Here is a 72,089-nt window from a genome sequence, read left to right on the forward strand (position 1 = left end):
GCCCAGGAGTGGTATAGCAGGGTCCTCAAGTAATATTACATGCAATTTTCTAAGGAACCTCCAGACTGATTTCCAGAATGGTTGTACCAGTTTACTATCCCACCAACAATGGAGGAATGTTCCTATTTCTCGCCATCCTTTATTTTTCTTCTTTGGTAAGGTGCTGAGTGAATTTCTGCACCATGAGCATTATACTATAGAACTATAGTTCTTTAGTATTATACTAAAGGAGCTAGGTAGGAATGAGCTCTAGCTCTTCCTGGTCAATATGTTGTATACATGTTATCTCAGGCATTGTAGCATTACTGTCATAAGGAGAGCAACCAAATGCCTTGACAACAGTTTGGGTTGTTTTAGGTTTCCATGGTACTCCTTTGAGCAACAATTTTATTAGGCATAACCTATTTACACTAATGGAGGCTTCATTTAGTGACAACTGTGTCAATTTTTGACTCTGTCTTTCATGTTGTTTTGGTGGCTTCATTTAAATCAACTTTAAATGTTTTAGAAGCTTCCAATCTATTAGTTTGCCATATGACCTGTTTAATGCCCCGTAGTTTTGGCTATTTCTCCCTATACTCCCTTTCTCATCATCCTTTTGCCTCATCCCCATTGTTCCTTCAATCCCAGTTCCCCTCCCTAGACATAAGTAAACTACTTTTTTTTCCTAAAGAGATCCAACATTGCTGCTAAATCTCTTACTCTATACCTAGCTTCTATGATTATAAGAACTGTAAATTGCTTATCAAAGGCTTAACAGATAATATCCCCATATAAGAGAATAAATAAAATAATTGTCCCTCCTGGTCTGGGTTACCTTATAACAGTTGTTTTTTTTCTAGCTCCATCCAATTATCTGTAATCTCAGGATTTCATTTTTGTAACAGCTGAATCATATTCCATTGTGTAAATGTTCCACATTTTTTCTCATTTATCAGTTGGTTGGTATCTACATTGGTAAAGCAAAGCCACAAAATTCCTGACCAGCAATATGTCCACAGAAATTAAAAGAAAAAAATATTTTTTTACGATAGTATGCCATCTTAATGTGAATTAAATTGTCAACAGTCACACTCTTTGTCATAATACACTGTGTTTTCTGTTACTTCTCTGGTACTTTGATTTTCAGGTTTCTTATGGAGGAGGTCTAAGTATGCCACAAAGACTCCACAGGTCATAATAGGATTCCAATAATAGAAGAAAGTGTGTTTGAGACTTCCACAGTAGTGGGATATCAGCTATGCGTAAGTTATTTACATTTTAAACAAGATTTCAAAATCTAAATGACAGGCTATCTATCCATAAAGAAAGGAGATCAAGAATATTCAGCAACCTTTTAATTATGAGTCTCCAAAAACCTTGTGAATGAACTAACTTCAGTCTCTTTCCTGTGATCCAGATCTGAAATGGCTTGCATGATCTTTTCCAAGACTTTGTAGTTTTAGGATAGAACAATTTTTAGATGTACTTTAGATGGGTTGTAATAGTTTGTAGTCCCACCAGCAATGAAGAACTGTTCCTCTTTCTTCACATCCTTGTCAGCATAAGGTATTCCTTGAATTTTTGATCTTAGCCATTCTGATCGGTATAAATTGCATTCCTAGGGTAGTTTTGACTTGCATTTTCCTTGTGACTAAGGATGGTGAACATTTTTTTCAAGTGCTTCTTGGCCATTCTAGATACTCTGTTGAGAAATCTTTGTTTAGCTCTGTAATAAATTTTTTATTTGGGTTATGTAATTTTTTGGAGTCTAACTTCCTGTGTTCTTCATATGTTTTTCTTATTAGCCTCCTATCAGATGTAGAGTTAGTGAAGATCTTTTTCCAATCTGTACATTTTGTCCTATTGACAGTGTCCTTTGCTTTGCAGAGGCTTTCTAGTTCTATGAGGTCCCACTTACCAATGGTTTATCTTAAAACCTTAGAGGAGCCACTGGAGTTCTGTTCAGGAAATTTTTCCCTCTACGAGTACACTTAGTCCTCTTTTAGATTCAGTGTATCTGGTTGTATGTTGAGGTCTTTGATCCAACTGGACTTGAGCTTTGTGCAAGGTGATAAATACAGACGAACTTGCATTCTTCTACATGCAGACTGCAAGTTAGATCACCACCCTTTGTCAATGTTGCCTTCTTTTATACACTATACCATTTTGACTTCTTTGTCAAAGATCAAGTGTCCTCTGAGAGCCAGAAGAATGAATGGAAATATGCATCTACTGGGGTTTGGGGTGGTGGAACCTTTAGAAAATCCCAAAGGTCTGGAAAGTGAGAAGCACCAGGACTCAATGCAGCCTACCTTAGCAGAAATGTCCTTGTGTGGGGAGTTGGAATATGAACGTTCCACCTTCAGTAGATTGACATGGCCCCCAGTGGAGGGATGAGGTCTCCAAACTGACTTCAATATTATGACACAGAATTGTTCCTCTCTGAAGGGAATGAAGTGACAAAAATAGAACATAGACTGAAGGGAAAACTTGGATTACATCCTATGTGTGGGTACCAAACCCTGAAGTTATTAGTGATGCTATGTTGTGCTTACAGAGAGTATCCTAACATAGTTGTCTTCTGAGAGGCTTTACTAGCAGCTAACTAAAATAGATACAGATACTCAAAGCCAATCATTGTACTGAGGTCATGGCATGCTAAGGAAGAATGAGGGAGAGGATTGAAGGAGATGAAGGGGATGACAACCCCACAGGAAGACCAATATATTAACTAAACCAGACACTGGGAAAACCCAGAGACTAAGCCACCAATCAGGGAGCATACATGGGCTGATCAGAGCTCCTAGGCACTTAGGAAGGAGAGGACTTCCTTTTCTACCCTCAGGGAGACAGGATGCACCTAATCCTGTAGAGACTTGATGCCCCAGGGAAGAGGAAAGCCCTCTTGGAGGGGAAGACTCCCTCTCAGAGGTGAAGGAAGGTGGCATGAGGTGAAGAAATCTGGGAGGAGAGACCAGAAAGGAGTCAACATTTGTGATATAAGGAAAAAATAATTAATTTTTAAAAATGATGTACCTTAGAAAAGAACCCGAGGAATGAAGGTGGTATGTTTTATGTGTATGGTCCAGAGTCAAGATTTGTTTTTCTATTTGTCAGACATGTCAGACATGTGGTAGCTCTCCTAAAATTAATCAGGAAGCAGTGAATGAGATTAGCATTATCCTCATAAACAGTAAAGTGGGGTGATTTTGAGAGAGGACTCTAAGTTTTGAGATGAGTGGGTGAGATGTAGAGTGCTATACAAGCAGGGTCATAAGGTCAAGGCCAGCTTGGAATCCACAGTAAAACACTCTTCAGTACATCAATCAGAATATCTAAATGTTCTCAGCTTTGAAGTAATCTCCTCTATTCCTTATTTTATGCACTTCTGTATAAAATCTTTAAATATTATGTTGAAAATATAGAGTATAGTTTACCTCATGATTACCATTAATGAAACATCATTTTTCTCTTGTTACTTCATACCCAGATCCACAATGGTGGTGGTAGAGAGCAGAGCTTCTTAGATTACTGATATGGATGGGTTTGCTTTATCAGACTTATGCTCAGGAAAGAATTAGCAAGCTCCTTTGGAGAGAACATTTGGAGGGAGTCTAGAGAAGACCCAGTTGTGATGGACAACTTCTGAGCAGCATGGAAGAACTAAGAGGTACGCTTTGGGGGCTGACTTCAGGCCCTTTGCTTTCTAGGGGCACTGCTGTTGCCACACCTAGGGAGATTCACTTCAGCACTTACTAACACTCCACACATGCTCTGTTTTCACAAGATGTGAGCCTTCCATCCTCTTCATCAGGTTTATCTTTATCCCTAGAATACTGCTGAGCCAAATCCTGTCAAAGGACCAGTAACCCTGCCAAGTAATGCTTGTATTATGCTCAAGGAAGATATAACTATACAATGAGTTGCTTGGCACCAGAAAGAACAGGCCCAGAATTCATGCCAACTAAATATTGTTTCATGACTCTGTCATTGTCTCTGACACTGGTTGGCATGGGGCCATGAAACAGGAATTTACAGTGAATACTCACCTATGTGACTTGAAACTCTATACCATATGACTGAAAAGTTAATGGTCAACAGTAGACAAATAACAGCTACCTGATCAGGGCCTTGGGAACCATAGCACAGGCTGGTGTAGAGGACAGATTCCATTACCTTAGTTCTATTGCCACATGTCTGTTGTGGTGCTATAAAGGGTATATGTTGTTGACCAACAGTCAATTCGAGAGTTAGGTCCTAAGTATTGAGGGAGTGGATTATGAAGCATTTAAGAGACAGTGCTTATGGGGGATACTGGTGGGTTCTGTCTGTACAGTTTCTCCACTTGAGATGTAACTCTTCCTCCCATATAAGTACACTATTGCCCATACATGGTACCCAAGCCTGTTCTAAGCCTTCAAAGAGCACATTGCTCCTGTCTTTGTAGAAAATCATTTTTGAATAATGATCAAAGGTCTCTGGACATCAATTTCTTCCAACTGATGAAAGGTGTGTTAACCACGTTTATGAACATTTCTTCACATGATCAACAGCTATGATCATAGACTGGCCCAGGAGACATTATGGAACATTGGGAGAGACCCAAGGCAGTCATGATGAAGTGGTTTGCTGCTGTTTACAAAGGTTTCTGATGGACAAAGGAGACTGAGAACAGAGACAGCACACCATTCAGAGTAGAAATGGATGAAGCTCATCTAGCCCTGTATCTGATGCATTTAACCCCAAGAGGTCATCAGAATTGATATCAGAGAACTCAGACAAGAATTAAAGAGAAAGCTTTGGGAAGCTTAAATGACATCTATACCATCTTCGTACGGCATTGACACATTTCTGGCCCATTGCCTCTCTCCCCGTCACGCTGACATGTATGGATGTCCTCTGGGTTCTGCATCAGTTACTTTTCTCAGTATTACAGGTGAATGCTGGATAAAATGCAAAGTAAGGAGTAAGTTTGGTTCATTTTCTCTCATTGTGTAAGTGGATATAGACCCAATACAGTGATGCGGGCATTGCTGCAAGAAGAGCTGCAGTGAGTCAGCAGGTGCAAGAAGTCTCTAAATTCAGTGACAAAGAAGCACAGCTTACTGGAAGCCATTGGGAATATCAAGCACATGGCCCATCCTATCCCTCAGAAATCCACTTTTTCCATTCAGACACTACCATGTTCTAAAAGAGTGCCCCCTTCGTGAGAACCAGGTAGTTAAATACCTGGTAGGATCAGTTTGTATCCAAAATATCTATTACCTTTCTGTAATTATAATTTCTTGGGTCTTCCTTTGCTTGGATGCAAAGCCGTGAGTCTGGGTCTTATGCTTCTTAAAGTCTTAGTTTGTTCTTCGTTGCAGACTTTGAAGTGAGTTTCATGCACCCGTACACACACATTCTTTGTTAGTGTTCACTATTAGAATGTGAAGATTGAATCTTTACAAGTTTCTTTATGTAGCAGCAACAATGAACTATTTTCCATCTTGCCCCATTCATATTCCACATGCAATTCTCAATTTATAATCTTATGAACTCAAAAACAAGCACAACTTTTCCTACTGTCTTAAAAATAGTACCTGTAAGAGGTGACTTTTCCTGATGTCTTGTACTATGATCTTCTGCTAAATTCACACCTCATGGTTCTAGTTGTAGCAACCACTTGGGAAATGCTCATTGAGCATACTCATTCATGCACAAGAAATGCCTATGCCTGTTTAGTTATTTTTCACTCGTGGAAAAGGGGAAGATCTGACTACAGACTTGCTTCAAATCTGACATAGCATCGTAAGTAAAAGACAGAGCACTTGATGTCTGTCTTACTTTCTACTCATAGTATTTTTTCTTACTTATCGATTTGTTTCACTTCAAAAAGCAAGAACAATAGAGTCCCACATTTAAAAAGTTCGAAAAAATCAGAATATTACATAACAAATGAGTTGTTCTCCCAGATATTATCTCATTCTGTTAACTTTGGGAGGGCTGTTGGCATCAGTTGAATTAGTTATATTGATTATTATTTTTGTTTTTATATTTATTTTCTCCCAAAGAAAAGCTTTAGAGTTTGCTGACATGCTTGATAGAGGTAAACTGTTTCTCATAAAAATGTATGTCCTATTAAGATTGTTGATTTCTTAGATAATTTTTTAAAAATATCTATTAGAATACTCCAAATTAAGCTCATTTTCAATGCTCAACTCTCTGACTCCTTCTACTTTGTTTTTTCATTTTAGCTGTGCAGAGAGTGTGCATGTCTCTTCAAGACTCCTGCTACTCATGCACAGTAATATCTTCTAGAATAGTCTAACCCCTAGGCCCTTTGTCACTATGTTCTTTTCTATTTCAGAATGTCACATCAATGGAGTAATATAGCATGTAACCTTTTGAGACTGGCTTACTCCATTCAGCTTGATGCCTTGGAGATGTGCCCAGGTCATTGTACGATCAATGCTCTATCAGAGCATACTACTCCATTCAGTTATTAAAGGATATTTTGTTCACCCCACCTTTTCAGTAATTATAACTACAGCTGCTATGAACATTCATGCAGTTTTTAATTTTTCTAGGTTGAATATTTTGGCATCGATAATTGAGTGATACAGTAAATATAAGTTTGACTTTAAAGAAATTGTTTATTTAATGTTCTTCTAGAGTGACATTGCATATGGCCATCCTCTTTACAATGTGATTTTTTTTTGGTTCTTTTTTTTTCGGAGCTGGGGATCGAACCCAGGGCCTTGCGCTTCCTAGGCAAGCGCTCTACCACTGAGCTAAATCCCCAGCCCCTACAATGTGATTCTTAAGGTTGCTGTTTGTTCGTTGAAGCAGATTTTGAAGTGAATTTCATATGCACACACATGCTTTTACATTGCAAGAAAATGACCAGTTTCTTGATAATTTTCCTAACATTTCTACTGTAGGGATTTTCATTTTGACCTCCTCCCAAGAATGCCTTTGTGTTCCAATATAGTATAATTGAACATTCCTATAACTTCAAATATTCAGGCAACTATAACTTGGTTACTTGCTTTTTTATTCATTAGTGAATGTCAAATTTTAAAAATTATGAGTTACTTAACTTTTGAATATAGTTCCATGATGAAGAGTCCAGTCAAGGCTAGATTTTTGTCCTTGTTTTTGTTGTTTGTTGTATTAATGTGAGTGGCTTCTTTCCTATATAAATGAATTTCTTTTACATAAATGAAATTTTTTTCACATATGATATTTGACAATATTTTAACCCAGTTATTAAATCCACTCATTCCCAGTGACAGAGCTCCTTCTGCAAAGGGTGCAGTACTAATCTTTCTCCAAATTACCATCAATGGAGAAACAAATATTCACACATTCTCATTAAAACCACATCAATATTCTTAGCAATTTCTTAAAGAAATATTTTCAAATTTGGTAAAGCCCAATTTAATATATATTAGCTTATTTAAAATAATATTTTCCCCTCAAATAATATATCCTTATTCTAGTTTTCCCTCCCTCTACTTCTCTGAATTCCTCCCAACTGACTTTCCCACATGGATCCACCTAACTCTTTCTTGCATTAGAAAAGAAACCAGTTTTTAAAAGATAGTAATAAAATATAATAAGATAAAACAAAATCTAACACATTGGAATAGGACAAAACAAACAAAACAGTATCAAAAGGAAAGGCACATGAACAGAAACAGACACAGAGATCCACCTTTTCTTCCACTAAGGAATCCCATACACTACTAAACTGGATACCATAATATGTTTCCAAAGAACCCGTAAGTTAAAGATAAAAATATATGTAAATAAATTACAAAATTAAAAATATAAAATTAAAGAGAGAAATTAAAGGAGAAGAAGAAGAAGAAGAAGAAGAAGAAGAAGAAGAAGAAGAAGAAGAAGAAGAAGAAGAAGAAGAAGAAGAAGAAGAAGAAGAAGAAGAAATATTATTCACATGCAATAAGAGACAGGAGCCATTCCAATCCTGGTGAGTTCATTCTATTGATCATTTATTACTAGGCTTGCACCCTACCCGAAAGAGAAGTTTGTTTCCCCAGTGAGAAAAGTTTAATATAAACAAAAATTTTATTTGTAAGTCCTTTTCAATTTGAGGTAGCTTCTGGTTTTGGACAGGGGAATATGTATATTTCTCATTTCAGCTCTAGGAACCCATCTGGTATAGAGACATTAAGACTTGCTGAATGTTCTCAGTCTCTGTAATGTAATATTCATTTAGAGGGTCATTTTTATTGGTGTTCTTCATTATCTTTGGCTTTTACACTCTTGCCATTTCCTGTTCTGTAGTATTCCCTGAACCCTGAATGAGAGAAGAAATTTGATGGCCACATCCCATTTATGGCCGAGTATTCCAGGGTCTCTCATTCTCTGCATAATATCTGGCTGTGGGTCTCTGTGTTTGTTCCCAGCAGCTGCAAGAGGAAACGTCTCTGAGATACGGCTGAGACCCACTGATTTAAGTATGCCTGAAAGGGATTATGAATAATTTATTGCTACATTGTTTCTATTTGCTTGATTAGAACAGTAATATTTGATTTACCCAAGGTCTCTATCCTATCTAATCTCAGGTTCTTGGTTATTCAAACAGTGTCAGATATAGGTTCCATCTCATATAGTGGACCTTCAGTGAAATCAGATATCATTTGGTTACTTCCACAAACTGTGCCAGCAATGCACTAGCTTATCTTGTAGGTAGGAGGCCATTGCAGATCAAAGGGTTTGTGTTTACCTTTCTCTTTTAGTAGCATGCCGACCTCCTATACTATGAACCAGAGATCTCAACCTTCCTGATTCTGTGACCTAAAACTGGTTCAGTTCTTCATGTTGGGGTATCCCCCAAACTATAAAATTATTTTCTTTACTACTTAATAACTCTAATTTTCCTACCATTATGAATTGTAGTATAGATATTTAGCATGCAGGATATATAATATGTGATTCCCATGACAGGGTTGTTTGACTCACCAAAGGGGTTATGACCCCCAAGTTTAGAACTGTCATAGACACAAGTAGATAGGGGTGAAGGATTTATGTAACCATCATCTTTACTTCACAACATTCAGTGAGTTATGTAGTCTTGGGACGTTTGAGGATTTCTATCAGTTGTTGGCCAACAACTCAATTATATGTAACCCAATCACAATATTGGAAGCTGTATTTGGTAACAAAAGATTGCCAGATGCAGGCTTTGTTCCCCTCATTACCTGTCAATTTCATTTAGATCACCATTATATATGAATATAGTTTAGGAATATTTCATGGTATTAGGTTTCTATACTATCCATCAAATAGCCCTTAATTGTAGCTGTCTTTCTCCATATTTCCGTCTTTTACTCCATCTTCTCTCCAATTCCCCACTTGGTTTTCTGTTACCATTTTCCCATCAATCCATGAATATCTATTCTGTCTTCACCACAAGTGGAGATTGAACTTTAATTCTATCCCTATCCTCTGTAGTTCTAAGGATTGTAGCTTGGTTGTCATAGGCAACATAATGTTAACAGATAAACGAATACATTCAATATTTGTCTTCCTGTTTCTAGGTTACCTCATTTAGAATGATTTTTTTTTCTAGTTCCATCAATTTACCTACTATTTTTGTGATTGTTACTGTGCAAATGTTCCAAATTTTCTGTGTCCATTAATTTGCTAAGGGGTATCTAAATTTTCTAATTTATGCCTATTACATACCAGTAAGGAAATGCTTGAGCATATGTCTCTGTAATAGGATGAAGTATTCTTTGAGTATGCATTGAAGAGAGCTGGATCTTCAAGTAGACTGATTAGTTGATCCTGAAGAAATGACACATGGATTCCTATAATGTCTGTTCAAGATTGTACTTCCACAAGTGATAGATGAGTATTCCCCTGACTCCAGACCCTACCCACCATGAGCTTGCAGTTGTTTTCTTGATCTTGGATTTTCTGACATATTTAAAATGTATCTCACTTCAGTTTTTATTTGAATTCCCTTGATGACTAAGGGCATTGAATACTTTTAAGTGTTCCTCAGCCATTTGCATTTCCTGTTTTGAAATACCTTGTTGTTTTTTGGAGTTGTGTTCATTTTAATTAGGTTAATTTTTCTTTTGAGTATTTTATATATTTTGGATATTAGCCTTCGATCAGATATGTAGTTGGCAAAAATCTTTTCCTATTCTGAATGCTGCAGCTATGTATGAATAAGTGGTTTCTTTGGTGCACAGACATTTTTCAGTTTAATTAGGTTTTATTTATTAATTGTTCTTAGTTCCTGTGATAACAACAGCGCTCTGTTCAGAATGTCTTTTCCTATGCTGATGAGTTCAAAACTTTTTTGAACTGCCTCTCTTATCATATTGATTTTATCTGGTTTTATGGTGAGGTCTTTGCTCTGCTTGGAATTCAGTTTTGTGACAGGTGATAAATATGGTTCTATTTAGTTTCTACTACATGCAGTCAGCCAGTTTGAGCAGCACCATTGGTTGAAGATACTGTCGTTTTCCCCCTATATATTTCTGAATACTTTATCAAGAATGAGATATCCATATATGTGTGCATTTATGTGAGGGCCATTTTGATCCCATTGATCAACATGTCTGCTTTTTTGTCCATATCATGCTCTATTTATTTCTATAGCTCTGTGGTATAAGTTGAAGTCAGAGAAGATTATACCTCCAGAATTACTTTTATTATTTAAGATTTACTTCGTTTTCTAATTTATACTTTCTTTCTTTCTTCCTTTCTTTCTTTCTTTCTTTCTTTCTTTCTTTCTTTCTTTCTCTCTTTATTGTGTGTGAGTGTGTGTGTGTGTGTGTGTGTGTGTGTGTGTGTGTGTTTTCTCAAATGAAGTTGAAAATTGTCCTTTCAATATCTGTGAAAAATTTTTGTAGCAGTTTGATAGATATTGCATTGAATTTATAGGATGGACTTTTTTTCTATATTAACCCTATTGATTCCTGCACATGGTAGATGCTTAACATCTCCTGATATTTTCTTCTGTTTTACTGTTTGTATCATAAAAGACCTTCACATTTTTGGTTAGTTACCCCAAGATGTGTTGTATTATTTCAGGCAATTGTGAAAGATATTGCTTCCCTGATTTCTCTCTAAGTCATATTTGTGAGTTAATTTTGTACCCAGATACTTTGCTGAAAATGTTTATTGGCTGTTGGAGTGTCCTGGGGAAATTTTGGGTTCTTTCATGCATATAATTATATCATCTGCAAATAAAGATACTTTGACTTCTTCCTTTCTTATTTGTATCCATGCAATCTCCTTCAGTTGTTTTATTGCACTCAATAGAACTTACAGTAATATATTGAATATGTATGGGGAAAATGGACAACCTTGTTTTGTTCTTGATTTTAGTTGAGTTTCTTTGAGTTTCTCTTCCTCTAAATTGATGTTGGGTATGGATTTATTATAAATTGTGTTTATTATGTTGTGGTGTGTCACTTATATGCCTAGTCTCTACAGAACTTTTACCATAAAGAGGTGTTGGACACTTAATTTTGTCTTGTTCATCCTTCTGATCCATGAGCAAGGGAGAGCTATCTATCTTCTGATAGCTTTTTCAGTCTCTCTTCAAAGACAAATTTGGTCTTTAACTTGCTTAATTAGAGTTACCCTAGAATATTTTATATTTTTTGTGTCTACTTTAAAGGGTGTTTGTTCCATTATTTATTTCTCAGCCTCGTTGTCATTTGTACATAAGATGGCTACAGTTTTCTTTCTTTTATTCTTTTTTTAGTTAATCTAGTGTCCAACATTTTAACTAAAGTTATTTCTCAAATGTAGAAGTTCCCTGGTAGAATTTTTGAGGTTGCTTATGTATCATTTGTAATAGGGATATTTTGACCTTGTCTTTTCAAATTTGAATCCCTTGATGTCTTACTGCTCTAGCTAGAAATTCAAGTATTAATTTGAATAAATATGTGGCGTGCTAATAGCCTTTTGTTGTTTCTGATTTTAGGGAAATTGCTTTGAATTTATCTCCATTTAAATTCATGTTGGCCACAGGCTTATTACAAACGGCAATTATGATGTTTAAGTATGTTTCTTGTATTCATGATCTAAGACTTTTATTACGAAGTGGTGTTGGATTTTGTCAATGGCTTTTTCAGAGTCTAATGAGACAATTATGTGGGTTTTTCCTTTAATTTGTTTATATGGTGGATTACATTGACAGATTTTTCTGGGTTGAACCATTACTGCATTTCTTGACAAAGCCTACTCAATCATGGTGTATGATCTGTTTCTTGTGTTCTTGGATTCTGTTTGCGAGTATATTACTTTATTAAGTAGTTTTGGACATTCTTAAAGGAATTTTTTATATTTCCTCCAATTTATTGATTGTCTTTTCCTTGAGTTTTTAAGGGAATTATTCATTTCCTGTTGAGGTGTTTTCAACATGTTGACTGTGGTACTTTTGTTATTGTTATTGTTGATTTATTATTATTATTATTATTATTATTATTATTATTATTATTATTATTATTACTATTATTATTTACTTTTTTTATACTTCAGATTTTATTCCCCTCCCAGTCTACCCTCTGACTGTTCCACATCCTGTACCTCTTCCCTCCCACCTCTGTCTTCACGAGGCTGTCCCTACCCCACCAGACTTCTAAACTCCCTGGGGCCTCCAGTCTCTTGAGAGTTAGATGCATCCACTCTGACTGAAACCAGACACAGCAGTCCTCTGCTGTATATGTGTTGGGGTCCACATATCACTTGGTATATGCTGTCTGGTTGGTGATCCAGTGAAAGAGATCTTGAGGATCCGGGTTAATTGAGACTGCAGGTCCCCCTATATGGTTGTCCTCTTCCTCAGCTTCTTTCAGCTTTTCCTAATTCAACCACAGGGGTTAGCAGCTTTTACTCATTGGTTGAGTGCAAATATCTGCATCTGACTCTTTCAGCTGCTCGTTGGGTCTTTTGAAGGGCAGTCATGATAGGTCCCAACAGCCTCAGTAATAGTGTCAGGCATTGGGATCTCCTCTTGTGCTGGATCTCATGTTGGACATGTCGCTACATTTCCATCGCTGTGGTTTTTTCAGACAAGAAAAACAGTGTTTTTAGAGAGTTTTACAGGCCAGAGTTTTGACTGTGAGATAGTAACATAATCACTCACTTGATGTGCTTTTTTTCTGCTGGAGGTGTGCTTTACAAGTTCCCTCTCCTCACTGTAGGTTATCCATCTAGGGTCCCTCCTTTAGAGCCCTGAGAGTCTCTCACCTCCCAGGTCTCTAGTATATTCTGGAGGGTCTTCCCAACCTCCTACCTCCTGAGGTTGCCTGTTTCCATTTTTTATTCTGACTCTCAGGGTTTTAGTCCCTTTTCCCTACCTAATACCTGATCATATTTCCCTCTTTCCCTCACCATCCCCTTTCACTCCCAGGTCCCTCTCCCTTTGCCCCATTGTGGTTGCTTTCTTATCTCTCCCAAGTGAGACTAAGGTGTCCTCACTTGGGCCCTTCAGCTTGTTAAACTACCTGAGTTCTGTGGACTCTTATCTTGGATACTTTGCTCTTTTGGGGAGTGGAAGAATGGCTAATATCCACTTATTATTGAATACATACCATGCATGTTCTTTTGGGTCTGAGTTGCCTCATTCAGGATGATACTTTCTAGTTCCTTCCATTTGCCTGCAAATCTCAGGGTGTCCTTGTTATTAATAGCTTAGAAGTATTCCATTGTGTAAACGAGCCACATTTTCTGTAAGCATTCGTTTGTGAGGCATCTGGATTGTTTCCAGCTTCTGGTAATCACAAATAAGGCCACTATGAACATGGTGAGCATGTGCCCCTGTTGCATGGTGTGGCATCTTTTGGATATGTTCCCTAGTGTAGTATTGCTGGGTCTTCATGTAGATCTATTTCAAATTTTCTGTGGACCCTCCATATTGACTTGCAAAATGGTTTTATCAGTTTGCAATTCCACCAGCAATAGAGGTGTGTTCCTTTTTCACCACATCCTTGCCAGCATGTCACCTGAGGTTTTGATCTTAGGCATTCTAATTGGTGAAAGGGCAATATCAGGGTCATTGTAAGTTGCATTTCTCTGATCACTAAGGACTTCGAGCATTTCTTTAGGTGATTCTCAGCCATTCAAGAGTCCACTGTTTGTGAATTCTCAGTTTAGTTCGACACCCCATTTTTTGATTGGGTTGTTTGGTTTTTTAGTGATTAGCTTCTTTTTCCTTTTTTAATTGGGTATTTTTTATTTACATTCAAATGTTATTCCCTTTCCCAGTTTCCTGGCCAAAATCCTTCTAACCCATTCCTCTCCCTATAAGGTTCCCTTCATAACCATCCCCCCATTCCTGCCTAACCCGCCAAACATTCCCCTGCACTGGGGATAAGGGGTATCTATGTCTAGATGTTGCTGGACCCAAAGCTTCTCCTCCCTTTGGTGCCCCACAAAGTCATCCTCTGCTACATATGCAGTTGGAGCAATGAGTCCATGGAGCATGTGTATTCTGTAGGTAGTGGTAAAGTACCCTAGGTTGGTATTGTTCTTATGGAGTATCAAAGCCCTTCTACTCCTTCAATGCTTTCTCTAATTCCTCCAATGGGGACCCCATTCTCAGTTCAATGGTTTGCTGCTATTATTTGCCTCTGTATTTGTCATGTTCTAGCTGAGGCTCTCAGGAGATAGCTATATCAGGATCCTGTCATCATGTACTTCTTAGTTTCATAGATATCAAGTTTTGGTAGGGGTGTGTGTGTGTGTGTGTGTGTGTGTGTGTGTGTGTGTGTGTATGCTGTATCTCCATGTGAAGCAGGCTCTGACGCGCAATTGTTTCAGTCTCTGGTCCAAATTTTTTCTCCATATCCCATCCTATGAATATATCTATTCCCCTTTTTAAGAAGGACTGAAGCATTTGCACTTTGGTCGTCCTTGAGTTTCATGTGGTCTGTGGATTGTATCTTGGGGAATATGAACTTTTGAGCTACTATCTACCTATCGGTGACTGCATACCATATGCATTTTTTTGTGATTGGGTTACCTCAACCAGGATGGTATTTTCTAGTTCCAACCATTTGCCTATGAATTTCATGTAGTCACCATTCTTTATAGCTGAGTAGTAGTCCATTGTGTAAATATACCACAATTTCTGTGTCCATTCTTCTGTTGAAGGGCATCTGGGTTCTTTCCAGCTCCTGGCTAATATAAATAAGGCTGCTATGAACAGAGTGGAGCATGTGTCCTTTTTGTATGTTGGAGCCTGATTTGGGTATATGCTTAGGAGAGGTATAACTGCTTTCATTGTGTCTCATAAGTTTGGGTATGTTGTGCTTTCATTTTCATGAAATTCTAAAAAGCCTTTCATTTCTGTATTTCTTCTTTGACCAAGTTATCATTAAGTAGAGCATTGTTCAACTTCCATGTATATGTGGGTTTTCTGTCTTTGTTATTGAAGACCAGCCTTAGTTTGTATTGATTGGATAGGATGCATGGGATTATTTCCATCTTCTTGTATCTGTTGTGGCCTGTTTTGTGACCAATTATATGGTCAGTTTTAGAGAAGGTACCACGAGGTGCTGAATAAAAGGTATATTCTTTTGTTTTAGAATGAAATGTTCTATAACTATCTGTTAAATCCATTTGATTCATGACTTCGGTTAGTTTCTCTATGTGTCTGTTTACTTTCTGTTTCCATGATCTGTCCATTGATGAGAGTGCAGTGTTGAACAATACTATTATTGTTTGATGTGTGGTGTGTGCTTTGAGCCTTATTAAGACTTCTTTTATGAATGTAGGTACCCTTGCATTTGGAGCATAGATATTTAGAATTGAGAGTTCATATTGGTTGATTTTCCTTTTATGAATATGAAGTGTCCTTCCTTATCTTTTTTGATGACTTTTGGTTGAAAGTCCATTTTATTCAATATTATAATGACTACTCCAGCTTTTCTAAGGACCATTTGCTTGTAAAAATTTTTTTCTAGGCTTTAACTCTGAGGTAGGGTTTGCCTTTGTCAGTGAGGTATTTTTACTGTATGCAGCAAAATGATGGATCTTCTTTACATATCCAGTCTGTTAGTCTATGTCCTTTTATTGGGAAATTGAGTCCATTGATTTTAAGAGATATAAAGGAATAGTGATTGTTGTTTCCTGTTATTTTTGTTGTTAGAGGTGGACTTATGTTTGTGTGTGTCTTTTCTTTTGGGTTCCTTGCTTGGAGATTACTTTCTTGCTTTTTGTAAGGCCTTGTTTCTGTCCTTTTGTTGGAGTTTTCCTTCTGTTATCCTTTGTAGGCTTGGATTTGTAGAAAGATATTGTGTAAATTTGGTTTTGTCACGGGATATCTTGGTTTCTCCATCTATGTTAATTGAGAGTTTTGCTGGATATAGTAGCATGGTCTTGCATTTGTGTTCTCTTAGTGTTTATATGACATCTGCCCAGGGTCTTATGACTTTTATAGTCCCTGGTGAGAAGTCTTGTTTAATTTTGATAGGTCTGCCTTTATATGTTACTTGACCTTTTCCCCTTAGTACTTTTAATATTCTTTGTTTGTTTTGTACATTTGGTGTTTTGACTATTATGTGACAGGAGGAATTTCTTTACACAATTATCTTTCCACGAATCCATCCCTACAAGGATAATAGAGAGAAAACATAATCACAAGGAGGGAAACTACACCCTAGGAAAAGCAGAAAGTAGTCTAATTTCAAGTAACCCAAAAGAAGATAACCGCACAAACATGATTATACCTCTTACAACAAAAATAAAAGGAAACAACAGTCATTGGTCACTAATATCTCTCAACATCGATGGATTCACTTCTCCAATAAAAATACATAGATTAACAGACTGGTTACTTAAAAGAACCAAGCATTTTGCTGCATACAGGAAACACATCTCAGTGACAAAGACGTACACTACCTCAGAGTAAAAGCCTGGAAAAATATTTCCCAAGGAAATGGTCCAAAAAACAAGCTGGTATAGCCATTTTATTATCAAAAATATTGACTATCAATCAAAAGTTATCAAAAAAAATAAGAAAGAGCTCTTCATACTCATCAAAGAAAAAATTTAATGAGATGAACCCTTAATTCTGAATATCTATGCTCCAAATGTAAGGGCACCTACATTCATAAAAGAAGCCTTATTAAAGCTCAAAGCACACACTGTGCCTTACACAATAATAGTGGGAGTCTTCAACGTACCACTTAAATAGGTAGACAGATCATGGAAACAGAAACTAGAGACACAGTGAAACTAACAGAAGTTATGAATCACGTGAATTTAAGAGAGATCTATGGAAGATTTCACACTGAAACAAAAGAATATACCTTCTACTCAGAACCTCATTGTACCTTGTCCAAAACTGAACATATAATCAGTTATAAAACAGGCCTCAATGGATACATGAAGATTGAAATAATCCCATGAATCCTATCAAATCACCATGGACTAAGACTACTCTTCAATCACAAGAAAAAAGAGACCACATAAACATGGAAGTTGAACAAGGCTCTATTCAATGAAAACTTGGTCAAGGAAGAAATAAAGAAATAAAAGATGTTTTAGAATTTAATGAAAATAAATGCACAACCTACCCAAACTTATGGAATACAATCTGGCCAAACAGTAACTGAACACAGCATACACTAGCAGATTGACAGCACACCTAAAAGCTCTAGAACAAAAAGAAGTAGATACACCCAAGAGGAATAACTGGCAGGAAGTAATCAAATTTCAGCTGACAGGGCTAAAATGAAGGATGTAGAAACAAAAAGAACTATACAGAGAATCAAGAAAACCAGGAGATGGTTCTTTGTCAAAATCAGCAAGATAGATAAACCCTTAACAATACTAACTGGAGGATATAGAGAGAGACTATCCAAGTTAACAAAATCAGTAATGAAAAGTGAGACATAACAACAGAATTTGAGGAAATTCCAAAAATCACCAGATCCTACCACAAAAGGCAATATACTTAAGAAAGCTAGAAAACCTGGATGAAATGGACAATTTTTTTTTACCAGGTACAAAAGTTTACTCAGTATCATCTAAACATTCCTCTAACTCCTAGGTAAATAGAAGCAGTCATTAAAAGTCTCCCAACCAAAAAAAAATTGCCAGAACCAGATGGGTTTATTGAAGAATTCTATCAGACCTTCATAGAAGACCCAATACTAATACTGTCCAAACTGTTGCACAAAATAGAAACAGAAGGAACTCTACCAAATACTTTTATGAAGTCACCATTACACTGATACCTAAACTACACAAAGACCCAACAAAAAAGAGAACTTCAAACCATTTTCCCTTATGAATATTGATACAAAACTACTCAATAAAATTCTTGCAAACTGATTCCAAGAACACATCAAAAATGATCATTCACCATGATCATGTAGGCTTTATCCCAGGAATGCAGCATTGTTTCAGTATACAGAGATTCATCAACTTAATCCACTATATAAACAAACTCAAAGAAAAAAAACACATTATCATCTCATTAGATACTGAGAAAGCATTTGACAAAATTGAATACCTCTTCATGTTAAAAGTCTTGGAAAGATCAGGAATTCAAGGTCCATACCTAAACATAGCAAAAGCATGTTTTATACACCAAATCAGTAGGTGACATCAAGCTAAATGGAGACAAACTTGAAGCAATCCCAATAAAATCAGGGACTAGACAGCACTTCCACTCTCTCCCTACCTATTCAATATAGTACTTGAAGTCCTAGCCAGAACAATTAGAAAACAAAAGGATGTCAAAAATATACAATTTGGGAAGGAAGAATTCAAAATATCACTATTTGCAGATGACATGATATTATATTTAAGTGACCCCAAAACATCCAGCGAATTCCTACATCTGATAAACAACTTCAGCAATGTGGTTGGTTATAAAATTAACTGCAACAAATCAGTAGCCTTCCTCTACTCAAAGGATCAACATGCTGAGAAGGAAATTAGGGAAATGAGTTCCTTCACAATAGTCAAAAATAATATAAAATAGTTCAATGTGAATCAAACCAAGCAAGTGAAAGATCTTTATGGCAGGAATTGCAAGTCTCTGTAGAAAGAAATTGAAGATCTCAAGAAGTGAAAAGATTTCCCATGCTCATGTGATGGCAGGATTAATACTGTAAAAATGGTCATCTTACCAAAAACAATCTACAGATTCAATGCAATCCCCATCAAAATTCCAATTAAATTCTTCATATAGTTAGAAAGAGCAATTTACATATTCATTTGGAATAATAAAATACCCAGGATAGCATAAACTATCTTCAAGAATTACTGGAGGAATCACCATCCCTGAACTGAAGCAGTATTATAGAGCAATAATGATAAAAAAAAAAACCTGTATGGTATTGGTACAGAGACAAAGAGGTAGATCAATGGAATAGAATTGAAGACCTAGAAATGAACCCATAAACATATGGTCACTTGATCTTTGACAAAGAAGCCAAAACCATTCCGTGAAATAATGATATCTTTTTTAACAAATGGTGCTGGTTCAACAGATGGTCAATACGTAAAAGAATGAACATTGATCCATTCTTATTATCCAGTCAAAGCTTAATTCCAAGTGGATCAAGGACCTCCACATAGAACCAGATATACTCAAACTAATAGAAGAAAAAGTGGGGAAGAACTTCTAACACATGGGCACTGGGGCAAATTTCCTGAACAGAACACTAATGACTTATGCTCTAAGATCAAGAATTGGCAAATGGGACTTCATAAAATTGCAAAGCTTCTGCAAGGCAAAGCACATTGTAATTAATACAAAATGGCAACCAACAGAATAATTAAAGATCTTTACCAATCACACACCCTAGAGAAGGCAAATATCTTAGACACAGAAGTTAGGCTCCAAAGAATCAAATAACCCTATAAAAATGGGGTGCAGAACTAAACAAAAAATTCTTGACTGAGGAATATGGAATGGCTAAGAAACACTTAAAAAATGTTCAACATCCTTAATCAGCAGGGAAATGCAAATTAAAACAACTCTGAGATTCCACCCCACACCAGTCAGAATGGCTAAGATCTAAAATACAAGTGACAATAGATGCTGGCAAGGATATAGAAAAAGAGGAACACTCCTCCATTTTTGGTGGGATTGTAAACTGGTACAACCACTCTGGAAATCAGTCTGGATGTTCCTCAGAAAATTGGACATAGTACTACCTGAGAACCCAGCTATAACACTCCTGGGCATACACCCAAAAGATGTTTCAACCTATAACAAGACACATGCTCCACTATGTTAATAGCAGCCTTATTTATAATAGCCAGAACCTAGAAAGAATCCAGATATCCTTCAACAGAGTAATGGATTCAGAAAATGTACATTTACACAATGGAGTACTACTCAGCTATTATAAACATTGACTTCATGAAATGATAGCCAAATGGATAGAACTAGAAAATATCATCCTGAGTGAGGTAACACAATCACAAAATACATACATGGTATGCACTCAATGATGAGTGGATATTAGCCCAAAAGCTCTGATTACACAAGATATAATCCATAGGCCACATGAATCTCAAGAAGAAGAAAGATTTAAGTGTGGACGCTTCAGTCTTTCTTAAAAAGGGAAACAAAACTATTAATAGGAGGAAAGTTTGGAGCAGAGACTGAAGAAAATGCTATCCAGAGACTGCCCTATCTAGAATCCATCCTATACACATACAGCCACCCAACCCAGACAATATTGTTGATGCCAAGAAGTTCATGCTGACAGGAGCCTGATAAAACTGTCTCCTGAGAGACTCTGCCAGAGCATGGCAAATACAGAGGCGCATGCTCTTAGCCAACTGAAAATGGGGTCTGCAATGGAGGAGTTATAGGAAGAATTGAAGGAGCTGAGAGGATTTGCAACCCCATAAGAACAATAGTACCAACCATCCAAAGCTCCCAGGGACTAAACCACCATCCAAAGAGTACACATAGACAGACCCATGTCCCCAGCTGCATATGTAGCAAAGGATGGCCTACTGTTGGGCAACAGTGGGTTGAGAAGCGCTTGGTCCTGCCAAGCTTGATGCCCCAGTTAAGGGAATGTCAGGGGAGGAAGGTAGGAAGAGGTGGGTAGATGGGTTAGGGAACACCTTCATAGAAGCAGGGGGAAGAGGGATCATATAGAGGGCTTATGGAAGGGAAATTGGAAAAGGGATAGCATTTGAAATGTAAATAAAAAACAACCAATTAAAAATTAAGTATTGCCTAATGGAGAGTAGGAATTTAAAGTATCCATGAACATACTAAATTTTAAATGTTATCTTGGAATTATTTTGTGAGATAAATAATTGATTTCTTAGCAGTGGTATCACTATATCCTAAGCACCAACACCATGAGGCAGTGTTAAAAAAGGAAAAAAAATCTGGTTACATTTTATCTTTAGAAACATAATGTGGTGACTTATGTCTATCTTAACTTAGATCTGCAGGATCAACTCCTTTTCATGGTTGTAAAATTTAAGTTTTTTGACACATTGGATTCAGGCTGTAAATATTTTCTGGAGGAAATATTTTCTATGTTTATGATCTGTAGTATGCTCTTAATGCCTCAGCAATAAGAATAGTACTCACCTACATGATGAATCAACAATATGCTTTCCAATAAAGTAAAATAAAATAAAATTAAATTAAATAATAAAATAAAATAAAATAATTTTGGTGTTTAAGTGAACAAAAGCTACAATTCACCAACAAAATACTGTAGGCCTTCAACTTATTTTTCAGAAATGTTTGTCTTTGATAACAGAATCTTTAATACATGTGAGATTATTGATACTATGCATATAATATAAAAATATATAACATATAATATATGTTATATATGATAATAATATACTATACACAATAATATATTTTGCATTATGTAGTGCAAATATTTGCATAATAATATAATATAAATTTATGTAACAAAGCATATAAAATATATAAATATAAATGTATGGATATAGACATAAATATTTATCCTATGTAAATATGTAGATAATCATGTAAATATAACATATTTATATTGTATAATATGGATATGAAAGCTGTAAAATAAAAATATATAAAAATTGTTCATACAACTATTTTATATATAATTTAATAATATATATTGTTTTAATATCTATATATAGCATTAGTAGTCATATATATTGAGATTAATATATATGTGTATATACATATATTTATATTCTTTTGTTTTCCTCCAAGTGTTCTATTCTGTAGAAATATTGGGTAGCATGTGGCTATTCTAAATTAGTGTGAGATAAAAACGTATGTAGTAGAATACGTTATATATATTTTACATCTATTTTAGTGTGGTACCATCTTCTTGAAATTTCCCCATGTTTGATAGCTAAAAATGTGTAAAACTAGGATTGAGTGTAACTTAGTGAAGGACTGCTTTTCTATGCTGAAGGCAAGTCCATTGGTTCAATGACATACATATGTGCATATGTGTGTATGTTTCAGTATAATTTTGTTAAAAGTTCCTCTACCATTGTAAAATTCCTTTACAAATGGAATGTAAAAATGTAAACAATTTCTTTGCCAGTTGAACCTGTGACTGAAACACCATGGCTAACTTAATTCACTTGAAGCTCAAAGAAAAAGACTACCAGAGTGCAGAGGCTTTCTCTTAGAAGAGAGAAAAAAAATATTAACAGGAGGAAAAACAGAGACAAAGTTTGGAGCAGAGACTGAAGGGAAGGCCATTGAGAGACTGCCCTACCTGGGATCCAGTCCATATACGTACAGCAAACAAACCCAGACGGTATTGCTTATGCCAAGAAGTGCATGCTGACAGTAGCCTGATATAAATGGTTCCTGAGCCCTGCCAGAGCATGACGAATGCTTGGAGCCAACCATTATACTGAGAACGTGGTCCTCATTGGAGGAGTTAGAGAAAGGTTTCAAGGATCTGAAAGGGTTTACAACCCCAAAAGAACAACAATATCAACCAACCTGTGGTCTTAGTGACTAAACCACTATCCAAAGAGGACAATTGGACAGACCCATGACTCCAGCTGCATATGTATCAGAGGATGGCCTTTTGGGGCACCAGTTGGAGGAGAAGCCCATGGTCCTACGAAGGGCAGACCCCACAGTGTAGGGGACTGTCAGAGCAGGGAGGCAGGAAAGGATGGGTGGTTGAATGGGGGAACACCCTCATAGAAGAAGGGGGAAGGGGGTGAATAGGTGGTTTATGGATGGGAGTCGGGCAAGGGGATGACATTTGAAATGTAAATTTAAAAATCCCCCCCAAAAAAATTCACAAAGTTTTTGAAGACAAATTCAAAGTAATAAAATCTTGAAAGAGCATCAGGTTAAAAATTTCTACACCTTGGAACAAACCAAAAAGAAGTAAATTAAAAGCCTTTTTCATGGAATCATTTTTACAAGAAAATGAAGAATAATTTGGGGTCATGTTTTAAATTTGTTAGAGTAGGCATGCTAAAGGGCTCTCCTGTCAGATGAGCTTCATCTATAATTGAAAGAACAACAATGATAGTTCTCAAGAGAGAATAATTACCTCATATTGGTATGACAGGCCTTAAATAATTGTGGCTAGAGGATTCCACTTAGAGAAAGAGACAAGATCTACCTCCTGATGACAAGGGTAGGAAGATGTCACCATTTCTCCTCTATAGGAATTCAGAACTCTGAAGAATCAGTGCGGGATCTATTACTCAGTTTTTTTTTTTTTTAGGAGTGGGTAGATATTTATATTTATATTCCTGACCTGAGTTTATTTGGCGTGTATTCTGAGAAAATGGAGACAGATTACTTTTCCATTTCAGTAGTTATCAATCTGTAAAGAGTCGTCTGGTGTAGATAATTATTGGGAGATGACTGGTTTGAGCTTTGTAAATTGCCTCAGTGGATCCTGAGTTATCATAATTTTGAGGTGTTGGAAATGGATCTTTTTGCATAAAGGAAAGTGTGCACAAATGGGTTTCCTCTTATTGAAGAAGACTTCCTATCAGCTATACTTGTTTTCCTCCAGTGACACAGTTGTTCTTTCTCGCTGTATTTTGGAACTATGTGGAATGATTAGTGAGTTCTCCTCAGCTTGTAATGAATAGAGAGTTTTGTGTCTTGTGCAGTCGGATATTTGAGAGGTATACTCATTCTCCATTATCTCCATTTTCAATATTTCTAGTTACATTTTCAGACAGGATTTGTATGTGTAGACCTGCCTTCTGTTACTCTGCATGGGTATAGTCTTAAATAATTATTGTGACAAGAATATTTTATTAAATTATACTTAATCTGTTTTTGTTTCCCTTTGAAACTCTTGATTGTCTGTATAAAATTATGTAAGTGTGTTGAAAATATTAGACTCATATGCAATCCATACAATGGAGAATAGAAAGAAATTTTTGCCATTTTTAAATAAAGTAAATCTTAAATATTTATAACATTTACATTTTACACATAGGTAATTGGTACCTTCAATGTAAGGTGCCATATTTATATATATATATAATATATATATATTCTTTTGCTCTTTTCTAAAAATTTCATTTGCTTCCATAGCTAACTTTAAGTCTAATGGTTCTTTAACAAATATTATTTCTATTCTGTTTTCTCTATTTTCTTTTTTTATGAGCATAAAATATGTATCAATCAGCAGTTCTTCTGTATTTCTCAATGCTACATTCTTAAAACTAAATATATCTCATTTTATGTTATTTTCTGTGTTTTCCAAATCACTAACTTTTTCTTCTACCGTGTTAACCTCTGTCACATTTTGTTTGTCTAAAATTTCATTTAGATAATTTCAAACTGGTTAATTTTCATGTAGTCTTCATCTAATTTTCTTTCTGTATATTTTGTTTTATAATTTTTAAACAAATGACAATGATGTCATAATTAAAATTTAAGGACCTTATTTTCCTACTTCAAAGCTTTCATGTACTTATCTAAGAATACAATGCATTCACTTTGGTCCTTTTAATATGAATTGTGTTGTCCAGTGATCCTAATGCTTGAATTATAGATTTATTTTACAATTTTGATTCATGTGTTTATTTGACTCCAAGTTTCTTGAAGATATTTTAGCAAGTTTTGTATGCAAATTCCCTAACAAGATGTCTACAGTCTTGAATTTCCTGTTTCCTTAGGCACTTAAACATGAAGTAGATATTTAGAGGTACTTCAGTGATTTTTACTCTGAGAAGTTGTTGGTTTCAGTGTTGATTTACTCACATAGTCAATAGCTCAATTCCATACCTGAAGGCTGTACCCTTCTCTCACCTTCCTTTTACATTTTCCAATAAAATAGTCATTCCAGGAAGAAAATTTCAAATTGTTAACTAATATTTATTTCTAAAAAGTAAGCCTCAGCACAGATATGTCTTTTATCACTAAAAATGGAACCACTTATTAAGGACACTTCTTCAGTATAACCATCGGAGTCCCTTTTTAAAAATCACTCTTTATTGATTTAATTTGTTGTCTGAAAATGTCCCCTCTCTCTTTTCTCCCTCCTCTTTCCAAAAGCCTTCTAAATCTCTGTGTTTATGTCCTAAGCAATGGAGAGTCTCAGTCCTAATCAAGATGGTTAAACTTCTTGACCACTAAGCTCCTGGAGCTCATAGCTTGTTCCTGTGATTGCTCTCAGAAGACCCAAAGTGATCTGATTCATAGATTTTCATTTTCATTCTTACCTACCTACTGTTCTTAATTCATTTATAATGCTGTCATGTAGTAATGACTATAATTATATATATTAATATATTATATTATATATTACCAATCTGCCTCCTTAATATTTAGGACTTTAAGACTGGTTCAAATGATTGCCCACTCACTGAGCTATGCACTTTCGGCACTCATGAGCCATGTTTTCTCTCCATATAGCATACCAAACTATCTTGAGTGCTGCCTGCATCAATTCCTGAATCACTTCCTTTGTTAGAAAACAAAGCCCTTTGCTTTGGTAGCTCAGAACCCCTGCCCCTGCCCCTGCCTCATTCAAATGTTTTAATTATCTTGCTTTTTACAGATATATTTCTCCCCCCCACAACATTTTGTTGCTGGCAGAAAGGCTGACAAGGCAGCTGACACAGTGGCTATTACATTGAATAGTTTCTAAACAATATCATTTTGCTGCCCTTGTGCTTTCACTGAGATTATAGGGTGTCGTCTTCTTTGTGGAACAATGCAGTTCAGATCCACACCAGGGGTCCTGAACAAATTCCATCCCAACCTTCAGAACTTCCAAATTAATGCAATTATCACCAAAGATGTCATTTTGGGCACTTGCAGAATCACTAGAGTAGTTCATCTTGACAAGCCAAAGAAAGCAGGAATGGAGTAATCAGAGTGTATGATGAACAGCAGCATGTGTTAATAATGTAAATGAGCAGGGTATGTCCATACACAAGTGATAGGTATACACGCGCATGGCGAAAGATCTGAACTGGGACATGACAGTGGGAATGGCCCACTAAACACCTGCTGAAATTCAATGAGACATCTTCAAAACCTGAGCATCCATTTGAATCATGGTGTTTGATAGACATCGTGGAGAAGTAAGAGGAAGGATTTCTTACTCCTGGACTCTGCCAGGCTTTTTGTAGGAGGTCATTTAAACTTCTGCCACCATTCTATGCCAATAACAACCACTATTATTTTCTTCCTATTTCTATTGGAAAGGGAAAATGAATCTAACCTTCTTTGTTTCTGTTTCCCTTTAACCCAAATTTATTTGAGTATGCTATGGTCTATTTCTAGAATGTGATTGGGCCCTGTGTAAGGTAATTATTTTCAACAGGATAAATATTCTAGGAGGTACATGGAGCTGAAAGAGTTCAGGGGTTAACATTTCTAATGTCTGAATTTGTGAACATCCCAAAAGACAGAGATCTGAATGAAAAACCACAATATCCACTCACCTTAACTTGTTCCACAGATATTCTTTGCAGAAAAAAATACAATCCCCCAAGTCATGGTTGAACATATTTTCCTGTGGAGATACAGAACATGGTGAATGGATTAGAGTTCCTATCATATAGAGAGAGGTCTACCTTTCTGCCAGAGTGTTCTTGGGTCCCACCTGACCATTTCTCAGAGGAGGCAGGGCAAACTCCAGAAGCCCAAAAGCGAGAGTTCACCGCCTGTGTTTCCCTTCACATGACAAACAGTAGGAATCTGGGACAAATGCTATCGTTCCTGCTTTCCTCTCTGAGTACCTAGTCTGCCGCCAGGATAGGGAGTGAGATACAGGGGACTATGGCTACATTTTCACTTCAGGGTATCTGGCAACAGGTAAAGAAGTAGAAGCCCAGGACTAACAGGATCCAGCCAGTTGGATGCAAGTACTAGAAGTACTAGAGAAGAGAAAGCCATCTTCAGGAGTCTGAGGCACCACAGCTGTCTAAGGCAAAGGCCTTCCACACAGCCCTTCTTAAGGGAGCAGAACTTTGAGATGATCCTTTCTCACTCATATGGCTTTATTTGTTGGTGAGTGTAAACGAATATATGTTACTCAAGGTGAACCAGGTTATATACCTCTTAGGGGAAGGAATATCCAGAAAGGGAAGGTCATTGGCTGAAGGATTAGGGTACCAAAATGCCTTAGTACCATGGAAAAGCATTCCAGGTGTTATGCTAAGTGACTGTGTGTCTATGGTCCTCTCAGTGGTGTGTCCTGGTTACTTGTTCTAGGGCAGGTACAGAGAAGCAGCCTAACTCCTGCCATTCTCAATTCCCTGAGATTCTCAGGGTCTGAGCGCACTAGTCCTTATCAGTTCTATACTTGTCTGGTAGTCCGGTCTCACATGCCGTGCAAGTTCACGTTACAGCTAGATTTAGGAATATAATCATTACTTCTTAAAATTGAGACTGTTATGCCATCAGCATTCAAATGAGTGACTGGCAGCAAATGTATGCTTGTTAGCCTGCATTGTGTGTCAGCATTCTATTTCACCTAGGTGAGGAGAATCATTTACCTTGGCCAATAATCAATAACAATAACACATTTAGAGTGGTGTTTGGGCGAGTGATAGTCGGAGTTTAATGAGATATGAAACAAATCTCCTGTGAGAAGTTTCCTCTTTTTGGGAACCAGGATCTTTGATACTCTAGAACACTGAGTTTTTTTTCTGAAGCTGAGTACTGAACCCAGGGCCTTGTGCTTGCTAAGCAAGCGCTCTACCACTGAGCTAAATCCCCAACTCCCTAGAACACTGAATTTTGGGAAGAAGAAATACAGATTTCCCAGGTAGGTTGCTGAAACTGATAGTGGAGGCCATTCTACAATTGAGACATGGATGAGGACCCTATATACACAGTGGGCTCCCTGCACTATGATATATCTTAATGTATTGCACCTCACTCTCACAGAACTCTCCTCACAACCTAATCTCTCAGTTGTCGCTTCAACAGACTATTGCAATAGTTTTTCTGGTGAGCCTCTTCTGTTTGCTCAGAACGTAGAAAAACTGGTTGGATCACTCACAGGTGTGACCTTACTAGCATATTGCCTTTGTTCTAAAGGATCCCCTCTACTCTAATGGAGTATGATATAGGACATGGTGGATCTCACAGTATCACGTTACGTGCTACAGTATCATGATACATCCCACAGTATCAGGTCCATGGAAATGTGTTAAATAGCAGACGCCGGTTAAAAGTGAGTTATGATGGAGATTCCCTGTGTAAAGGCTTGAGTCATATCTGGTAGATATTGATACATAGTAAGCCTTTGGCCTATGAGTAACACCACCTGTGATGTCCCAGCACTTTTCCTAGCTTGTCAGTCAGGCTCAATATTTTAGCTCAAGTTTTGCCCTTCTCTACAATTTTTGAGTTTCAGAATGAACACTTTTCTATTTTACTTTTCTTTAAATCATCCCTGGACAGTTACCTATGAGTTCCTATCAATTCCATGTTATTTGCGTTTTGCATGTGTTTTTAGACTTTGAGATTTAAGAGTTTTAAACACATAGGTAATAATACACCTTTGCCTTGAAACCAGTGTGTGATCTTACTAATATGATATAATATCTTAGAGTTTTAATTTTTTCATTAAAGACTTAAATATTGAAAATAAAGATTAAATAAGATCTGTATTGTGTACTTCATGCTTAATATTTTGTGCCTATTCATATTAGATTTCTTAATAATATTAGTAATTCTTAGGTGTAGTAATTTTTTAATTTATTATCAGGTACATATACAAAGTTGACAATTGTCACTTAAAACTGAAGGAATCACACATTATCAGGAATCAAATGCATGAGTGTATCTAACTAAGCGAATTTCATTGTAATTATTTTTGGCTGCTCATAATTTTCAATTCTTTAGTGTTTCCCCATAATTCATAATTCTAATAATTTCATAGTTCCAAATGCAAGGTAAGTACATTCTTACTCTGCCTTTTCCTCTGTGTTTTTGCTGTGTAAAAGACATTTAGCATTTCATGTTTCATTTTCTTTATCCACAAACTGGAGGCCCTCATTTTGACCTGCATCATCAAAAAGCAATTTCTATTAGCAAATTAATGGCTGTTGAGGCAGCTATCAATGCTAAGTATCATTCATACGAAATTGGGCTTCAATTGCCAAACAGAAAGTGAACCATTACAGGATATCCCTTTGGGAGTGAGAGTTTAAGCTTTCCCCCACCCCCTCTTTCTTTCTGACTGCTAAGAAAAAAGTACTGGTCAAAGAGATGAGGCAAAGGCAAGGGGGAGGAGAAGGGCAGGGAGGAGAGGAGATAAAACAGTTCAAGGTTGTATTTTCCTGACTTCGTTCCTGCAATGTCGGTTTCACCCTTTATGACAAGGTCTGGGGAAGATGTGGTTTATGATGTGCTTCAAGTGTGATAAAGAAGCTGAGAGGTGAGCCCAGGAAGGGTTAGGTGTCCTTGAGGACCGGATGGGCTTGAGTACTCTGTGAGGATGGATGTTATTAAATTGAATTATTATTATTAGCACTTGGACAATGTAGAGAGGAAAAGGAGGAGAAAGAAAGAGGGCTGAATTAGAACAGCATCTGGATCACATTGTGAGAGAATTCTGTGCACTGCTCCTGACCTGTAAATGCAGTAGGGAGTCCAATAGGAGGGGCTGGTTATACAGAAATATACTGAGACCTTGCTAATTTCACAAGGGCTGAGGGGTTTGGGGTGAGGTGGGCGTGTTAAACCGGGAATTTTTCTCCACAGTTGTATAATTCAATCTGAGTCTCCTCTACGCTGAGAGATAAAGAGAAATAACTATTATAACTTCTGCTCTTTGAGTCTTCTCCGAACCTGCCAAAATGGATCCCTGTCCTCCGCTGTCCCTATGGCGGTGCATGTTATTCCACTTTCCTGAGGACCTTCATGCTTTTCTGATCTAAGTCACATTATTTCCACCTTTCACAGGCCAGTTTTGAAATTGCAGTCATCATTTTTATTGGCAGCAGTTAACATTTATGAAGCACTTGCCGTGTGCCAGGCACTGTGCTGAGCGCTTAGCATTTATTGTCTTGTTTTATCTTCCAGGAGCTCTGTGAGGAGGAATTCATTGACCCCATTTCACATTTGAGAATCTTCTCTTAGCAAAGTACGGAGTGTGACTCCAGAGCCTGCAAGAGAAAGACATGGGACATCATCTTCTTTCCATGTTGTTCCAAAGATTGTGAACCTCTATATTATAGATGTTCCGGACTAAGTTGATAATTCATTCATCGATCCTACCAGACGCCCTTCCATTGTAATGGTTGATGTAGGCGAGCAGAGTAAAGACTTAAAGGAATATGAGAACATGGTACTAGAAATACTCAATTTTTGAGGAGAAACCATGACTCAGGACATGAATGGCATTCTCTCTTCTCCAGAGTACATCAAATACAAAGACTCTAGTCGGGTTTTGATGAGTCCCAGAATTTAAGAACAATTTAAAAACACTTACTGGGTAGGGAGGTTATGCCTAAACAAACTGTTTAAGTGAAACACATAAATAAATGACTCTGTAATCAAATAAACGGTTACAGTAGAAAACACACACACAGGTGACAAAATACGAACAAACAAAACAAAACAAAATACCATCATCTTAAGGGAGAGCTTCATAGAAAACTATTAGAAACAATATATGGTGATAGTTTTTCTAATGTAGACCACAAAAGCTACACAAAAAGAAATATAAATATTGTGGGACAGAGAGAAGATTCTTCAAATAGTTTAATTTTTTAACAAAATTATCTTTGCAGTCAAGGTGATTATTACTGAGAGAAACAAATTTGACACAAGAAACGCTCTCATTTGAAATTAAAATCAAACCAGTCAACCAGTGCTAACTGTAACGTTAATAAAGTAGAAATGCCCAAACGTTTCAGTCCTATTAAAGCTCTTTATTTGGAGAAAATTTAGCTAAAATCATGAAAAAAAATTGCCCAAGAAATACGATAAAATAATAAAGTTTCAATATTTTATACATTTGATCAAGACACATTGTATACATAAATGAAAATTTGAAACTTAAATTTAAGAAAAACGAATGTGTGTTATTGTGTATCCTTGTGTGGAAGAAAGATCTAAGTGCGTGCACATGCATCGTAATTACTTTTCTATTACTATGATAAGGGGCTATGACTAAGACAACTTAATAAAGAAACCATATAGTATGGGTCTTACAGTTTCAGATGATTATATTCTGGGACCATTATGGTGAAAAGCTTAGCAGCAGGCCAGTAGGCATGGTAGTGATGCAATAGCTGAGACATTGTATCTTGATTGTCAGGTAGAAGGCAGGAAGAGTTCATTCAGAATGACATAGCCTTTGGAACCTCAAAGATGGCAACAAGGCTGCACCTCTTAATCTTTCCCAAATGTTTCCACCAACTGGGGATCAAGTATTCAAATGTATTAAACTATGGAAGCCATTCTCAACCAAACTACCACAATGCGTTTCATTATAACTTCAAAGATGGATTATTTGTATATTTAACAATGATCAAAATTTCTGTTATTACCCTACCCACATGAACAATTGGCCAACCAACTACATAGTCTCATTTCCATTTCTCCATTTTCCCTCAAGTAACTCTTCATTTTTATCCATCGTAATTGAAACATATTTCAGTTCTGAGTTTCCCTTCCTGCAAATATGACCACAGATATTCTCTTGTCTTCAGCAGGGAATTAACTGCAACTAAATTCATAATTACCTCCATTGCTTCTTGCCTGTTTTAGTATCATTTCTTCTCAAGACTGTTGTAATTGTGTCTTTTTTTTACGCCTCCCTGTACAATCTCCCATGCAACAGCTTTTAGAAAAAGCCCATTCACCCACTTTTTAAAAAATTCCTTGAAAAACTTGTAATTGCCCTATTCAGAAACCATACATAGCGCTTTTGTGGTTTTGAACCTTCTTTAGCATTCTGGAACTGTCCACATTTGTTTGTCCCAAAGGTTCCTGGTTAAAATCTTGTTCACTTTTCCCTGGTACTTTTGGGAGTTGGTAGAAATTTTCGGAAATGGGGTCAAAAAGGAGAACAGAAGCAGAGTGACATTAAGAGAATTCAATGGATCTCCCTTCTATCTTGCCGTGTTTTCTTTCTGCTATAAAGGAAACATGTTTATTCCACTTCTTTCTTCCTGTTTTGCTTTCTGCCTCATCAAAAGCCACACTCAATAGGGTCAACCAAACACAGACTAAAACTTCTGAAACTTCTGAAGCTGTCAGAGAAAATAAACCCTTTACTTCTTAAAAATCAATGAACTCAAGTATTCTCTCATAGCAATAAAAAAGTGAATAATGTAGCAACTCTTTCTTAAACTATAGAATCATGAGCTTTGGATTAATTCTGGAGCATTTTGTTGTTCATGCTTCTGTATCTTGCTTTGGGATTATTTCCTCTTGAAATGCTCTCCCTGCCCTTCTTTAAATCAGCCATATAAATTCTTCAGGTGCATCAATATTTCTCATAATTTAGATACTAATATCAAACGTATATAATATATTCCCCTTCCCTCAAATACTTTAAGGTAATTATAATTTATTTTCAAACATTTTCTTATTTCTACTTATGTGAAATGAAGATGTTCTCATTTTAGCTCTTTGAAGTGATTTGCTTAAAATATATAAACCTCGTGAATAATTAAATGAAAACAAATATGTATTGATATATCTTTAGATGTCTAGACCTGCAAAAGGTAACTGTATTGAAGGAAACTTCTAGTTTTGCAATATTTACATTTTCTCTCCTACAAAGGTAAGGAAACAATGCACACGTCCTCTTTTGTATGTTTTTGTGTGTCTATGCATGTATTTGTTTGTCTGTGCATGTTCATTTGTGTGTATACATAGAAGCCAGAGGACTATAATGGGTATAAGTCTGAAGAAGGCTATACACTTTCTCTGAGACAGAGTTGGTCATTGACTTGAACCATACCAAGTATTTTCTCATCGAATGCTACAGTAGCAATTATCATGCAATGTCTACATAGGTTTTACCAGGCTACCTAAGAATGTGTTGCCTGCCCCCTTCTCTGTTTCTTTACTGATATCATTACTAAAGGAAAGAGAAAAACATCTATTTCTAGGTTCCACACAGGTCTTATTATCTTGGGATCAGCTAGCATATTGATATAATCTTGCAATAGCTTTCCAGATACTTTAGAAGAGTATTGATCATCTCCAAAGCAAAAGACTCTAGCAGATTCATGTGGTCTTACCATCTCCAGGGTATAGTTACTATAATTAGTGAATTAGTATTCTAAAATACATGCAGCATAGATAGAAAATGCATTCCGTAAACACAGAGATAAGAAGCATCATCTGAATTCGTTAAAAGTTGAAAATAAAAAATAAAAACTTAGAAAAAATGTGAGACGAAGGGAAATGAAATTTTCTCTTCAGTAGATTCCTGAACAGGGCAGGTGGTTGGAAGTGAATAAAATGCTGTAATGTAACAGCAGAGGCATTGGTGTATTCTTTCCCCAGATTTTCTATCAAGGATCATGGTAATGAATAAAATAAAGTGCCTAAGGAGCAGATGTTTTCACTACTCTGATAATTTGCTGTCCCCATGCTGAGAAATTCTATCACAGTATCCGATGCTGCTCTGCATGCAGACTTACATTCTGATGTCTCTGTGGTCCCCAGTGCAGCTTCGCTGTGAGCCCTTATAATGACCTATAACCTTTCCCTCATTGTCTCCCTTGCCAGTCAGTGCCCAATATATCTTTGTGTCTAACTGGTGCCATTATTTACACCACTGATGCCCATTTCCAGATCAATGTATTCAGTTTTTTTTTTTTCTGTGGGATCACTATCATTGATCATTCTTACTCGACTACTTAGCATGTATGCAGAAATGGCCTTTCTTGTTTGGAATGATGAAGTTTCTTTGTGACAACAGTTTCTCTCTAGAGAAAGTAAATTGTAGTCATTTATATATCAAATCCTAGTTTGTGCGTATCATCTGCATTTCCTCTGTTTGCTCCTAAGGTTCAGGGCATCTCTCACCTGGGCTTATGTTAATGTTTGTCAATTTCATACTCACTTAGAGATTATATGATATTCATCTTTAGAACTGAAACTTTAATATTGGCCTTGCTCTATATTTCTTCCTATTTTCTCTTCTGCCTTCCTCCCTTTCTCCCTTCATTCTTTTTTCCCTACTCTTTTCCCTCTCATTCCCTTTCTTTCATCTATCCTTCTATCCTTTTTCTAGAATGCAAGATGGCCTTCTTTGTGAGTTTTTTTTCTGACTGCTCTTTTCTAAATTAATTAATTTACCCCCATGGTTTCATTGTGAGAAGAGAAACAGGACTTCCTTCCCTTTACCCAAATCATCATTCACTATAGTTCTTTTTCCAGACTGGGAATTAGACTTTTTACAATAAATTATTCATAATACTGAAAATGCCACTTTTAATAAAGAAAATCATATAGACATTTTGTGAAAAAAACCTAAATTTAAAATATTAGTGTAAATATCCTAAACTTGATCTTTAAAACACAGCCTCTTTTTCTTTCTTTGCTTTCTTTCTTCATCCTTCCTTGTTTAATTTTGTTATTCAGTTTACATGTCTTCTTTTAATATTTTATAGTTAATTTTTAAAAGAACTATGTAGGAATCACTATCCTCTGCTTTGTCTCTAATTCACTATTTGCTATATTGTATAGGTTTTTTTTATAGGTAAATTTTTCTTTGTGAATCATGATGATATTTTCATAAACATTACTTTTTAATAACAGATAATCTCATCTGAAGTTTGTCCTGTTGATTTTTATCCTGTTAACTATTTTAACATTATACTTCTATAACACACATAAGTATAAACTTTTATTGTTTTATTCTTGACAATTTTATACGTGCATAATTTACATTGTAATACATGCAAAAATTGCTGTTTCATTCTTGTTACCTTATCCCTCTCTGCTTTTTCTTTTTCTCTTTTATTTTTAAATTTAAATCCCCCATTTTCATATACTCCCCAATCCAGGAGTATCTATGATTAGATTTAACAAGTATTTTTAATTGAATATTGTTTTATTTACATTTCAAATGTTATCACCTTTCCCAGTTTCCCATCCATAAACCTGCTATAGCATTCCCCACCCCTTTCTTCTATGACGGTGTTCCCCAACCTAACCACCCACCCTTTCCCGCCTCCTTGCCTTGACATTCTTCTATAATGTTAGGTTGAACTTTGGCAGGACCAAGGGCTTCTCCTCCCATTGGTGATAAACAATGCCATCCTCTGCTATATATGCAGCTGGAGCCATGAGTCTGTCCATGTATACTCATGGGATGGTGGTTTAGTCCCTGGGAGCTCTGGTTGGTTGGTATTGTTGTTCTTATGGGGTTGCAAGCACCTTCAGCTCCTTCAATCCTTTCTCTAACTCCTCCAATGGGGACCCCATTCTCAGTTCAATGTTTGGCTGCAAGCATTCATCTCTGTATTTGTCATGCTCTGGCAGAGCCTCTCAGGAGACAGGTATACCAGGCTCCTGTCAGCATGCACTTCTTGGTATTCATCAGCAATATTGTCTGGGTTTGTTGACTGCATGTATATGGACTGGATCCCCAGGTCAGGTATGCTCTGAATGGCCATTCCTTCAATCTCTTCTCCAAACTTTAACCTCTACCTACTTATGATAATGCTCAGCCTTAAAACAACTCTTGCATTCTCTTGTCTGATGCTGAAGTCAAAGCCAGTTTGACTTCTCCATATTTTATGATTTGTATAGGTGTTACCTTCAGGATTTTGGTCTTGCTCTCAATATGTGGACAGCAACATAGAGTCTCCACAATAGCCCCAGATGTTTAAGGATTCCCATGGATGCCTTTGTCCAGGACCTCAATTAGATTTTACCCAATCCTGGTACTAGAAGTTCCATTTGTTCCAATGAGGCTCTGTCTTTGCAATTAATTGATGATGCATGCATATAATTGTGTGTGTGTGTGTGCGTGCGTGTGTGTGTGTATGTGTGTGTGTGTTGGGTAGATAATATGTATATGCGTATACGTATGTATATATACAGAGAGACAGACACAAGCAAATATACACACATATATGAATGTGTGTATAAATATATAAAACACTTCTGATTTGCATACTGCCCCTCAACTGACTTTGATTGCAGCTGTCTCTCCATGTATTTCGTCTCTCACTCCCTTCTTCTGCTCCTCCACACTTGAACCTTTCATTCCCATCTCCACTTCTAGTACTTCCAGTACATTGAAAACTATCTATTATATTACTGCTTCCTTGGGAGAATTACCTGCAACTCCCACTCCTCCACATTCCTAGTTAGTTACTCTATTCCTAATCTCTGTGGTTCTATATATTACAACATGGTTATAAGTGGCACAATAGCTCATATCCACAGAAAAAAGAATACATACAATATTTGTCTTTCTTTGTCTGAGTTACTTCATTCACGATTTTTTTCTTGTTCTATCTACTTAAGTATGAATTTCATTATTTAAGGCAGTGTAAGACTTCTACATGTAGCATAACATATTTTTATTATCCATTCTTCTGTTGATAGATTTGTAGATATTTTTCCAGTTTTTGACTATTATGAAGAGAGTACCAATGAACTTTTTAAAGCAAGCATCTCTCTGGTAGGATAAAGCCACTTTTGGGTGTATGCCCAAGAGTGCTTCAGCTAGATCCTGAAGTAAACTGATTCTTTACTTGTTGAATAACTGCCACAATGCTTTTCATATTCGCTATACAATTTTGCAGGTCCACAAACAATAAATAAATGTTCCCTTTGTTCCATATTTTCAACAGCATGCACTATGATTGTTTTAATCTCTCTTAGTAATTTATATTTTCCTGATGAATAAGAATGTTGAATATCTCCTTAAATATTTCTCAGCCATTTGATTTCCTTCCTTCCTTCCTTCCTTCCTTCCTTCCTTCCTTCCTTCCTTCCTTTCCTTTTCTTTTCTTTTCATTTTTTGAGAATTCTCCATTTAAATCTGTACTGTGTTTTTAATAGTTATTCATTTTCTTATCTATTTTTGAGTTCTTTATATATTTTGGATATTAGCTCCCATCAGCTATGAAGTTGGTAAAAACTTTTCCCCATTCTATAATCTGCTGCTTTGTCCAAATGATAGTGCCCTTTGCCTTTCAGTTTTATTAGTCCCACGTATTAATTGTTGATGCCGGTGCTTTTGCTAATAGTGTTCCATTCAGAAACTCTTTCCCTATGCCAGTGAGTTCAAGGCTATTCCTCAACTTATATTCTCTCAGATTCAGTATACTTCATTTTATGTTGAAGTCTTTAATCCATTTGGAATTGAATTTTCACCAGGTGATGCATATGGGCCTATTTGCTTTCTTCTACATGCAGCTGTCCAGTTTGACCAACATCATTTGTTGAAGATACAATTATTCATCCACCGTATATTTTTATTTATTTTATCAAAATCATGTGTCCATAGGTATATGTATTTTTGTCTGGGTTTTCAATTATTCTGCACAAATCCAAAGAAAAACCTCAACTTATTCATATTCTTTAATGTAAGATGATATCGCTCCTGCAATATATGCTAGTGTAATGCTGTACAATTTTTGTCTGGATAAACAAACAATGTCTGATTTGATTGGAAGCCTACTACACAAAATGGAACCTTTGCCTGAAACTACTCAGGTGACCAAGAATATGATACTTGATATACCTGTGACCCTACGGTAAAACTAAATACAACTGTTCCAAAAAAAATAGCAATAAAAAGACTCCTAGTGACATTCTGCTATACACAATAATCACTTATACAATGATCACAATACATACTTCCTCAGCCATCGCAGAGAATGAGACAATCAGAGAAGCTTCCTCCTACAGTATTTGAAAACCAATATAGAGTTCCCCAGCCCGACATTATTCAGAGAGTGAGGGTCCTTATAACAATCAGATCAAAGTAGAATATCTCCATCAAATCCCTTCCCTAAAGTCTTAGAAAACGCTGTGGTAGAAGAGAAAAAAAGAGTGCAAAAGCCAGAGACAATGGAAGACACTAAAAAAACAAGACCTGCTGCCCTTTATCAACATGCTAGGTACACATATGAACTCATACAGATTAGAATGTACATTGCACTGCACAAGTTGAAATCCTAGAGCTGAAAGAAATAGACAATGTCCCAATTCCCAACCCCCGAACAGTGTTTTTAGGATATTCGTGAGTGTGCAAATGAGTGTGTTTCAGTGTTTATATCTGTTTCTTGTAGCTTTTATTGAGTTACTGCCTTCTGTTTGCTTTGCCCAATTCCAATATGTTAGTTAGTTATATTTTATTTTATTATACTTTACTATTATGCTTTAGATGACTATTTCCTAATGAGATTCAGGAAAGGGTGAATCCAGATGAGAGGGAAGGTGGAGAGGATTTGGCAGGAACAGAAGGATGGAAAATTTTAATCAGGGTATATTATGGGAGAAAAATAGTTTCAAAAAAGGGAAAAGATATATGTCAAAATTGTACATAACACCTTTGAGACAGGCAAATCTGTTAGAGAGACCATAGCACACATGCGATATTGTATATTCACATAAATAATATCAAGTTTTCAAATTTTGTCTAAAGGCATAAAAGTCTTTATCAAAGTCAACTGTTATAGGATACTATTTAATGAAAACATACAGTTAAAGCTTAAGAAAAACTGTCATTATGTTTCAGACAGAGAAGGTTGATGAAATTATAAGTCACCAAACACAATTTATTTGTAGGGCTCCTGTTTTCAGAGCAGCAGAAATAAATGGCAAAAAAATCAATGCACTCAAAACTCTCTGTAAACATTACTTTCAACCTAGAATGAAGTACTCAGCCAAGCTACCAATTTTGAACAAGAGAGCAAAGGACAGGTCCTGCTCAGAGACATCATGTTTGTTCCAGATATATGTAACCACTGTGACAGAAACAATTGGGATATAATATCTTGGCAAGATAAAACAGTGCCTGAGCGCATCTGAGAGTATCACTTATGGTATAGTAGAAGTGTAGTAGAGAATATCTAGTCCCAATGTCAACAGGAAGATACAAGGACAGTGCAGTAAAGTCACTATGTAATAAAGGAAAAAATAACAGCATAGCTTAGAGCACTTACAAATGTGTAGGATTGGTGTTTGTTAGAGCAAAAGACAGTAGGAAAGAAAAGCACAATACTGCTACAAAGGATAATGGAAGCAATAATGTAATGAAATATATTTATATAATTATATGTATATGTATGTTAGTAAAGTAAATAGTAAAGAATTTCTCATATGTGCTGTGCTGTGCTGTGGTCCCTATATCAGATCTGCAAGTCTCAAAAGTGTTACCTACAAAGACTACATAAACATTATGTTATCTAATAAAACAACTTACTATTCTTTGATGTAAGTGGAAGACAAGACAGAAATGATTCTAAAATGATACCTCAAATTTACAAAAGGTACACAGCATAATAACATGTATATCAATGTGAAGTTATTTCTAGAAAAAAGAAAAAATCAAAACTAATATTGGTAGGCTTTTTGTTTTCTTTTGTTTTTGTTTTGCTTTGTTTGTTTTTGTTTGTTTGTTTGTTTATCAGGGGACTTTCCAAGTACAGTTTAGTATTTTAGTTTGTACATGTCTTTTAGATAAATGTTAGAAACCTCCTGTTTTTATTGATGGAAGAACCCCATCATCTGATTCACTTATTATCCCGAAGTCAACCACAAAGCAGAGGAAGTGAAGGACAGTCATCTTCTCCATTTCCCGTAGAATACTGCGCAGCTGTTACTATTTTAGGTGCACAGGAAGAATCCTCTGTTTGTACAGGAATGATTTAGGCCATCAGGCGTGATGTTCTTGCTGACTAGAGGAACGAGTCTACCTTAATAATAGTTGCTTTGTTTATCACTGCGAAGTAGCTCAGTCCATTACACTCTCCTATGACTAGATTAAGACCCATAGTTTGAGCTTCCCTGGTCCCAGGTGTCTTTCTCGGGTTGCTTTGGATGCAGCTTTCTATTTATCACTGCATTCCAAGTGCCAATGCCTTGATTAATATTCAATGTAGGATCAATAGTCCTTGATCCACATGTGCTAATTAGTTTATGGGTTTTCATCTTAGAGAATGGACTTGTGTAAGTGACATTGCAGAAAGATTCAGAGATTCAAAGAGCCAAAGTCATACTAGTGACCCACTACCCCCTCCCCAGCTACTTGCTCTTGGGGAAGCTTGTTAAACTCTCCTGAGTATTTTTTTTCATTTTTTGTTTTGTTTTGTTGTTTGTTTTGTTTTTTTCACATCCAGTGCTGATCATGCTATGAGGGCTAAAACAGGATGGCAGTGTTGAGTAAGAGAAGGCATCACATGCGTACTGTTACCGATTATTTGTTCAGTTGAAGGTAAAGTCATCTAGCAACAAATCCTCTCGACACAAATCTACTGCCAAATCTAGTATGATATTTCCCTATATAAACGTGGCATTGGGTTAATGAGAAGCCTTTAATAAAGTGAAGGTACAGGGGACATATAAGGTCAATCAGAATACTGAAATAAGTTTTAAATGATGTTACAATGTACAGAAACATGGGATTACAGCTCCTGGACCTGCTTGTATGTGGAATATACACTGAGCTCTTTGAAGTTTGTTAACACAACAGCAGAGAGAGCTTTAGACATATTTCATGGGAGCAAAAAAGCCTTGCTCATAAAGAGCTCCTATTGCAGGCCAAGAATGCTACAGATATATATGTATTGCACAGTTCTCTCTCCTCCCTCCCCTCTACCCTCCTAAGTTTGTGTCCTATAAACAAACTCAACCCAAAATATTCTTCCCAACAAGTTTGCCCCTGACCTCTCCTCACCGTCAGGAAATGAGCATCGAAAGTATTTAAATGCTGGGAGAGGGATGGGATCTGGGCGGCAAAGCAATATTCTCCATTAAAGTCTAAGACTTAAAGATCCATTTATCAAAACCTTTGGTGTGTGCCCAAGTCTTCCAGAATTAATGCACGCATGCATATGAAAATCAATGTTTCCTGCCCATATAAACACCGCAGCCCCAAATCAATCTCTCAAAGCCGAAGAGGGTTAAATATTTAAACAAGCTATGTATGGAAATACATTTTTAATGTCGTGAAGTCATTCTGATGAAAGATTACTAGGAACCTTCATTACTGAGTGTTGAGAGTAATGTGGTATTATGGGAACAGATGGCCCAGCTGTCTGTGGGCTCTGCCCCCCTCAGGATAGATTCAAATACTACTCCTAGAGTCAGCTGTTAGTAGCCAGTGGCTTGAATGGATGGCTGCCCACATGCCACACATCTCTACATGACAGCCGCAGTAGCTGGTGTCTCAGGGAACACTTCCTTAAGGACTCAAATGCTGCTTTGGTTTGATTTGAGTTCTTTGAAAGTACTCCCTTTGTCAGCAGCTTGTTCCAAATGGGAACTATCATTCAGAAATCCAGCATAGATATGCTGACCATGCTGGAGCTTGTGCCCTGGTGGGCAAGCATGACTGTGTTTTCTTCATTAACCTGCATACAACATGCATGAAGATAACTTCCACTCAGTCACCTGGTTCTAATCAGGAGAAGGTAGCATTAGGAACACAGCCACATTACTGTACTTCATAGTTGTCAGTACTATGTGGCCTTAGTACACTTGTCTCATTGCTGATCCTGTTTTTATCAATAATTTCTGTTGATCAATATTTTAATGTTTTTAAAAATTATTTGAAATTACAATACAATTACAACATATTACCCTCCACTTTTCTCCTTCTAAATGATTCCATATGTTCTGAATTTCACCTTTCAAATTTATGTCTTCCTTTCTTTGTTTCCGTATATGACAATTTTTTTTAAAAAAAAATTGTCTTTTGTAATCACCTTTTATGTGAGCACAGAAGAGAATTAGGCAGAGGACTTCAACCATGGGAATAAGGCAAGAGTTCTGTCTTCTGATCTAGAGAGGGATAGTTTCTAAGTATGTTTTCAAATTCATGTGTGTTCTGGAATCTGAGTTTCTTTTCTTCCAAAATAGATTTACATTTTGTATTCATCCACCTCTATTGACTGCCTTGAGGAACCATTCAACCAATAAAAACTAACTGTTGATCATGTGAAATGTACCCGATTGTGAGAAGAGGAGTAAATGGAGAAGGCTCTGACAAGGAGAAGGGGGTTCATGAATGGTCGAGAATACTTCGGAGCATGTGACAAGCTTCGAAGACCAACTCTTTCTGTGGTCCTTCCCGTCTACCTCCATTACTGCCTCTGAGTCATACTGCAGAAGTGCCTTTCTTGTTAAAATGACTTCTCTGAAATCAAATATTTTTGCATGCCACAGGCCCAACTCAGATCTATGTGACACGGCTGAGCCAAGCCTGTAAGTGATGGGCATGGTTATGGTCTTGCATTTGGATTATGAACAAAATTAAAACTAATTGTCAACGCAGGTCAAGATGACTACATTCTTCAATATCAATCCAATTAGTTTTGCAGACTTCTCCCATTATGTTGCTGTTGTTCCTAGAAAAAGTTTCTCAAGACATGAAAATATCCTCCTATGAGGGAACAATACCACATTACACTCTTTCAAGCAGCTATATTTTTCTTCAGTGTAGAAGAACATAAAAACAAAAAGTTGTAGAGTATTTAAAAGGAAAAAAAATACTTGGCACTTTTGTATGCTGCCTCCTTGTCACAGGCGCACTAAGTCGACAAAGACTAAATCATCAACTGTATGAGGAATTGCTGCCAGACCTTTTAAGTCACAAACTGATGCTGCTACAATTGTCAGTAGGCCGCTGCTGTCATTCTTCCCTGTGTTTCAGTAGCTGTGGCTATGTGTACAGCAAGTCAGGCAGGTGCCAAGCCCTGCAGCCTTGCACTTGCTTGGCATATTGAGGTCCCCAAGTTTCATCCTATTTTTCCCACTACAGTCTAACTAGTTTCTACATTTTGGCTATTCATTTCCTTTCCAATCATGAGACATGAAATCTTTTCCTGAAACATGTAATATTGTGCCCCAATTGGCAATGTTCCCAACTGATCTTGACCCCTTTGTGGCTGACTGATTGAGCTGACTTTGTTTCGTAATTCTAGAAATGTGACCATGCATGAGTTTGCTCTCATCAGGCAGGAAGCCCACTTAAGTCTTTTTAGGTATTCAGCAGGGATTCCCTTTGCTTTACTTTTTCCCCAGAGTTCCTTCCACCTTGAGTACCCTTGTGCCTCCCTTGAGATGTTTGACTTTTATCTACCCTCTTTGCCCTGGAGTAAACTTCATCAGCTCCATCGTTTCCACAATCTATCTTTAACCAAGCATCCCAGACAGTTCCTTTTCTCTCATTGACTATTATCAGAAGCTCAAGCCACATTCTGTTTGCCATTATAGTGATTAGAATGCAGAAATGCACTGAGATGGTTAAAATAGCACGCTGTATTGTTTGCAAAGATGAACTACCTTCAGCCATGTAACCAAAGCTATGTGACTTTGAGGAGAAAGTTAACCTCTCTCATCTGTCTTGGGAATAATATCTCCTCTACCAATTGCTGTGAGAGTAATATAGTAACATGTATGAAAGTCCTTCCCAAATTACAAAGTGCTGCACAAACATAAGGCAGTGTTTTTATTATGCCTACTTCCAATTGTATTAACCCTCAATCATTTGTCCTAGTGTATAAAGATCAAGATTTTTTTGTTGGTTTTAGTAGAATGATTTGCACATAAAGATTGAATTGATTGATTCATTTTTACCTTCAGATTTATGACCCGAAGTCTAATAATATTTCAAAATCTTGGCAGGCCATGACTAAGATGTTGAGTTACCTTTCTCCTTGGTCCCCGCAAGTTCAAAAAGAGCTGGTTCCTTTCTATATGAGACCGTGGTCACTCAGACATGGAAGCTGAGGGAGGCCAGAGTCAGGGCGGTCTTCGCCATAAAATTTCATTACATTTTCCTCATAACTTTCCACTTTGGAAAAGTCACCTTGGCCAGCTGTTCTTCACCATGCTTTTATTAGTTTAACTGATTTAAAAGTTTACTGGTCTCGGTATGATATTATAACTTTCAGAAAAATGTCTTCAAAAAGAAACAAGGAAATAGAAAGTGGGTAATAAATTTTTGATGCACTTTTATTTTTATAAAGTTTATTCAAATGTATTATTCTATATAATCTTTTAGTGTTCTAAAAGATAAAAATATATTTTAAACCAAACATGCATGAAACATCCAAGGTATCTAATTTAAAAATGTGATTTTCCTCTGTATGGCAACAATGATTGTCCCTGAAATATATTTTCAAAGCATCATTATGAGATCAACTTTGTATATATAATGTTTCCAAATTAACAAATTAAAAGGCTGAATTGTCTAAAAAAATTAAAGATAAAAATGTGTCTATACCCTAAAATTTTAGAGGAAATTCTTGCCAGATTTAGAGACAGGAGCACAGCCATAGCAACAAGGATGGTAAAGTGGGAGTGGGTAGGTGGGTGCGCAGAACCCTCATAGAAGGGCCTCGTAGGAGGAGGGGGATGGAGTAGGGGATTTGTGGAGAAGAAACTGCGAATGGGGATAACATTTGATATGTAAATAAATAAAATATCCAATAAAAAGGCACAAAAAGGGAAAAGAGTGAATTACCTATGAAAAATGCACGTTACTGTGTACATTTGCACATCCATTGTAACAAGGAAGACGGATAGTTATTTTAAGTACAAAAGTACATAAAAATGTCAATTACACTCCGATACCAACTTTTTCCTATTATATGGAGAAAACAAACAGAAAGGACATATGCGTGGGTTGTGTCTATGTGTATTTAGACTGAGAAGTAGGTTCATACATTTTCTTTTCCTTCCTTTATTATTTGCTTTTTAAAACATATTTATTTACTATTAGTGTGTGTGTATGTGCAAGTTCATTTCTTACTATGGTACTGTAGGTATGAATGTCAGCAGACAGCTTTCATGAAGCTGACTCTCTCCTGCACTCTGTGGGTTTCAGGAATTGAATTCCAGTATCTGGGCTTATGTGCCTAGTGCTTTCATAAACTAAGCCTTAATGATGACTTTTATCTTCCTTTTCTTGACACTCCCTCCCTCTAGAGTACTGGATAAAAGGTAGAAGAAGAGGAAAATTCAGTGATAGAAAAGGTGAAAAAACTGGCATTGTGAGAGTTTGGAGACAATTCAAGAGAACATGGTAACATTCATACTCTTCCTAGGGACAGTAATGGAAAGGACTTGAGGATCCACTGGTTTCATAGTGTTCAGAACCCCTTTGCCTAGAGCATGGTGCTGTTCATAGAAGACTAAGTCTCTACAAATCAGTTAACTATGTCAATCTCCTACAAACATGCTCACAATCTAGCCCAAACAGATAATCCCTCAGTGAGACTCTATTCCCAGTTGATTCAGGTTTGCATCAGTATAAGAAAGATAACCATCAAAGCCAACAATGATTGTAAGAAGAGAAAGAGAAAGGAAGCTACTACAAAGGAAACATCAATGTCGGAAGTTCACAAAGTATAGAAAGAAGTCTATGGAGGAATTTGAAGTTACTGGTAGGCAACTTCAAAATCTCTCCTTATTTAAAATTTTAACAATAAATGTAACAGAAGAAGAAGAATCAGAATTTCTTCAATATTCATTTCAAGTATTTATTCTCTGTTCATTTTGACTTTGTATGGCTTCTGCTTTGTGACCCATATGTATTATACACTACTTTATACCTACATAAAGCTATGTAAAGGTCATGGATAACATATTACCCATGTTTCAAAAGACTGGAATCAAATCTTCATATAACCAGTACTTCATGAACTAGACAGACTGGTGGCTGTTTTCTTGAGAATCCACTTAATGTAAAAAAGAGGTAATGAGCAATCCCTCTAGCTTTTAAAATATTGGTCAGGTTACAATAGTTTGGGAATAATGTATCTCATTTCCTTGGAACAAGGACACCACACCAAATAAAAGAGACTATCTGGCTACCTATGAATTCAGACTATTGAACCTGTCAATAAGACTAATTCAAAGGATTTCAGTCCTAGCTTGCTGGGTCATTCCTAAGAGCCATCAAAACTTAGATGGAAAACTTAGATACCTGGAGGTATGTTTTTTTACATTTTGATGCTGTGTCTGCTTCCATTGGCTATCTTGACACTCCTGGACATTCCTTTTTATACAGCGTATCTTAAAAATCAAACAAACAGCAGAAACAAAACAAATCCAAAACCACCACCACCATCACCAGCAACAACAAAACAAAAACAAATGACACAAAACAAACAAAAAATAGTAGGTAGCATTAAAATGAGAGCTTGGATTTAGCTACTCTAAATTTACAACTTGAAAGAAGTCCCATGGCAAGAACATAATGAGTAGTTGATTAAAGACATGTACATGTTCATGAATTGAAAGGAATCTACAATCCCTACCAATCCACAGTTTTTCTTAAACAGCAAGATGCTTCACACACTGTATGAACTAAAAATCTCAAAAGGAGAGAACAGTGTCCAGTTTGCTGTGGAGTGTTCGCTTCCTCACGCTGGATCCTTTACAGTTATCTGAGCTTTGTCTTCCAGGCATTATTAAATGTGGTATTGACAGCAGTCAGATTTGCATTTAATCTGTGCATCCTAGAAAAGGATGATCGCATGTAAGTCTCTGGTGGCAGTAGTACCAGATAAGAAAGATGGAGAAAGAAAAGTCACGTAATATTTTTCATCAATGAGGCAGAACTTTGATGTCTTCTCATGTGTGAAACAGACTCACATTAAAATAATGTTAGTAGATAGTTTTGCAGGTGTGGGTAAGGTGTCCAACAATTATCATATAAATATAATAGCATTATTTCATTAAAATGCAAAGCTCAATTTAATTTGGAGCTTGAATTTGACCTGCTGTTTACTAGTGAGTAGAACTCAGGACAACAGATGCAGTTACCAGAGTCTATTAGTGATACAATATAGTTAAAACCTGGTGGTACTGAACCTATTTTGGATTATCTTATGTCCAGCGTTAATTAAATAAATGTCTATGGAAGTCCACGGAGATAACTTTAGGGAAAATGAGTAGGGGAGATCCACTTATTACTCATGAAAAATATGTGCTAATAGAGCTACATAAGTCCCACAGCAAACTGATGACACTCATGGACACTATACTGACAAAAGAAATGAAAAAAAGATTGGGAATCCTAGCATAAGAAGGTAAATAGATACCAGCTTCCCTTAACCTTCACCTTGAGTTCAGGCTTAGCTATTTTAAGAAAGGAGGAAAAAAATCTTCTACTTATTGATTGCCTACTATGTGCCAAGACTTGTCTTGGACACTTTCAAACATTTAATTCTCCCAAGAGCTGTCAAAAAGGGATATTAGTATCATCCAATTATAGACAGGAAAACTGAAGCTCAGGGAGCTTAAATTTTTCACTAAAGGTCATTCAGCTGACAGTTAGTTACAGAGATAGACTTCTGCCTCTGTGCCACTGTTTCCAGTGCCAGCATACTTCTGCTTCCTTGCTACAGCGCCTTGGCGCTCAGCCTCTCAACAAAGATGGTGATCCAAATGACTGTCTCAGTCTTAAAGAACAGCTTTAGTGTCACTTTGTTGTTCAAAGAAGGACAGTGGTCATCGTGCTAAGGAGTATACAGAAAACGTCTTAGGCAGAACAGAGAAAATGGGACTAGAGGCTTGGCCTTAAGAGTGCGGCATGGAAAGGACAGGAAGTTGACCAGTTAGATGCAACATTCTGGGGCAGTCAGTTAGGCAGGTAGATGTTAAAGATGTAAACAGGTTTCAGATACATAGTGCTATCAAGGTAGGATGGGATCACTTGTAAAGTAGACATTAAAAGAAGAAAGAGACCCAGGGCATGCTCTGCTGTCCTGTTGAGTTTGAACAGCTCTGAGATTTTAAGAGGAGATTATCAAATACCGGGGGAAAGTGGCGTCAAGTATAGAGTTGAAGAACAGTGTAGAAATTGCATTATTATAGACAGTTATATAATAGAACTTTCATGCTGACCACTGCACAATAATTTGCTTGACTCCAGAAATGGGACTATGGATCTTTTATAGTGCAAATATGTCATTTCTCTATGCATAGACATTTTGAGAAATTTTGTAACTTTATTGGTTACAGGCTCTGTGTGTTTCATCCCTTCCTTCTGCTGTGTCCTGGTCCATAGTCCTCTAGGGACTATGCTTTTATTACTGTCTAGGAGGCACTACTGTGGGTGTATTTTCTGAGAGGAATAAGAGACGCTTCCTGGAGGAACTGCTCTTCATGGTTGCCATCTATTTGAATGCTCTTTGGCAAGAAGCAAGGGATGAATCAAGGCTCCTGATATCTCCTAACATCCCCCAAACTTGTCAAGCAAGTGAATATTTGATTTAAACTCTATCCTTAGAGCAGTCAGGATTTCTTCTCTCTCTCTGTCTGTCTCCCTGTTTCTGTCTCTGTGTCTTTGTCTGTGTCTGTCTGTCTCTGTCTATCTCTCTCCCTCCCCCACTCCCTCTTCCTCTCCTTCTCCCTCTCCCTCTCCCTCTCTCTTTCTTTCTAAGTATGTGTATCCTGGAGCCATTTTCTTTGACTGACTTTGACATATGTCCCCATAAATAAATTAGCAACCCCTTCCCAGCTGACATGTTTGGCATAAACAAGAAGTTCATGTGCCAGTTTGTGGATTAATTCACACACCCATTCCTCAGAGAAAGATCAATTTTATCCATGTGAGCTCATGCCATAGTCATGAGGAGGCCCTAAGATCCTCTTTTCTTTTAATGCACTTTTCAGGATTATATTTTAACATTACATAGTAGGTTTGAGAGATTGGTAACAGAGAAGTGATAGAAAGATGGAAGTTGGCATAAAAATATCATTCTAATTCACAAAGAAGAGAATAGTAACCACTCATTGCTTACCCCTCCCCCAAATTGCATTCTATGAGGCAGGTGTTTTTTTTAACTACCATAGATGCAGCATCCTCAGACGTAGCTCCCAACCTTTGAGTGTTATGACAGAACAATTCAAAAATTTACCCCTAACCTGAAGTGGAAGGACCTGGCTGAAATACAGGTACACAAACATATGTATGAAATTGCCCTGAGACTAGGCGAATAAAAACAGCAACATAATAAATAAATAAATAAATAAATAAATAAATAAATAAATAAATAAATAAATTCATAGTAGGACCTGTGTCATTCCAAAACTATTTTATTATGTGCATGCAGATATCATAACTGTCTGAAAACTGACCAGATTGAAAGCATTTCCTTTCTCTCTCTCTCTGTCTCTCTCTGTCTCTCTCTGTCTCTCTCTGTCTCTCTCTCTCTCTCTCTCTCCCTCTCTCTTTCCCTCTCTCTCTCTCTCCCTCTCTGTCTCTCTCTGTCTCTGTCTCTCTCTCTCTCTTTCTCTCTCTCTCTCTCCCTCTCTCTCTCTCTCCCTCTCTCTCTCTCTCCCTCTCTCTCTCTCTCCCTCTCTCTCCCTCTCTCTTACTTTCTCTCTTTCTTTCTTCCTTTCTTTCTCTTTTTTCTGTCAGGATCATTAATAGTGAATATAGTTATCAAAAATAATGAAAACAAGGCTTTTATGTGAGAGTTAATGTGGGGTCAACATCTCTCTGAACTAGATAATTAACAGTCTCTAAATCAGTTATCACCTTGAATTCATATCTAGGTCATGAGTTCTTGTTTATTGAATCAGTGTTAGATCTTTAAGGAATGCAATGTGTGTGCTCGCTTCGGCAGCACATATACTAAAAAGGAATGCAATGTGTGATATGCAAAATTCCAGCCTCACATGGCTAGTTAAAATATTACAACAAATTGAATATTGGTTGGTGAATCCCTGCAATCCAGATGTGATTGTTGAAATGCAAGTTTTGTGGCTGAGTTCAAGGCTACTTAGGGTTATGAGGTGAGTCAGGATGTCTATGCAATGAGGGAGTAATAGTGGTAACGGATGTATAAGAAAGACCTGCACAGGATCATGGCAGATAGAATCTCAATGTTAGGAGAGGGACTCATGAAATCTCACCCTTAAGGAGAATAAATTAAAAGCCAATGGAGGCTGAAGGAAGAAGAGTCCATGTTCTTCAGGGATGTGGTCTCTTGTAAGTTGCCCATACTCTAGTGGATGACCCTATATTCAAGCGCATACTGGTGGCACTAAATGAATTCCATGGCTTCATTTTAAAAAGAGCACATTAAATAGGAAGTGTGAGGTGGTAGGCAGGTGTAGCATAAGAGGCAATGAAAGGGACAGAGTGGAAAACAGATATTATTAAAATGCATTTACATATATGACATTCTCAAACAAAAAATTACAAGGAATTAAAATACATATTTATAATAAAGTCCCAAGCTATAAACACAACTAATTATAGTTAAATAAAATATTAAATACTAAGTAAACACAATGAATATATTCCATATTAAATAAAGTAAAATGTTAATTTTGCAGACTCCCTGGATGTATGTGAATTGTACATAGTTCTGTGGAGCTAATAGTGATCATACTACTCCCTAAATTATAAAAATATATCAATACAAATAACACAGAGAGAGAGAGAGAGAGAGAGAGAAAGAGAGAGAGAGAGGGAGAGAGAGAGAGAGAGAGAGAGAGAGAGAGAGAGAGAGAGAGAGAGAGAGATTGACAGAGAAAAGGGTTTAAGAGGGAGAGAAAGGATTCCCTGTGCTAAGTGTTCATAGCTGCGATGTTTGTCTCTTGGATGTCTCACTGTAGAATTCAACATACAGCCTCTTGTTTTGAAATTCTTTATTGCTTTCACAGTACATAAATTATATTGCATTACTATGCAGAGCCATCAAGAAGCTTAAGTTCTGTTGAGTTTATCTTCCATCCATCGTGTACCAGAGTGGAAGGTGTGGATCACGCAAGCTCCTCTGTATTCCAAATGCCTAGTGCTATGCTTCTCGGTGGGAGGAGCCCACTACATGTTTGTGCTGTTGATAAGGAGGACAATTTCCTCTATTCAGCTGCATGGTAGCAGACTGTGAGCTGTGAAGAAGAAGGGGAATTATTCTACAACGAAGCCTCAAGGGACAGATCATAAGTTTGGTCTTCACCACATTGAGTTTGATCCCAAAGGCTATTTCTGCACATCAAGCCATCTGGAGATATTGTGGGTGCCAGGCATCTCGCCTGTGCAGTGATATGTCTCATATCTTGGTATTTAAATGCTGCCTTGGCATGGGACACTGATGTCCATAGTCAGCTGCCTGCATCCGAAAGTAAGTTCTGACTCCATGTCTCCAAACTGCAAACTTCATTTCCTCAGTTGAACTCCAATGCCCCTGGGCTCTACTGCTCCTTCACACCCACAGTCACAAGTCTCTCATGACTGTGATTGCAGGAGCCTTTCAAGAGTGAGAGGGTATGAGAATTCCAAGGGATGATTCATGTCCAAACTGAGTGCACAGGAATCTGAGCAAAGATCTGTGATCTTCAAGAATGTGCCTGTTCTGGAGGTCTGATTAAGAATAGCCTTCAGCTGGAATGCAGATCCAGACACCCAAAGGGACAACACTGTCGCCATTTAATACTTCATAGGATGAAGCTGTCTTCTTTTTGCCATTGCCCTTTCCTTCTGCACTAGTCCATTTCCTCAGATATCTTCTCAGTTTGTATTCAAAGACTCTGTAGTCTTTTGCCCACATTGTTGGATGTGGCAATCCAAATGAAAAATATGATGTAATTAGTCAAATTTATTACTTTACCTCCAAGACATAGGCCTTCAGTTACATTCAGCAGGGTAAATAATTAGAATTTGCAAATAATTATTCTGAAGACAGGAGAGCTTAAGTGATTTGTGAGTGAGAGTGACTGCGTGTGTGTGTGTGTGTGTGTGTGTGTGTGTGTGTGTGTGTGTGTGTGTGGTGAAGCTCCAGTGAGGGATTTAAAATGACATCAGAAGAGAAAGCATTAAGGGAGCATAAAGAATCTGGGAAAAGATGCCTGTTCACATAGTGGTCTCTGCTGTTCTCCTCTTGCTAATTATCAAGAGTACTGAGTACTTAAAATGCATAGTAATGTAAGTCTTAATAATGTGAAAAGACATTACTGCCCTGCCCTTGAGATACACTTATAATTTCAATTGAGAGTGGGTTCTGAAACAATAATTAAATTTTAGTGCAATATATATAAATATACAGGCAATAATGATAACAAAGTCCAAAGGGAGCAAAAACACCCTTCCATGCAAATACTACCACAACTGCACTGTTATTGGCTTTTGTGGGAAATAAAGGTAAAGTGGAGATTAAAATGCTATTTAATAGATGGAGAAAAAAAACAAAGAAATACATGAGGATTGCAAAGTTCAATATTGGATTAAGGCACACTGATCAATCACTGGGGAACAAGCAGAGAAAGGGTAAAAAGGTATTGGAGAAACCTTGTGGATTTTTTCTCAGAGAATAAGAAGCGCCTTTCAAATGATGCTAAAACTTACCCTGCTTCACTGACGCTGGGCCATGCTGTTTTCATTCTTGCTTTGATTTTAATCATTGCCTTACATTCTTTCCCACATCAACTGTGCGATGGTTATTTGATTTTTAATTATTTTACTTTTTTTGAGATTACAAATAATTATATCATCCCCTCCTCCCCTTTCCTCACTGAAACCTCTTCTTCTGTGTACCACGTGTTGCTCTGTTTTGAACTTTGATTGTCAACACGGGACTGTGGAGAGTCATTTGTAAAAGGAGTCTCCATGAAGTTTTATGAAAATTAGTTTGACTCATCAGAGTGGGTTCAGTAATTGGATCAATTAAGATGGGAAAACACACTCTGATTGTGGGCTAGGCCATTTCCAGGATTGAAGTCTAGTCTGAGTGAAAAGCAGAGAGGAATTTGAACCTAGCACACTTGGACTAATTTATTCCTCTCTGCTCTTTGCTCCAGATGCAGCTAGTTCCTTCAAGTTTTCGATGTCTTAATTTCCTTGCAGTGTTGGACTGTAACTAGGAAATGTAAGCCAAATAAAATTTCTCTCATTTGAGCTGCTTTTATTAGGCTATTTTATTACAACAAAAGGAAAGAAAACCAAGATACATCCTTCCAGTTTCTAGGTTCCACCTGAATTCCATGTCTCTTAGGAATCTTACTCTATTCATATAGATAGTAATCTAATCGTGCATATATTTCATAATGTTCCAAGCACATGCCTGATTAAATACAGTGGTCTGCTATGCTTGTATATCACTTCTTTCTATGCATTAGAGATGCTGTTAATATGTAAATTTCTTCAGGTGCAAACTTGACACATCTCAATTGTTTCAGAACTTTGCCAGAAGTTAGTAAGGGAAACATGGCCTCAGCACAGGTTAAATCAATTAAATATAAGACCAATAACTATGAAAAAGAGAGACTCTTAAAGCTCACACTGTAGATCCTATCATTAAACTTCTGCTCCAGACTTGCTGAAGGAATGGAAACAGCATAATTTATCTCTAAAATCACTTGTGAAAACAAATCTGAAAATATTCAGAGGCATTAGAAGACCACTTTCTTCAGATTTCAGAGTCTAGTCTTGTAAATTCAAAGTCTGTAGAATAATTAACAACTTTGGCAGAAGATGCCTAGCCTTTTGAAAATGGGACTATCTATTCAACATGTATTCAGAGTCTACCATGGGAGGGTGCTCGAACCGATGCCATGGAGAGTGTGAAGAAGCACAAAGAATTTACAAACCCAGAAATTGGTACATGCTCTGCCACTTCTCCAACTCTCCTCGGTGCACCAGTCTTTCCCAATGGTTACTATTGCCTGGGAAATTTCCTGTTGATATTTCCAGACTGCAGCTCTCCACTGTAGGCAGCATCTCTTCTGATTTACTTCATACAATCATATATGAAAAGGGTGCCCTATAAAATTTCATTGAATATAATTGCCAGATACTGGAGACCTTACTCCAGTAATTTCTAATAAAAGACAGTTCAAGCTTCATGTAAGAGCTGTATTTTAAAAGCTCCAAGACCAGTGAATATTCAGTAGTTTGGTACATGAAAGTAATGACAGAATTCCAGAACTTAAGGTACACACAATCACATGACAGTCTTCGTGCAAATTATATGCAATCACATTAAACTGAGAAAGGAGCTTCTCAAAGCATTGGTATCTGGAAGTTGGGGTTAGGACCACTTTTTCCTTTTGAAGTCAATAAAAAGTTACCGTGGAGAATACCACTTTTTGAGAACAAGGAACGAGGCAGTGTGTGTGTGTGTGTGTGTGTGTGTGTGTGTGTGTGTGTGTCTTTGTCTATATGTGTATGTGTGAGTGTGTGCTTGTGTGTATGCATGTGTGTGCTTGATCCTGAATAAATGCAAATGCTCTAATCACTAAGAATGACTAACATTCTCTATTCATATGGACAGAGATCAAACTTTTACTGGGTTCTAAGTCTCCAAGGAACCTAGATATGCTGAAACCTGGTGGCCAGCAGAAGTCAGAACTCGGTCTGCCCACTTTATCTTCAGCAAATCTCTTCCCTGAGTCAGCCCGTGTGGAATGGAGGTTTAATTCTCATTCATTCCAACAGTTGGTTTCATCCTCTGACATTTTTCTTCTTGCCTGGAATTTTAGAAAGCATCCACTTTCACAAGTGAAAACTGATTTTGTCCAAACAGATGCTTGTTTCTATATTTTGCATTCTGGAAAAAAAATACGAGTATGATTGGGTTGAGGAGGGGGCTCTCCAGGGATGGGAAGTAAAATCCATGCAGACGCTTGTGGGGGCGCAGCTTGGGCTAAAATTGGAAGCCAACTGAGAGCTGCAAGCAGTAGGAATGGGGTCTCCAATCAAATTTGTTGTATAATAAAATGCTCATTGAAAATATTCTGACAAGAGGCCCTAACAAATTTCTCACATATCTCAGAGTAGATGACAAAATGGTTTTCCTCCTAAGTTTCTGTAAGAATTCGTGATTAACTGGATTTAGACATGTTATTTTAAATCAGTCGAACAATCAGATGCTTCAGGCTAATCCCTCAATCAGCAGTCATCTCTTGAGCACCAATTTTGTCCTGATAACCAGTGAGCTTGAGGAGGGCTCAGAAGATAAACAAACAAATAAGAAGATAAACAAAAATAGTTCTGATGGTGTCCAAGAGATGATGAGAAAATGCCTAGGAAGCGTTTAGTACAGAGGGGAAAATCATCAAATCATGAGGAAAGGGAGTGTAGAGGTGACAGTGTGTCAATGTACCTACCATTTGAGATTTGTCCTTTTGAGGGCCACAACTCTCCTGATGCTCTGAAGTAAAAGCCACCACAGCCTTCCTGTCTAAATTTTAATCCTTTGTTTGGATTTTAATCTCATTGTATGCTGCTGTTAAAAGAAAGTAAACAAAAAAATCTGCATGGCATATAAACCTCAGATAATTGACCTCATATTTACAGGGGTTGGTAGGTCAAGAAATAGGCAAACTCAGGTTCTAGGGCTGGAGATTGGTAGGACCTCAGACCCTGTAGTACCAGCAGTGCAGATGACACAGACACACACACACACACACACACACACACACACACACACACACAGACACACACACACACACACACACACACACACACACACACACAGAGAGTCAGGGCCTCTCCCAATAGCTGTGGACTAAATGTCTGAGTGCCAAAAATATAGGCTAAAGACAATGTGATGATGTCAGGATGTGTGGTCTCTATAAGGTACTTTGGAAGGAAATGAGCACTTCTATAAGGAGAGGCCTCTGATTGATGCTTCTTTCTTTCCACCATAGGGGATCTGAGCAAAAGACACTGTCAACCAGAACATAAGGACTTACTAGACCTGAGTTTACCGGTTTCTTGATTTATACCCCACCCCTGTAAATATGAGGACAACTGTCTGAAGGTCTAGAAGCATACTTCATGTCACTCCTGGTGATCCAAGCTCTGAGAACTATGCATACTCTGTTCTCAGCATCCAGAGCCTCTAAGGATAGATTTAATATGTATAGTCACAGTAGCTAGATTACCCAGTAAAAGTAAATGAATGGGATAGGAATAGAACCAACCGGGCTGGAGAGATGGCTCAGCCGTTAAAGGCTAGGCTCACAACCAAATATATAAGAGGAATAGAACCAACCATTCCCCATAACTCTGAGAGTAAATGTAATATATTTCTAATTATGTAAATTGCACAGTCCATAAAGCATCCTAGTGGCCATGAAATACAAACAATGCAGATGACCTTTGCAAGTGGAGGAGGGACTCTGCCAGACAACACCCTGATCTGCTCCTACTGAACTTTGCTGTGCTGCTGGCTAGAGCTTCTAGACTCCTGAGCTGACCTAGGCCTTGGAACTTCAGCCTTCATACCAACCACACTCTATTTTTAGCATATAAGAGAAATTTTTGTGTATGTACTATAGGGCCCTCAATCTGCACACGGGTTTTAGCACCACCCAGGTATAATGGGAATGACTCCTTCTGAGGTTTGTCTGCTGAGGAAAATTGATGCTGTCAGAGCTCAGTGCTAAGGGACTTTGTGCTCCTTTTCATCAAAGATAATTACAATTTTTATAGTTCAATTAAAACATTACATTTTTGTTTTCCATGCAAAGGCAGTTCTACCAAATTTAACAACAACACACTTATTCCAAAGTTGTCAGGAGTTGGGAAATTATACCATCATAGCCCCATTCTTTCTGTGTGCCTTCACTCTGTGTGATAAATAGATGGGTCTTATTCAGTGTGGAAAGAAGAATGCTTTTCACAGAAGATATCACAAAGAATGTGATATCTGTTAAAGACCTTTGAGTCATGTACAACAAGCTTTAACTCTGAAACGAAGAAACTTGAAGCTCAAGATCCATGCGTTGTTCTTAAGTTACACTGTTTTGTGAAGAAGTCAGTTATAATAACTGTGATTTTATTGTTTGCTTTCATGTCTTAGGAAGGGTCTCATATACCCCAAGTTGTCAGAATTGTTGCATGGTTGATGCTGAGTTTAACTAAGCTTATGCATGTATATATGCATGCAGATTCCCACAGAGTTCAGAATAGAGATCTTGGATAACATAAAAAAAAATTGCAGTTACAAGTGACAGTGACTCTACTTTCACAGTCTTGAGATTAAAGTTCCTGAGATTAAATCACACTGCTTGGTTTATGCTGTTCTAGGGGTTGAACAAGGGCCATCTTAGTCCAACAAAATGGTATCAATTGACTCTTCCTTGAGAGTTTTACTTAGAATGAAGTCTGCCTTCCCAATTTCAGTTTGAGCACTGCAGGTGGAGAAGCAGAGGAGTAATTGAACAAAGGATCACTGAGCCCAGCTCACGGAGTGTCTTGTGAGTGCACGCTATTCTATGGAAGCTGATTTCTTAAACTGCCTACCTTGAACCTAGTCCATCCTGTCTGCGAGCTATTTAGATGACCTTAGCTCTACTTTCCTCTCCTGGAAGAACAAGATGGATGCTCAACTCTTGAAGGAATCCTTGGTCCCACTGTCCTCCTGGCATGTATCAGTTTAAGAGCCTAGCCTCTGCCAATTGCTCTTTTAATCATGTTGCAACAAGGGAGGTATGGGCTCTCCATGCCTTGGAGCAGGTCCTTGCATTTAACCACAGTTAGAGACTTTTTGGTGCTCTCCCCTTTTTCTTTATTCCAGAAGCGTTTGAGCTGGAAAAAGCAGGAAGAAGGACAAGGACTACACCATCACATCAACAGAACACTGTGGAGTGAGTGTCAGACCTCTCTCTGTCTAGCACAACAGTAATAGCCTTCCTCTCTCCCCATCAGTTGCCGTTCCTGGGAACTCGGGCTTCTCCAGCAGTCCTAAAGCCAGGTTTGTCCATTCTGGCTTCATTAAGAATGTTAAGTGAGACGTTTTGCCATGTTCCTAGAGGCTGTCATGTTGGTAGTTTTCAATGGCATCATCCTCTTCCTGTTGGCCTAGTGCTTCCTTCCAAGCTTTGATTTATTACTCTGCTCTTCTGTTCCTACAGGGCACTTTCATCACTGTCACATGTGGGCCTATTGATGAGATATGCTTGGTGATGCCTGGAGGGAGAGGAGAGATCAGTGCAAACCAAGCAATGAGGGAGTTGGCAACTGGCTTTATCTTCTTCTAAAGCCTGTCTTTGTTTACACTTGGAAGATCCTAAATGAAACTATCCTATTCTTTGCATACCATTGTGAATTTTGTGTTTTGGTGTTTATAAATAACGTATCCTGTAAGAAAGACTGGCTTTGGACTCCTGAACAGCCTGAACCAACTCTTAAAAAGGACTGTAGACAAGTGACAAAACTCCCAGTGAAATATGTAATGGAGCAGTGTATTTGAAAAGTAACCTTTATGCATATATGTTATCAACTAGGAGCCTGAAAATCAGTCAACAGAAGTCCAAATGGTCAAAACTGGTCAGGTACAGAGCTCCAGACTTGTTGAGGGCTTCACATGTGGCTTGCATCAGAAAAACAAATATTAAAAACATAAATACCTCTAGCATGGATCAGGTTCTACACTTTCTTTTGTTGGGGGAGAACCTGAATCTTGAAGAGGTTCAATCACATAATTAACAAAGAGGATGAGACCAAGATTTGATCCTTAGATCTTTCTGACCTCAGATGGGTAAGTTGTGTCTTTAGATACTGAGGAGATGATAAAAAATGTGGCTAATAATCAAAGTGCATTTTCCTTTCATGAGTTTTAAGCAATTCAACTAAGGCAAAAAATGTAAAAGCTAACAAGTGTGAAAGTATAGAAAAATGTAATATAACATTTTAAGTCAACCTTTTCATATCTTTGGAGCACCTCGAATGCTTGTGTTTCCTTCTTTCTTTGTTTTCTTGTTTGTTTGTTTTGTTTTTTAAGCATATCTATTTATTTAGGCTTTAATTTGAGATTATTTTGTTTTATGGTTATGGATGTTTACCCGCATATGTATGAGTGAGTGCATTGCTTGAATGACTGGTGCTTCAGTGGTGGTGAGAAGAGGATTTCAGATACCCAGGAACTGAGGTTGGGAATTTAGAGTTGCCATGTGTCTGCGGAAACTTGGACCTATGTCCTCTAGAAGATTAGAATATTCTGTTAACGGCTAAGCTATTTATCCAGCCTCTACTTTATCTTTTTTAAAAAATCTTTATTAAATTATTTTATTTATTTACATTCCAAAAGTTGCCGCCTTCCTACTCCCCCTCCCTGAATTCTTTACCACATCCCCCAGTATCTGAGAGGGTGCTCGCCCACCTGCTCCCCCACTCCCACTTCACCCCCCCCACCAGCATCCTTCTTCCCTGGGTTGTCAAGTTTCCTCAGTATTAATTGCATCCTCTCCCACTAAGGCAATAGAAAGCACTCCTCTGCCACACATGCATGTGCCCAGGGGCCACAAACCAGCCCATGTATGCTCCTTGGATTTTGGCATTGTCTCATCGAATTCTGAGGGGCCAGGGTTAGTTGACACTGTTATTCTTTCTGTGGGGTTGCCATCCCCTTCAGCTCCATTAATTCATTTTTAACTCTTCCGTATTGGTTCCCGACTTCAATCAAATGGTTTTCTGTAAGCATCTTCATTTGTCTCAGTCAGCTGCTGGTAGGGCCTCCGAGGACAACCAAGACAGGCTCCTGTCGGCAAGCACAATATGGCTTTAGTAAATGTCAGGATTTGGTGTGTGTACAAGGGATGAATTCAAGTTGGGCCAGTCACTGGTTGGCCTTTCAGTCTCTGCTCCATTTTTTGTCTCTGCATTTCCTTTAAACAGAAACAATTCTGGATTAAAATTTTTGAAGATATGTGTGTGATGGCCCCCTGCCTCAGCTGGGAGCCATGTCTATCTACCGGATGTGGTCCCTTCTGACTCCATCTCCATGCTGTTGGGCATTTTGGCAAATGTCATCCCTATTAAGTCCTGGGAGCCTCTCACATTGCAGGTCTCTGGGACTTTCTAGAGAATTTCTGTGCCCCATAATCCCCACTACTGCATATTTCAATTTATTCTCCTGGCTGTCTGTGCATCCTTCCTGTATCTCCTTATACTGGATCATGCCCCTCCTTTTCTACTCAGCCTCCCTTCTCTCACCCAGTTTCCTCCATCCCTCTGCCTCCTGTGATTATTTTGTTCCCCTTCTAAGTGGATTTCAGATCTCCACACTTGGGTCTTCTTTCTTGTTAAGCTTCCTATGGTTTGTGAGTTGTATCACGAGTATTCTGAACATTTTGGTTAATATCAATTTATTAGTGAGTACATACAATATATGTTCTTTTGGGGCTGAGTAACCTCACTCAGGATGATATTTTCTAGTTCTATTCATTTACCTGCAAAATTCATAATGTCCTTGTTTCTAATAGCTGAACAGTATTCCTTTGTTTAAATAGACCACATTTCCTTTATCCATTCTTCAGTTGAGGAACATCTGGGTTGCTTCCAGCTTCTGGCTATTGCGCATAAGAATGCTATGAACATAGTGGAGCATTTGTCCTTGTGGCATGGTGGGGCAACTTTTGGATATATTCCCATGGATACAAATGGAAAAGAAGTTAGGGTGTCATTATTTGTGGATGATATGATACATAAGCAACCCCAAAAGTTCTCCCAGAGATATTATGGCTAATAAACAACTTTAGCAAAATGGCCGAAAATAAAATTAAATCAGTAGCCTCTTTTGTAGAAATGACAAATGGGCTGAGAAAAAAAATAGTGAAATACCACCCTTCACAATAGTCACAAATAATATAAAATACATTGGTGTAACTGTAACAGAATAAGTAAAAGATCTGAATGACAAAACTTTCCTGTCTCTGAAGAAAGAAACTGAAGAAGATCTCAGAAGATGGAAAGATCTCCCATGATCATGGATTGGTAAGATTAACATAATAAAAGTGGCCAGCCTACCAAAAGCAATCGGCAGATTCAATGAAACCCCCATCAAAATTCCAACACAATACTTTTCATACATGGGAAGGGCAATTCTCAACAACATATGGAAAAATAAGGATCCAGGTCAGCTAAAACAAATCTCAACAATAAAAGACCTTTTAGAAGAATCACCATCAAGTCGGATGATCAAAATGTGAATGCTTCACTCCTTCTTTAAATGAGGAAAAAGAATACCCTTGGCAGGGAAGGGAGAGGCAAAGATTAAAACAGAGACTGAAGGAACACCCATTCAGAGCCTGCCCCACATGTGGCCCATACATATACAGCCACCCAATTAGACAAGATGGATGAAGCAAAGAAGTGCAGACCGACAGGAGCCGGATGTAGATCGCTCCTGAGAGACACAGCCAGAATACAGCAAATACAGAGGCGAATGCCAGCAGCAAACCACTGAACTGAGAATAGGTCCCCTGTTGAAGGAATCAGAGAAAGAACTGGAAGAGCTTGAAGGGGCTCGAGACCCCAAAAGTACAACAATGCCAAGCAACCAGAGCTTCCAGGGACTAAGCCACTACCTAAAGACTATACATGGACTGACCCTGGACTCTGACCCCATAGGTAGCAATGAATATCCTAGTAAGAGCACCAGTGGAAGGGGAAGCCCTGGGTCCTGCTAAGACTGAACCCCCAGTGAACTAGTCTATGGGGGGAGGGCGGCAATGGGGGGAGGGTTGGGAGGGGAACACCCATAAGGAAGGGGAGGGGGGAGGGGGATGTTTGCCCGGAAACCGGGAAAGGGAATAACACTTGAAATGTATATAAGAAATACTCAACTTAATAAAAAAAAAAAAAAAAAAAAAAAAAAAAAAAAGAAGAAGAATCACCATCCCTGACCTCAAGCTATACTACAGAGCAAGGGGGATAAGAACTGCATGGTATTAGTACAGAGAGAGACAGGCAGATCAATGAAATAGAATTGAAGACCCAGAATTAAATCCATACACCTATGTGTCCCGTGCGCGACTTCCCGCCGGCAGGAAACACGCGGGTACATAGAAATCCTTACTGTGACCAATTTTATTAATCTTAGAAGAGGAAGCTCCCGCCGCGCCAACATGGCGCGCTTATAAACACCCTTGTGCGGCGCATCCACCCCTGATTGGTTGTTTACCCATGATCTCATAAGGCATGCCCCGGAGTGGGCAAAGACCTGGCACGAAGGCACTCTTGCACATGCGCACAGTTAACTTCCTGAAAGGGAGCCTGCTGGCGCTGTGAAGGCTGGCGCCATCTTGTAATGGCGGAGGCTATCCTGGCTTTCCACGTGGGGCGCAGTGGAAGCCAGCACCATCTAGTGGTGGCGAATGTTAATGCGGCCCTCTACACCTATGAATACTTGTTTTTTGACCAATAATCCAAAACCGTACAGTTGAAAATGGAAAGCATCTTCTTCAAATGGTGGTGGTCTAATTGGTGGTCTGCATGTAGAAGAATGCAAATTGATCCATATTCATCTCCTTAACAAAGCTCAAGTCCAAGTGGATCAAGAACCTCAGCATAAAACCAGATACACTGAATTTATATAGAAGAAAAAGTGAAATGTAGCCTCAAGCACGTTGGCATAGGGGGAACTTTCCTCGACAAAGCACCAGTGGCTCGGGCTCTAAGATCAACAATGAGTACATGGGACCTCATGAAACTGAAAAGCTTTTTTAAGGCAAAGGACAGTGTCAATAAAACAAAACAGCAACCTACATATTGGCAAAAGATCTTCACTAACTCTATATCTGATAGAGAGATAATATACTAAATATATAAAGAATTCAAGAAGTTACACTCCAAAAAACCAAATAAGGCAATTAAAAATGGGGTACAGAGTTAAACAGAATTCTCAACAGAAGAATCACAAATGGCTGAGAAGCATTTAAGGAAATGTTCAACATTCTTAATCATTGGGGAAATGCAAATCAAATCAATCCTGAGAGTCCATCTTATATCAATCAGAATGTCTAAGATCAAAGACTCATGGGACAGTACATGCTGGCAAGGATGTGGAGAGAGAGGAGCACTCCTCTGTTGCAGGTGGGATTGCAAACCGGTACAACAACTCTGGAAATCTATCTAACAGTTCTTTGGAAAATTGGAAATAGCCCTACTTTATCCTTAGCCAGCACTTAACGTATTAGATTTCACCTATATGATGTTACCTCATCATAGCTCTCTTTAGATGTCCATATATATTACTAGTTATAAAAATGCTGTAGTATGAGTTGGAGATGAGGCCCTGTTTGTCAGAAGATGCACAGATGGTGGGCAGAGATGCTAGGGATGCCCAGGTACTGAAAGTCACAGAAGAAAGAGCATCATTACCATGATGTTATTGTTCAGGATCTTTTGTTGAGAGAGTAGTGGCAGACCGTGTGCTGACAGTGGCAAACTGCTCCTTTTATTCCGGAGCATGTACGTGTGTTCTAGTCACTTAAATGTGACTATTTGCAGCCAGGAGTTGTGTAGCCAGTTTTCATGCATGGTATAAGACCATCCAATTTTTTCAAGCTCTTTACTCATAGGTAGCTTCAAGTGACTGTAGAAAAGCTTGTGGCAATTTAGTAGGTGAAGCATTGGTAGATAAGAGCGTGTTTGATGTCTTGGCCCATCTTAATTCTTACGTACATGGTATGCAGGGTATAAAGTGAAGAATTGTAGGTACATAATAGTTGTTATACTACTATATTAAATACTCTTTGCGTACTCAAGGATGTGGACACAAGGGGCTATTTGAATCTCACTTTGTCTTCTGTGCCCTTTCTGTTTAAGCCAGGAAGCTTTACTCATCATTTTTCTTTGAAGAAGCTATTGTTCTGTGGTATGGTAACCAGTAGATCTGAAAGTGCTGTGCCCAGTCCTTTGCCAATATGCCTTGAGAACTTGGGAAATGTTCATGTTCTTGCTAACAACACCAAACCTACTTAATCACAATCTAGGACACGAGAGAAAAAGTGTGAACTGCATGTTTTCAAAAGGCCTCATTGTCTTTCTGATACATACTCATGATTGAGAGCCTAAAGTGGAGACAGTATTTCTCAGCTTAGTATAGACTTAATTGAATAGGAGAAGAAAACTAAGAAAACCAATATTCAACCATGTTCTTGAACCTACTGAGTTTGTTTCCCTACTACATGATGCAGTAGCAAATGTTTTCAAAAGTTCTTATCTATTTCCTCATTGTTCTCTGTTCCAACAAGATAATGCCCCTTTGGTTTCAGGAGTCACCTCTCTTACTGTTTAATAGTTTGTGGAATAAAAGCCTTCCTACTGGGGTTTGCTATACAAATTGTATGAATCCAAGTAGTCCTAGTGTTTCCTGTACCACCGCCTCTCCCATCCCTCTCAATCCAACTCCAATCCCATGGGACACTCCGTGAAGCCAAATTCACTCTTTTCCTGGGATCATAGAGACATTATACTTGGTAGAGATCCAAGTGGGCTACATAGACCCTCCTCCCCTCTTCTAATTTGATCTTCCCAGGATACTGCTATACCTATTGAAGCAGTTGACTTCAGTCCATCTCAAATCCACATGCAATCTCTGGGGTCTTGACAGCCATTTCTTCAGTGGACCTAGGGTCCCCTTGTTCCTCTTCCTCTGTCCTCCTCGCCCATTCTCTTCAGCCCATCTCCAACCCTACTTTTTTCTTAAACAAATGTCAAGAATAAATCACTGGACAGAGGAGAAAAATGTATAAGTTTTATGACAAAGAATTTCTTGTTTTCATTTGTTTCTGAGAGTTCAGTTTCTTACTTGTGTCCATTGAAAAGGTTTAGAGGGTCTCATGATTTTTTAGGTGTTTCTGTGGTAAAACTAGTATGAATAACAATATTGAGCACTTTCACTTACTTAGCATCTATAACCTTATCTTCTTGTTGAAGACATTGCTTTATACATTTGAGATTTTTCTAGATTATATTTGTCGTTTCTGTTTGTTAGTTTGTTTTTTTAATTTTAGGTTTCTTTGTGAATATTATAGTATACTTTAAAAATCTTCAGGAAGCACAAAGTCTTTTGAATTCATCAGAAACTATTGTGTTTACAGTGAATAGAGATTTTTATTTCAATTTTGCTTATCATTTACTTACTTATCTTTTTCTGAGATAGACTTTGCCTATACAGTCCAGACTGTCTTAAAACTCCTTATCTAAGGCTCATTTTGAACACGTGACAATTTTCGTGTCTCATCTTTCTGATACCTGGTATTACAGGTGGGTGGCAATGCTAATTTTGAACTCATAGCATTTTCCTCCATTGTCCTCCTAAGTGCTGGTATTACAAGTATGTGTCTGGCTTTGTGAGTTTTTTTTATTTCAAGATATTAATTAGGGGTTTTATATTTTAATCTAAATCCATTTTTTCATAGGATGAAAAAATACTATAAAAATTACCACAGGAAATTAGTCAACCCCAATACCAATAACACAGAAAAGTGAATCAGAAGTTTCAAAGTTAAAAATGAAAATGAACCCTAGTCTATCACTTTTTAAATGAGTTTTAAGGACAGAGAGCATTCTTGTTAAAAATCAAAGATTGTTTAATTATAATGAGTATCATGTAATATAGTAATGGTGTGGTTACATCATTAACTACCCATCAAGTAGACAATGATAGAAAAAAGATGCATCAGAAGTCCAGCATGACTTCCATAAATGTATATGTTATGTTCATGTCACATCAAATACAGTGTGCAGAGGTAAAGTGTGCTACGACAGCAGATCTTCTGTTTGCCAAAGTGACATAATAATTCTAAATTTGTGTGCACCTGATTCTATAGATTTAAAATATATGAAGTAAAAATTTACAGAACTGTGAAGGGAGATGAATAAATCTACCATAAAAATGTAAAAGTGAATATATTAACCATCATAGATCAAGCAGCAAAAAACTGAGTAGTACAGATAGAGTGAATATAAACAACACTGCTCACTGCTTGAGTGAACGTAAGTGTAAACAGCGTTCAGCCTAGCAAGTGGAGAACACAGGGTTTCTTTTTCAAGGATGCATAGACCCATTCTAGAACTGAGCTCAGCTTAGGCCTTAAGACCTCAGTATAGAGTAAAAAATTTAGCATATTCAGGAATTATATTATAGATATTTAAAAATGACTTATGAGTCAAGTAAAATCTCAGACAAGGAAATAGGGTCCTGTACAGAGTTATTAAAGTAAATTTCTCATGATTAAGCTGTCGAATGGAACTGGAAAATATCATCCCGAGTGAGGTAACCCAATCACAGAAAAACACACATGGTATGCACTCATTGATAAGTGGATATTAGCCCAAATGCTTGAATTACCCTAGATGCACAGAACACATGAAATTCAAGAAGGATTGACCAAAATGCGAATGCTTCACTCCTTCTTTAAAGAGGGAACAAGAATACCCTTGGGAAGGACTAGGGAGGCAAAGTGTAGAACAGAGGCAGAAGGAACACACATTCAGAGCCTGCCCCACATGTGGCTCATACATATACTGTCACCAAACTAGATAAGATGGATGAAGCAAAGAAGTGCAGGCTAACAGGAACCGGATGTAGATCTCTCCTGAGAGACAAAGCCAGAATACAGCAAATACATAGGTGAATGCCAGCAGCAATCCACTGAAATGAGAACGGGACCGCCGTTGAAGAAATCAGAGAAATTACTGGAAGAGCTTGAAGGGGCTCAAGACCCCATATGAACAACAATGCCAAGCAACTAGAGCTTCTAGGGACTAAGCCACTACCTAAAGACTATATACATGGACTGACCCTGGACTCTGGCCTCATAGGTAGCAATGAATATCCTAGTAAGATCACCAGTGGAAGGGGAAGCCCTTGGTCCTGCCAAGACTGAACCCCCAGTGAACGTGATTGTTGGGGGAGGGCGATAATGGGTGGAGGATGGGGAGGAGAACACAAATAGAGAAGGGGAGAGGGGGTTGGGGGATGTTGGCCAGGAAACCGGGAAGGGGAATAACAATCGAAATGTAAATAAGAAATACTCATGTTAATAAAGATGAAAAAAATTCCCAAATCTACATTATAAAATTGACAAGGTATATAACTTTGTGTTTAGATTGAACCTAATATAACAAAATCTTATCATTTCAATGTATAATTAATATAAAAACTATTGGCTTGTAACACACCGTTCTCAGATAGTACATTTTTACAATTAAGTATTTTATATTTGTAGTGCATGTTAATTGCTACAAGCCTCATCTCAAGTTTTCAGACGCTACATGTGAGTGACTGGTGTCTACTATGTTTGACAACACGGTTCTGAAAGGTCTGTTTTCTGAAAAATAGAGTACAGATTAAAATTTATTGAATGTAAAAAAAATAAAAAGCTGTTCCAAGCAGGAAATTTAATATACTTAGAGACAAAAATAAGAAGAATCTTTGCCAAAAGCTGGAGAAATACTATGGAAAATATACTCTTAAACACATAGCTATGAGAAGGGTAAAGATAAATAATATTAAAATTAGAAAATTGACTATTAGCACACAACAAATGTCCTTTTTTCCTCTAGTCTCCTTGCCCATTATCCTCCTCTTCCTCCTATTTCCTTTAAGTGTCTCACTCTGTAGACTTGGAAAGCCATTGCTGCCCTCAATTTATGACAGCTCTCTTGCTACAACCTCTAAATGCTTGGATTACAGGTGTGCATCAACAAGCCTATCTAGGGAATTCTCTGAAAAAGAGATAATAACATCTGAACATGGTAGGACTTTCCTTTTATTCTAGCACTAAAATGTCTGAGGCAGGAGGATCAAGATGAATGTATGTGTGAGGAGGTAGGGGATGGACACAGAAAGAAAGACATAATCATAGAGCCAAAACCAAATGTATTAAAATGTCTGGGACAACTGACAACTGTCTGCTGGGAATGATCAAGAAAATGAAACAAAACAGTTGAATAAATGTCATCCTTGTAGCAAGAGAAGTTTCAGAAGGGATTTGAATGTAAGTTGAAGAATAATGTGTGGGGCTGCTTTTTTTTACCACTTGACAAATTATATGTAATAGAAAAAAATGACAAAAATATAAATTACCAAGTGTCTCCTAATAAAAGTAGAGTAACTAAATATTTAAAATCACATTAAATTAGTTAAAATTGTTTTTAAAGAGGAGATATCACATCCACATAGTGTTTATGCTCATATTTCTTTTCTTTTTCTGATATTTAAAAATCATATTTATTTTCTTTTGTATTGCTTGAAATTTTCATGCATGTGTATAATATACTTTCATCAAATCCAATGCCTATTCTCTCCACCTAGCTCCTTCTCTATCTCCTCATCACTTTTCCGTTCCAATTTCATGTGATCTCATTTTCAACCCACTGTGTGAATTTAATGCTGCCTCTGTGTGCATGGGGGTGAGGTGGGGGCATCTGCTAGCTATTCAAGGGCCACACCTCTGAATGAAACCTATTTTATTTTATTTTTTATTTTTTCATTTAATTTGTATCTAGCAACTGGCCGGTTGTGTGTCTCTGCATTATCTGTTACCTCCTGCAAAAAGAAACTTTTCCAATGGGGGAAAAATGAGAGACACTACTCTGTAGATATAGAGATAAGAAATTCTAGGGATAATTTAATGCTTTGCATGCTAGGATTCAATTCTTCCCTATGACCTGTGAGTGAGACAGGTGGATTATTTTGTCCCAGTCAACAGTTTTAAGCACAACACATCTTTTTTTTTTTATTATTATTAACTTGAGTATTTCTTATTTACATTTCGAGTGTTATTCTTTTTCCTGGTTTCCGGGCCAACATCCCCCTAACCCCTCCCCCTCCCCTTCTTTATGGGTGTTCCCCTCCCCATCCTCCCCCCATTTCTGTCCTCCCCCCAACAATCACGTTCACTGGGGGTTCAGTCTTAGCAGGACCCAGGGCTTCCCCTTACACTGGTGATCTTACTAGGATATTCATTGCTACCTATGAGGCCAGAGTCCAGGGTCAGTCCATGTATATAGTCTTTAGGTAGTGGCTTAGTCCCTAGAAGCTCTAGTTGCTTGGCATTGTTGTTCATATGGGGTCTCGAACCCCTTCAAGCTCTTCCAGTTCTTTCTCTGATTCCTTCAATGGGGATCCCGCTCTCAGTTCAGTGGTCTGCTGCTGACATTCACCTCTGTATTTGCCAATTCTGGCTGTGTCTCTCAGGAGCGATCCACATCGGGCTCCCATCTGCCTGCACTTCCCTGCTTCATCCATCCTGTCCAATTGGGTGGCTGTATATATATGAGCCACATGTGGGGCAGGCTCTGAATGGGTGTTCCTTCTGTCTCTGTTTTAATCTTTGCCTCTGTATTCCCTGCCAAGGGTATTCTTGTTCCCCTTTTAAAGAAGGAGTGAAGCATTCACATTTTGATCATCTGTCTTGAGTTTCATGTGTTCTAGGCATCTAGGGTAATTCAAGCATTTGGGCTAATAGCCACTTATCAATGAAGCACAACATATCTTAAATACAAGCATAAAGTAGGCATTACCTTCCATAATATTCCTCTCATTGGTGTACCAGTAAACATATCTTGCCAGGGCCTTATATATTCTATAAGATTCACAGTTGGGTGACACTGTTGATTACTTCTCCAGTAGCATACATAGAATTCACCATTATTATAAGAGGTAGTCACCAGGGATGAATTCTTTTTGGTATTACCAGCTTGATTTCTGCATGTTCTATGACTCATGTTTGGGACAATTTCAGCAATAAGGTCTTGCTATTAAGATCTGAAAAATTGTGCAGAATTCTAAATCCTGCACAATCCCAAAATATTTTATAAAATAAAAGATGAGATAATGTTCCAACAATCTTTTTATACACCCAGTGATACACTAAAAAACCAAGAACACTCTAGCAAACCATCAAATTATAAATCAATAATTTTCAGTGAAATGCTTATAGCCCAAACTTAAAACCATGTTACAAGGATTTTCAACAATAATGAAGTTGTCTTCTTCATAGTGATATAGAAATGGTTCAACTTATGTAAGTCAGTAATGAAAGGTACCACATAAATAGACTCAAGGACAGAAGCCACATGATCATTTCATTAGATGATGAAAATTGTCAATCAAGATCTACCATCCTTTTAAAATAAAAGTCTTGAAAAATCTAGAAATATAACGGAAAAATATAAACAACATGCAGACAATATACAATAAGCCAACAACCAATATTATAGTCTATGGTGAAAAGCTTGAAATAATTGCGCTAAAATCAAGAACAAAAGGCTACATTCCCTATCTGTTTCTGAGCAATTATATTCTTTGAAATCAAATTAGGAACAAGACAAGAAGAAACAAACTAATACAAATGCTAAAGTAAAGAAGTTGATGTACTCTTATTTGGTGATTATATAACTCTATTCATAAAAGATCCTAAAGACTCAAAGAGAAAACTACTACAGTTAGTAAACATTTTTGTCAAAGAAGAGAATATAGAATCAACACACAAAATTCCATATAGTTTTACTTGTAATTTTTTCATATTCACAATTATCTCCAAATCAACCTGAAAACAAGGATTTCCATAAAGCATTTTCTATATTCAGAGATTTATCCATATATCACTGATGGGAGTTGGAAAGGAAGGCAAGAAGGAAACAGAATCAAATGAAATGTATTTTGGTTCGGCCTAGAGAAACTTCCATATTTTTCCCACCCAGAAACTTTTGGCCACCTTCACATATTTGCTTATTTTTTACTGCTACCCTGGCTATTTATTGTCTTTTAAATAAATGTGTTTACTGTCTCCAGGATCTAGCTGTCAGGGACGGCTCCCAGGGCAGAATGTTGTGGGGAAAACCAGTTTCCTAGGAATGTGGGACTGTTTGCATTAATTTCTGGAGGTATTGGTCATAATCACTATTTTCATTTTGATACAGGGCTCACAATACACCCAAGGCTTCTCTCAACTTCTAAGAATCCTCCTCCCTCATTCTCTTGAGTATTAGTACTATAGGTGTGAACATCTAAGGCCAGTTTACAGATATTCAAAGAACAGGCAATTCCAGTCTTCTCCCCTAAGACTGCCATATCCACACTTATCAGGAAAGGGTCTTCGCAGGTACGTCCTCAGACTAAAATTCCTGTAAGGTGCAGTGAATCAAACACAGTGGTTCCAAAAGCAGGATACAGCATGTCAGTGAACAGATGATTAAGATAGTTTCTCTTCTGAAGGAATTAAACAGAATATAACTATAAGAACATCGCAACAAAAACAGAACAAATATTAGGAAAACTAAGATATAAATAAATACATGCTGAAATTGTGTGATTAAATAAAAAGCATAAAGGCAGTACTTAACGTGATAAAGAGAGGCACATAGCACAAAGGAAACCAGTGGAAATATGCTGCCTTATAAAATTAATATATTAGAGCCTTTTCTTTAAAATAAAAAAGAGTAATGATGTTTGTGATTAGCATTTTCTATCAATGTTAGGTTCGATGGAAGAGCTCAGCAAAGTAAAGTAAGTATATATTATTTTAAACATAAGAATCTGTAAAATGTAAATAAAACAAATTGCTTTCAGGTGTTATGGTTGCCTACATAGAAATCAGAACATTTAAAATTATTAGCAGTACCAAAAGAGTATGTCAATGTGGTTGTGAACTGGGAGATCAGTACATACAATCAATTTCATTTTGGTATAGCAGCATAATTGAGCAACTGTAATTTGAGAAAATGTTTCTCTTTCTAAGATTATTAAAAGCATAAAGTAAATAAATATATAGAAATGTACACTTCCAGATAAAATTTTCA

This window comes from Rattus norvegicus, chromosome 18, assembly GCF_036323735.1.
Source record: "Rattus norvegicus strain BN/NHsdMcwi chromosome 18, GRCr8, whole genome shotgun sequence".
NCBI lineage: Eukaryota > Metazoa > Chordata > Mammalia > Rodentia > Muridae > Rattus > Rattus norvegicus.